We start from the raw sequence: 72,089 nt of genomic DNA on the forward strand, positions 1-72,089 counted from the left end.
TTCATAAGAAGCTTCTTTTTTTTATTTCGGCATCGTATCAGTAAACAACAAGTCCAAAGATGAGGAGTACAATCGGTTTTCATGAGATTGCCGTATGTTTGGCAAACACGTCCTTCAACTGTTTTAAATCTAAAAGACGGCTCTGTACGTAAAATAGTATACTTTTGATACCGTCCTTTACCTTAATATATTTATTTTTCAAGGTGATAAGGTAGCAATAAGCAGTTAGGAAAAAATATTAAAATTTGCCCTTATACATTTAACCATCCCCTTTTTATTGCTTTCTTGCAATATCAAGCTCATTGTTTGTGTCATATATGGGCATATGTATGTAATCAGAATCTTCCATTTTATATCCAGTATATAAAATGGTAAAATATAAAAAATTTTGGGTGTATCCATGGCAACAATCTGCATTTATTTGTTATAAAATATTGCAAATAGGTGGGGAAAAGAAGTGACATATTTTCCCAAAATTTGGCTAGAAGTAGAATTTCAATCGCTTGAAGTAATACCTTTTCTGAAACTGTGTACATATACCATTCAGCAAATCCAATGAAAATCATATGTCTTTCCTCTCATTTTTTGGTAAAATTGCGTCAAAAACTTCGTGTAGAAAAAAAGTGTTTGTAAACATTACATTGATTTATGGACCGATGGCCGGTCTAGCTATGACAATACGGATTGTCAAACAAAAAAACAGCCCATAAAACATGTAAACAATAATCTTGACGCTCTTATAAACCATCTTTGAAGGCTAAATTAGCACTAAGCTGTCTAAAAATGATTTTTAATACACAAACACTTTCCTATTTGAAAAATCCACAGGAGCCAAATGCGAAACTAAACTCCAAAACAATACCAAATTTCTTCACAAAAATACCAAACACATTCAAATTCAAAAAGGGAAAATCCATTAAAAACTGACAAAATAAAAAGCTATCAATCAACGGAAGAAGTAGAAAACAACTGACATATTCGAGTCTATGTACAGGCAATTTCCAAAGAAAATGGTGTTTTAAACCTGGTTATATACTAATCAAACCTTTCACATGTATGACAGATGTTTACAGTCATATTGATAAAATTGGATAAGCAACAGAAATAGACAACTCGACAAGTAAAACAAACTAAACTGCATTGTACTATAATATGAGTATTACAATTGTATATCTTATGTCATTGCAATTTATCTGCCATTTCCTCTTTATATTTACTTTATATAGTAAGAAATAGTAAAAGAGAGTATACACTATGAACAAAGATGAATTGAACTGAATTGTGTGTAGATATAAAAAGTTTGGTCTCCAAAATTAAATTTATTGTAAGTTAAGAAATAAAAAGCATTCCTGCAAATTGTCCTTGTTCTGTGTTTGTTCCCGTAGTACACATTGTTGAATTTTTCACTGTAACTGTGGCACCGTTTGCTGTAAAGGATGGTTTGCAATCCACTCCATAGTATGTTTTTACTTGTATGTCCTTTATCAGCAGAGTGTACAACTTGTTTGCTTCTATCAGTACTGGTCCAAACGTATATTTCTTGCTTATTGCAGCTTCTAATGGTAGGTTAAGACTCGACGAATAAACACTTATGTTCTTCTCGTTTAAAATCTCAAACTCAAACGACCGAAGAGTCGATGATATCTCTGCTGTTGGTCCAAAAATAATTACTCCATTTATCCGTATATTTTTATCCGACTCGAAACCAAGAGCATCTACACCACTTGCTGTCCAACCAGAACGACGAGCTGCATGCCGAGTAAAAGTATTTGTCACCCTTTTTGACAGTGGTACCCTTGTTTTTTCTACAAATAAATTACTTTTCTCACCATAGTGCGATCGGAAAACATTCACAATTTCTGGGAGAGTTAAGATACCTGTATGAGAAACATACTGAGAAAAATATTTTTTTTTCTACTAGGGGAAACCGAATTAGATATAAGAGATTACCTACAACGCTTCGTATATTTTCCGGATTTCTTTCTAAGTGTGCTGCTTCAATGCATTTGTCAGTCCAAGCCAAGAAGAACTTACAGATATCCGTCTCCGTACTTGATAAATAGTCGGACTGTATTATAACTTTTACACATTCTTTAGAGAGGTTGTTTGCATGGACAGATGCTAGACATGCGCTCGTGTTACTTTCGATAAACTGCAAACTTTCTCGTTGAAGCACTTCAAGATGGAATTGTGTAGCAGTTGAAAGGGCAACAACTGCATCGGAGGAACGTGCAGTCGTTTTTAAAAGATCAGAACACTTCTGTTTAACTCTTGATAAAATGTATTTTTCAGCTGCATACAATATATCTCTTACATTTTCCTTTGTTATCTCAATTTCGTCACTGTAAATGTATCTGTACAATAAAAAAGAAAATTATATTAAGTCAATAGATAAAGTAAATAAAAAAGAAAAGACAAAGTTGTGTTGTGAGTCCGAAGATTAAATATATAACCTCATATTCCCCTCATAACTTCGTCAGAATTATAGCAATGTTTTTTTACAATGTTGGGAGAGGTTAATCCCCCTTTTTCGACTGATTTTTATCATTAGCATGTACATGGACCCAGTATTAATGAGTATTGACTTAAGTAGGTAAAAATTATTTGTATACCGTTTTTTTTTTTTTTTTAATTTTTTAAATCACTTATTAATTTCTTCTTTAAATGTCAAGCATAAAAAACTTGTTTTTTTCTAAAGTAACGAAAATTTGATGAAATATATTATTTCCGATGAGTTGACACAAATTTAAAGCATTCTTATGTCAAAAAGAAATTTATAATATTCATATTAAAATCGACTTTTTTTAAAAACAAAATATAAAGATCTGTCCTATAAAAGAAATTGAGTAAATGACTAAATTTCGATCCATATATCTCTAAAAGTAAAATATAATGGTACATTGTGTATAAATTGAATATGTTAAATATAGTTCGTAGCATCAATTTTTCCCTCATAATTTCGTCACGATCTCTGTGGTGTAGATTAAAAAGAGTATTTTGAAACTGAGAAGTAACACTAGAACGCACATATTTAGTCTTATAGTTTAGAAGTAAGTCCCATCATTTCCATTTCCAACATTTTAATTCTATTTTTGGGGAGGGGCTATCTTTATAGTCATTGAGGAAAATCTGATGGTCTTGGCTATTATTTCTGTTGCAAAACCAAAATTAAGCTGGTACTTGCAACAAGTCGATGATCATACCCTTTGGACCGCCATAATTTGAAAACCTTATTGGTATATATATACAAGGTCATGGAGATTTTCAGACTGTTAATAACTAAATCCATCGGTTTTGCACTACTAGTAGTTAATTATTTTTACTTCATTGGCTTCATGACGGGTGCCAAATGTGGAGCGGAATCTCCAAAAAAAGAATCGACTAACGATTTTGGTTATGTTGATTATTTTGCTATTTAAAGTTTTTCTTCATCTATTACAATTATCGCAAATATAAAACATAATTCAAACAAACAAAAAACATATTTTTTCTGACGGTTATAGCCTATATAACATCTTTCTCAGTCGTTTTTGTTCATAAGTTTTCAAAACGTTTCAATAACTTACTTCAATACTAAATCGAATGTATTTCTATCAATATCAGGAACATTTATAGTGTTTGTCTCCGGCATTGACCCCTGGAACATTGTATGGAAAACCGGGCTGCGGCTACACAACATGTATCTATGTGCTTTGATGGGTTTGCAATCTTCACCAACAAGAAACGTCACATCACATAAAATTTCATTCTTCAGCATATACATCATACATTCGGGTAATGTTTTATTTTCCATCCATTCGGAAAGATCTTTGTTTTGAACAGCCATCTATCAAAAGACATTGTTTGTTTGATTGAATTATGTATTAAATGATTTAATTGATATTACTAATATAATATAGTTATAATATATTCATGCAGTACACTTATGTAAAAATAATTTGGAATTATTGATTTTGTGTCATTCTCTATCCTCGATCTTGTTGTGCAGTCTTCAATTCGTCTTCAACTTAGAAAGAGCAGTGTTTAGCCATATCAACTACATTACATTAAAATAACATAACAACATTTATTTTTTAAAACTGCACCTATGTAAAGTATATTCATTGTAAATAGATATTTATTTCAATGATGATTTCTTGAAAACAATATATTAATAGTATATTATTCTTGGGGAAAACTTTCTCAACGATTTGATAAAATAAAAAAATAAACATCTATATTAGCTTCAGTGTCCTTTAAACACCTGTCCTTGGTGACTCCTGCATTTTCATAATCATAGTATTAATTGTCCATATAGATAATAATAAATATGAAGCTGCTTCTGGTGCATGAACAACGAAAACATTAAAGTGTGAATATTGTTGTGTTTCATATGGTATGATCTTTTTCTGGTTTCTCATATTTTTATTTGGTTACTCATGTTACTTGTTTTCCAAAATTTTGAATTTTTTCACTATTTTGACATAAGCCAGAGTTTCACAAAATCATCTCAATATATACACAAAAATTGTTATTTCAATTCTAAGACGTCCATTGTCTATTAATCTATATCTAAAAATAAAAAAATTCCAATATTTATTCAATAACATTACCTTTAATTAAGATATAGCGAAGTAGTTCACAGCTTTTTAGAAAGCTCAAACTTGTAAAATAATTAAATTTCACAGATTAAGGGAAGTAACTGGAGTTATTTTCTTCATTGGTGAAAATTACAATAATAATTTTATAGAATAACATCAAATTAGCATTGTTTATAAACAAAATCGTAACATGCTCATAAAAAAAACACATTTACAATAGTATTCTTTAAAAGTTAAAACTGACTTACTAGTTAACCTTTTTTCTACTTTCAATTTCAAATCCTTATATATCCTAACAGTGACACGTGATCAACCACTAAAGATAAATATCACGTGATCAACACTAATAAACTGGAGGGCCCCGATTGTACTCGACCACTCTTGCACTGTCGATCACTGTCATTTTTTCGAAAAATCTATGTTAGATAATGAAAAGTAAATAAAGTAAAATGAAATAAATAAATATAAAAATAACGAAATTTAAATATTACATATTATTGCTAAAAGTCTTTCTATGGGACTTACTGAGGGAAAACATTTCCCAGTACCTTTCATATCATTTGAATTGTTTCGTGTTTTGATAAATACTAGTTTCGTGCTAAACACTCATTTACTGGCTATTCCCACAATATAAATTGCAAGTTTATTGTCCCAATTACTAATTCCGAAAGCGAATAAGTGTAACCAATTATGTTTTTTTGGAAAATACGAATAGCACTGCTAAAGTATTTGAGACAGAAAATTGGACATAAGATTAAGTAATAATTAATTAATAATTAATTAATTTCGTCTTTTGTTAAAAAAAATAGATAAGCCTAGGTATATACAATGATGAAATAGTTTATGATGATCAATGAAAGTATATATTAAAATAAGATGAAATAAGTCAATCAATCAATATAATTTGAAATTTGATATACATATATATTTTATATGACTTGCATTTAAAGTTCTGAAACTTCAATATTTTCAATAGAATTCTAATATATTTATCTAATCTTTGTCTATAAAAAGTAAAAACATTAGATTCCACTTAAGCTTCAATATACTCAAAACACATATCAATTTTAAAGTAACATACAGTATAACATGTATAATTAACTTCTAAAATGATAAAAAAAAAAAAAAAAAAAAAAACAGAGACGAGTAGTATACTAGTATTATGTCAATGAAAAGTAAAATCCCAAAAATACTGAACTCCGAGGAAAATTCAAAGCAGAAAGTCCCTAATCAAATGGCAAAATCAAAAGCTCAAACACATCAAACAAATGTGATTTATGTGCTCAAGTACACAACACACAAACTGCATTTTTTTTCTTTTTAACCAAATCTATGGCCTCTGTGTTTATATACATTTGAAACAGCTGTCTTCCTTTAGAACTTAAATATTAGCTTAATGTCCACCAACCTTCAATCTCATCTTCATTGGTCTTCGAACAAACCTATAGTGAAACAACCTCTTTGTATTGTCATTAGTGGGTGTTGAAACTTGTATTTACCACACAAACTGCAAATATTTTTATTTTTCACTAAATTTATAGTGAAACCTGTCGAAATCTGATATGAGGAAATCAGAGACCTGTCTAAGGTTGATTTTAAATGATATTGACTGATCGTATTTACCAGAAAAATCACTAATGTTCCCCCGGGAATGTTACTTGTTCCTTAGTGTATAATCTGTATCTCATTGTTATATGTAATATATTTGAATTTTATAAATACACATAAAACATCTAAACTTCAGGTCTGCTTTTATTTACATGACATTTATGAACGACCCAACTTGTTTTTAAATTTTTTTAATACGTTTTTCTTCGTTATTTTCTTTGTTTTTCATTTTATTTTTATCTTGATTTTTAGTAGGTCTGCTCAACATCATACTTAATGTTTCTATGCAATACTTCAGTTTTTGCTGTACATTTCACAGCACAACATATTGTTTCATCAGAAATGAATTAATTCAACATTCACAACTAATTATGCTTGTTCGAGGTCAGTAGTTATTGTTTAAATGGTCAGAATTTCATTTAGGAACTCGATAAGAGATCTTTAACAATGTTTAATAAATCCACAATTGTCATTTGTAGGTGTGGAAACTTGTATTTAATAGTGTTCTAAAGCATTTATCTCTTGACATGCATCCAGTGTTTCCATTGTAAAACCAAACTAAAAATATTATTAAATCCCTTTAAATACCTTCAGTCAATCAAAAATTTCTTTTCAAAAGCAATCGATCTTTGAGTAGAGCCTAGATAATTAAACAAGTGTCGCATAACAACAATTTCCGGAAAATCAATGTCAAAATGTGCTACCTTTTCAGTCTCGTTTTGAAGGTGAAAATGACACTCATATCCAAGGAAACAACAAACATAACCTTCATCATTATGCAAAACTAGCTGTATATCCGGGGGAATTAGAGAAATTCATATTCATATTTCTTCTTTGATTGCTGAAATAGAGATAATTACTTCAATATGGGTAAGATATTTTTAGCATTGCACTGAACACAAAAGGTGCAAAGAATTAGCAAGATATGTTTCTTCTTTAAAATTGTCGCGTATTCAACAGATTGTCTATATCAAAAAGCAATGCTGTTTTCTGCACTGCAAATACAAATATGACATTGCCTGTCATCACAAAAAATAGACGGTTTTCCTGATAGTTTTTCCTTGCAGAAAACCAAGCTAGCAAAAAATAACCATATGTATTTGGTTCAATATCAGTGATCTCTAAAGAATCAAAAGATTATCAAAAGTACCGAAAGCTGAACTCTTAGTTCAGTTCAGGTGGCCGAGCGCTGGGTGCAGTGTATGCGGATTGGAGCATGAATTCAAATCACAGCAAAGGAAGAACATTGTTGAGCTGATATTTAGAGTCACAAATAACATAATATGCATTTTAAGTCGTGTGTCACCTTCACTGGTGATCCAATGATAGGATCTGTCTTTTGATATGTTGTTATTTGTTGAGGCGATCTTTTATATATAACTATAACTATATTACAGGTTCGGGTAATTCTAAAATGAAAAAGACTTCTCAAAGCCACGGAACACAAACAACGATGGATTGGGATAATGTAAAATATGACGATTCATCAGCTTCTGATCATTGTACCAAAGTGGATACGTTTCCTTCTCAAAAGACACAAAGTAATTCACATAACGGTAATAGAGTACATTAATGTGTTTCAATGCAAACAAGAACGTGTATCCCTTGGTCATCTCTATTGAAAATTGTCATACTTGTACTTGGGGTAATTTATTCTACTCAAAATCTCTAATTTATTTATTGGATAATCACTAGAAGATTTAAAGATTTGTCAGATACCCCCTTTATAATGTAAAGGGTGTACAGTTTTTACGCTAATTCCATTTTGACTATTTCTCATAAGGTTCAAAAGATATATAATAAATGTAATGTTATATCTTATACTTCAAATAAGGTGTACATTTTAATAGTTTGTGAAGACATCTTATGTCGTGTAATATATATATATATATCTTAGGCCGTGTTCACACCAAACGGCGTGTACAGTAAACATGTTTACAATTGGTTTAATATAACGTACACTAGTTTCAGATTTAATTCGTTCACATTTATACACCTTGTTTAGTTACCTGTACATAAGATTTGTTCACACTTGTAAACTTTATGTCATTTAAATGTTAATTACGTAGAACCGAATTCAAATCTCGAACAACTTTTCTAGAAGTAAGGGAACGACCATTTGTCTTTAAAAAAAAAGGGGGATGGATTTTTACATAATTTGATTTGAAAAAAATAGGGTCATAGATACAGATGATTAGAATGAACAAAAATTCTGAATCCAACGTTTCCCAATACATTATAGTGTTGAATATTGAATTAGTACCATCGAAAATAAAAATATAAACTTTCGCGCGAAAATAAATTCGGACTCAGACACACACTCTTTTTTGAAGTGAAGTGGTTGCTCCTTTAAGAATGTCATTTTGGATGATTTGCAGTAGTTTAAAGATGTCTCGACTACGTATTTAAAAACGTAGGCTGCATCAGCGTGCTTACAGACAAAGAAAGAGAAATGCGATGTTAAGAATCATTACATTTCTTCTCTTTTCTGTTTGTTTCAAATGATATTTTTTCTCCAAGGAGTTTTTTTTTTGCACGGGAGGGGGTAACGTTTTTAATTTCTTATTGTATTTTAACGGATCTGAAATACTACACAAACAAACAATTAACCCGACCCGTTTTAGTGATGCATTTATGAGTGAATCGTTGTTTGAGTAAAGACCAGTGGCAAATATTTCTGTCAGTGTGTACGTCCAGTCGATTCGGGAAGACCTTTTCAAATGAATTATGTGTTCGGCAATGATGATGGATATGAGTCTTGATAAGGGGTTAATAAGGCTACGTAAAGTGTTTTTATAACAAACAAATATATCAAGTTTAGACAAATATTTCTGTAAAGAACTTTATTGATAAGTGTTATAAGTATCAATTTTATATAAAAATCGTTTCTTTATTATATATACATGGGGAAAGTACAGTTCTGAATGCCTAGTTTTGTGTACACTTAACCTACACAAGGCCTACATCGACTACCGACTGCATGTAGACAAAACATAATTTAAACTACACGTAAACATTGAGTTTTATCAATGGGAACGTAATTATGCTAAGTTTATGTGTGAGTTACACTAACATAACACCGAGTTTATGTCAATGTGAACACGGCCTTATTCTAGTTATGATATATTGTATTTAGGTATAAAAATAGCATGTTTAGTTTAAAAGGTATGTATAAGTATGATTTTACTGAAACATTTGATAAAGAATTTTTTTGGTACTTTCAGATGTTAACGTTCAAAAGGAAACGAAATCTCAAGATAGCGCAGGTAACATGCAGAGCCAAGTTGCAGTCATTTGTCAATACGAAATAAAGGGAATCAATGCAAATGATATTTTTAAATATATCGTCACGACATTTGGTGGAGGCTGCACCTTTGAAAAGTTTTGTATGCGGTGCAAGATATTTCCTGAGAAAGCCAATATTTCTCTGTGGTTTGAAAAGCATACTTCAAAATTTCGTCTGTATAAAGATATGGGCAAGATCATTTATATTTTTCCGTATCTTGAGAACACTAGTGTTTGCTTCCATTATAATAATGTTCATGGACCAGGGGTTTGCACAGAAGCAAATTGTTCGCATTTCCACATCTGCCGACGGTCAGTTAGAAATAACGCTTGTCCATATAAAAAGTGTACACTAGACCATGATTTTACAAACGAACACAATTTACAACTTAAAAAGCAACTTGAAATGAATGATTTACAAGATACTCCCATGAAAAAGGTTTTAAATGGTCGCTATCCTGCTATTTGCCAGAAATATTATTCTGGACAAGGGCATTGCAAACTAGGTGTGAAATGTCCTTACTTGCATTTATGCGGATTATACAAATTTGGAAAATGCAAAGATCCTTGTACACAAAACTTGAGTCATAATCTGAAAACTGAACATAATGGATGGGTGCTTGACGCGTTCGAAATGCGTCACTGGCCGGAGGAAAATATAATGAAAAAAGTGTATGTTCCATCAAAGACAAGTCAAGATTCTTATAGTTGCAGTTCCAATACAGAGGTTTTCGATTCAGATGACGATGACCTTCAAAATGGAAGTGATTTTGTAGAATAAATGATTGACATTTAAATGGTTAATCGGATTCTCAGAAATGTAAAAAAAAAGTGGCAATTACATTGATGATAGATCTGTAAAAGTCAATGAAAATGTCAACATTTATTTTATAAAAAGTAAATGAATATAATGTGTTTAGACAATAAAGATGAAGTGTGTAAAATAATTCAACATAACTGCTTGTTATTATTTCTGGCTAGGTACATACCGGAAGCTTGTAGGATTTGTATAACGCACTGCTGAAATTAAAAAAGAACGCCCCTATTCAAATGGCAAAATCAAAAGCTGAAACACATCAAACGAATAGATAACTGTAATATTCCTGACATGGAACAGGCATTATCTTATGTAGAAAACGGTGGATTAAAGTATAGAAACACGAATATCAACGTGCAAATCTTCATTAATATATCGTTATGAATTTGATAATCAAAAGGGTATAATGCAATGTCTATTTTCATTTCTCTTTACTCAAAATATATAAAGCATCCATACTAAGCCAATCAAAAAGGTGCAATATTTTACTGTCATAGCGTGTAGTGGTTAGTCCTATAAATATATTTTTTTACAATAACTATGAAACATGATTTAAAAAGGAAAAGCATATTAGGAATAAAAATTAAGGAATCAAACGATATTAAATTCGCAAAACACCATGGTTTTACTTTCCTTCCAAATTCGACTAATTTCAGATGATAAAACTAAAAATGAATGTTTTTTTTTAAATTTAAATAGCTTTCAGTATTTACATTTTTTGGACGGTTGAATTGTCGTGTTATTAATATGTGTTAATATGCAATCATGCAGCTGTTTATCTATAGATATTAACTCTTGCCTTTATATTTAAACTTCCACTTCTAGTGACCTTGTAACCTACTTCACGGAAATCTTTTTTTTTAAAAGCAAATAAAGTGCTTTTCATAGTGAAATAAAGTATGTCATGATTTTCTGAAAATCAACACGAAATGTAAAACCGATATATATTTATGTCAATCTTTACAGTCTGAAGCGTGTCATTCACTGATTGAATTAGAATGAACAAGATTGTTGTTAATATATATACAACACACGGTGGGTATGGTTGTCCTGCGAGAGAATGTTCTGTGCTGGTGATTCGGTCCTGACGGGTGCTGGTGATCAATGAAAAAATGTAAACCAAGACGAAAATGATGATTTTTGACGTTTTCACTCATAAAAAATAGAAGAAAACAGTTGAGATTTTTCAATTTTGTTTCTTATGGGTTCATATGTAAACCATTAAAAAGTTGACCCTCTAAACTGTTTCAGTAAGCGTAACACAAAAATGCTCATTTTCAGAAAATCTCGAACTGAAAAAATAAAACAAAAATGCTCATAGAGTCCGCTTTCTATACCGCAATCCACACGACAAAACTATTTTGTGAAAAAACATTGCAATTTATTAAAATTTAGCATTTTTTCATTTTATTTATGTCCTGATACTGTGCTGGTGGGTCCTGTCATTGTGCTGGTGGGTCCTGATACGGTGCTGGTGATTTTGGATAAGAAGTTGCTCATATTTGAAACAAATGTTACAAAATCAATAAAGTTGGGCAGATAATTATTGTCAATAGGATCTATGACTCCTATTTTAGCTCTTGTGCATCCATTTGGTTGTTTAATATGTGTTTTCAAATGATCGTTACTTGTATTACACAATTACATAACAAGGCAACCTCTTTCGTCCAATATCAGATAACAATATATACTATCTGAAATAAAAATAGTTTTATTAAGATATTAAATGCCCCTTACATTGATTCTTCAACAATGATCAAAGCCCATGCTGCATAGACATGTTTGTTAGCGCTCTGCATACCCCTCCCCACTTACTCAACCCCCCCCCCCCCCCATTTCCTCCTTCATTGTTACAGTGGTGTGGCAACACAACAATTTATCACAAAAATAATTACACAAAGACACACATTATTGAACAACAAATGCTCACAGGTACTGAAAGCTAGTTCAAAGCCGTATTTTCAACTAATAGATAAACCATGTTCTTATATGCAAAAATTCCAATCGTGTCGATTAAAAAAGTCTCAAAACTTAAGTTCACATTTTAATGTTTGATTAAGCAGAACTTTAATTAAAAGTGTGCAGTGAATCTTGTGCTCACAATAGTTATTGTCATAATTATGTTTACATAAGACTTATAAAGGAATTAAGAAGGTACCAAGAAATATTTTACAGTTCAATTTAATTATCATGAATGGAAGGAAATGGTACGGAAGTTTACATAGGACAAAAAAAAATTGATAGTATTTTTTGGCGAAAGACTTAAACGCTTCTTTGCATTATATAGTAAAACTCTTCTTTAAAAGCATGCAAAAAATAACTTTGATTGACTTGCTTGCTATGTTTGCTCCAAGGATATTTTCAAACAATAGGTAGGCGGAGTTTCAATACATACTGGGATTTGATTGGACAAATACAAACTGACAGGAATTGAAGTTAATGTTTATTGTCCAAACAAATTCTAGTATATAGTAAACATACTACTTACCTGTCGTTTACAACCATCCAAACAATCATAGCAAGCAATTTAATCAAGGTTTGCTTTGCATGTATTTATAGAAGAGCTGTAAATTCTAAAAAAAAATCTTGTTGTCGTAGATGGTTAAACCCTCAACAAAATATCATTAACTTTGTTGGAACGAATAAAGGTTTTAAATCAAATTTTCGTGGACTTTTTAGCTCCACCCTGACGAGGCATGTTAGCTGTTCGTATGCTGTTGCACCTGACGCACTGAAACTTTCACATTTCCATCTTCTTTTCTGAAATATTTTACCCAGCTCATACTTGACAGGATTGTTATTCTAGTAAAAGGTGTAACCAATGAATTGAACACAAGTTAAGAATTCCACAATACCATATAATTCATTTTATGTGTCAATTTGTTCAAAAAAAACGGAAAGAAGAGAGTTTTTTAATGTCATGGTTATCTGTCACTATCTAGATATATGCTTAGCATTTATTTCAGATGACATGGACTCCTCACCCAGGTGACCCTGCTGCCTTTCATAACTTTATCCGTATACAATTATTTTAAAATAGATAACCAAAGGCTGCAACTCGTATTTTTGTATTTAAATAATTCGTTGTAACGAGAATATTTGTGGTGAATGGAAACTGTGAGGGTCAAAATCTTAAATTGCTTATAAATGTTGCTGGACCCAGTTTCGTTATCTGATCTGAATTTTCTAAAATGTGCAAGGTAGATAGACATTTTGATTTTTTTTACTCGGTAAGTTTGCCCCAATCGCTTGAACTTTTGCAATTTTTACAGCCAATTTCAATGAGTGTGTAGACACTGGATTACTTAGGTTATCTTTGCTGAACAGAAAAGTCGTTGTAAGTTATGTAAACTACCCTACTTTAAGAGTAGACTAGTCCGACAAATGACACACCTTTCTGTCTGTAGGACCAGGCTACTTCGAAAGGAGGGTACTTTACCTTACCTAACAATGACCTCACGGTTTACCTAACAAGCTATTTTGGAATTTTGAAATGAAAAAGCTAAGAAATCTTAGTTTTGTTTGTGTGTACTAGGTTTTCGAAAAAAAATACCTGATAACCCTTCAGACAAAAAAAATGTTGAAAATATCTTACAGATACAGCAAGTGATTCTTAATAGCTATAAGATACATTTTTCTTTTAAAATACAACTTTTAAATCTTACGGGAAACTATTCCAAGCTTAAAACTTTCACTGTAACCTCGCATTAACTTATCTCCCCATCCCCCCCCCCCCCCACCCGAAAAAAAAACCCAAAACAAGCAAACCCGCAATACTATTGTCATTCTTATATATATAGTCAGCACTCAATTGTTCACAAACAAATGTGTTTAAAGCTGCTAAAGACATATGATTCAAACGCTCAGTAAGTCCTTTGTTCTATATTTTTGCTCTCCATTTTTATGCAAAACCTTTTACATTTTTATTTTATCGGTTATTGTTGAAGGTCGTACGATGACGTATGATTGTTAACACATACTTTCTTTGGTTTCTTATGGAAATTTTTCCATTGACAACAAACATACCACATCATCTGCATTATATAAGTATTGTATAAATTACAACGTATTTTGGTAATCTTGCAAAATAATCGTAATCCCGAAAATCGTTAACATATTTTCTTATCTTAAAAGGGGCAAGAAGGGTTCCATCAACAGGCCAATAATTAAAATTACAGTTAATTTAAAACAAAAAAAAAAAAAAAAAAAAATAGGTGTATTTTTTCTCTCATAATAACAGTAAACAGATTCACAACAATGTCAATTTCAAGAAAGCAGACAACAGTTAATTAGTCAATAACAATGCAGCATCAATGATCTTGAATATATGCTTCTTTTAACTAAAATATAAAGGCACAGAACCAGGACATTAGAGCACAGTACCAGGACCGTTTTTCTTATCACCAGCACAGCGTCAGGTCAATTCCGTTTAACGAACTTGTACGACTTTTGCAATATAATATTGTTGTAATATACTTTGCATAGTACTTATGACGCATCAGAGAAAAATTAAGCAACAAAACAGTCGTTTTATTGCCGTTCTGATACAATGTAAACAAACCCACCAGCACAGAATCAGGACCCACCAGCACCTGACAGGACCAAATCACCAGCACAGTACGTTCTCTCGCAGGACAACCATACCCACCGTGCAACAGGTAAAATAAATTTCAAGAAAAGTTAAATAGTAATTTTCAATGTGAGAACTAAAACACACTAAAATATATGCTGCCAAGAATAAAAGAAAAATTGCTACATTAAACACTCACGACCGGTCGATTGGTCATTTTTGTTTCAAATTTTGCATGTACTAGTATTTTTAAAATTTGTGATATGTTCCACTTGAACTGAAAATCAAAAACAATTATCCATTCATCCTGCAACTATGACATGATTGATACTGGAAACCAATCGATCAGTTAAGATTTAATTGACCCTATATCAGATTGATTTATTATTATGGTTGACTGCTTATAGTTGTCCATAGAAAACTAAACAATAAACAAAACGAATGCCACTAAAAACTAGGGGTGATCTCAGGTGCTACGGAAGGGTAAGCAGATCCTGCTCCACATGTGGGACCCGTCGTGTTGCTTATGAAATAACATATCCGGTAAGTGGTCTAATTAGGTAGGTCATATTTATGAAAGGAAAGGGGACTGTAGTTACTACGTAAGGAACATATCCGATATCATTTGTGAAACGGTTATTCCATAACGGTCAACCAAGATGGAGTCCGTAAAATTTACGAAGAGATTATTTCAACTTCACCATTTGGAACTCTTGATTTAATTACTTCCATGTGAGCAACAACCCTCTATCAAAAAATTATAATAGGAAATGCAAGCACGGGAATATCGTATCAATTGGGAGATATATACACCGTATGCCGGTGCTGCTGGAATATTGCTACTTAGAAATGGAAAGTTCAGAATTGGAAAGCTGAAATCATATCTTTTGTCGTAAAGTTTTGTTTTCAATCGACCCTCATTGTCAGTTTCTAGATGTAAGTCGAGATAAGAGGCCGACTTAACTGTATCTGTTGTATCCTTTATCTCTAGTTCAATTGGATAGATGCATTCGACATAGTCACCAAATTTTGAATTATTTAGTGAAAGAACATCATCTTTATAGCGGAAAGTAGAGTTAAAGGATATTGCTAACTTCTTATCTTTCTTCCTAAGAAGTTCCTATATGAAGTCAGCCTCATACTAATAAAGAAACAAGTCGGCAAATAGAGGGGCACAACTCGTTCCCATTGGAATGCCGATAGTCTATTGAAAAACACGTCTTCCGAACGGCAAAAATATGTTTTCAATCAAGAAACCAAGCATCTTGATAATGTCAGTTTCAGAGAATGTTTTGTTTGAATCAGAGTGATCCTTTACAAAGTAGGATTTATCCCTTCCTGAGACAAGATACTTGTATCTTCGTTGGGCATTCCTGTTTATGAAAGAAAGCAATACCAACTCTTTCAATTTGTCTTTTAGTTTGGAATTTTGCATATTTGTATAAAGTATAGAAAAGTCAAATATGTTAATATTATTACAAGATGAAAGAGAGTTAGATTGTATATACTCTAAAAAGTCTTTTGAATTCATAAGTATCCACATCTGATTCACGCCACCTCTAGAATAGGCAGTTTCACAATAACTTTGAAGCCCGTCTTTTATTGCTGATAAAATAGATGTTAATAATTTAGAAAGAGGTTTTGTGGAGCACTTTGAAGACCTAGCAATATACCGTTGTTTGTAAGGACACTTATGCAGTTTTGGTATCCAATACAGTGATGGAAGATTCAGTTCATCATCTTTGGTTGAAATTTCAAAGGCACATAGAACAGGCCTATGATAATCCAGGAATTCCTCTTTGGTAAGTGTCGTAGGGGTATATGTTGGGGTTCTAAGTGAATTGACAATACCTAATTCGTGTTTTTTTCCATTTGTATTAGTGCTGGGACAGTAGTTTAGTAACTGTACACCAGGTACTTCAATTCTTTGATTTGAAATAATTACACTTATAATCTTTTTTCTTAATATTGACATTATTCTGAGATTTTGAAAAGTATATAAAAGTTTTGATCGCAAAATTCGTCTACAAAAGACATGATAATCATTGACACTCGAATAGGTAAAGTTAGCAGGCCAAATATAGTGTCAAATGGAAAAGCATAAACGGCTGTACAAATCGACAGGTACAGTTTGATAATTAATTCGATCTAACATTGTTAGGTTGATGTTTAGACGAGTTGTATATACATAATGTACACAGCCATGTATAACTATCACTGCTGGTAATCCGATGGATAAATCTGTTGTAGAGTTGTCACTGGCTCAGACGTACTTATAAATATAATTATTTTCTGTGACTGTATCTAACATTAATTTGTAGAATCCTTTAATATAAATAATTTAGCTGGTCTGTATGAATAACATTTGCATGCCTTTGAAAACAAAACTTTACGACAAAAGAGATGATTTCATCTTTCCAATTGTGAACTTCCTATTTCTAAGAAGCAACATTCCAGCAGCACCTGCATACAGGGTATATATCTCCCAATTGATACAATATTCCCGTGCTTGCATTTCCTATCATGATTTTCTTGATAGAGGGTTGTTGCTCACAAGGAAGCTATGAACCCAAGAGTTCCAAATGGTGAAGTTGAAATCATCCCTTCGTCAATTTTACGGACGACATCACGAGTTGGTTGACAGTTATGCGTTTCACAAATGATATCGGATATGTCCCTCACATCGTAACTACAATCCCCTTCCCTTTCATGAATGTGACCTACCGAATAATTGACCGGATTTGTTATCACATAAGCAACACGACGGGTGCCACATGTGGAACAAGATCTGCTTACCCTTCCGGAGCACCTGTCATCACCCCTAGTTTTTTGGTGGGGTTCGTGTTGTTTATTCTTTAGTTTTCTATGTTGTGTCATGTGTGCTGTTGTTTGTTTGTCTTTTTCTTTTTTAGCCATGGCGTTGTCAGTTTGTTTTAGATTTATGAGTTTGACTGTCCCTTTGGTATCTTTCTTCCCTCTTTTATATATCATGTACTGTAGTACGACGCTAGATTAAAACTGACGTGGAAAGATAAAACCCGGCCCCCGAAAGCTTCATTTTAATGAAGCCCAAGTGTTCGTTTGATCTAGCCGGACGGCTACAGTGCAGGCGTCGAATTCCGGCGAGGGAAGAACAAAAAAAATGCAAAATCAAATTTATAGATCTAACATTGTTGGGTTGATGTTTAGACGAGTTATATAGCCCAGGTGGTCGTGTGGTCTAGCGGGACGGCTGCAGTGCAGGCGATTTGGTGTCACGATATCACAGTAGCATGGGTTCGAATCCCGGCGAGGGAAGAACCAAAAATTTGCGAAAGCAAATTTACAGATCTAACATTGTTGGGTTGATGTTTAGACGAGTTGTATATACATTATGTACACAGCCATGTATCACCATCATTGATGGCGATCCTATGGATACATCTGTTGTAGGGTTGTCACTGACTCAGACGTACTTATATATATATATATATATATATATATATGACCATCCAATAATATAACAGACTAACAATCAGTATGAATAAAAGAAAACTTAGTCATGTCTATAAATCGAGTGATTGAGATTTCTGAAATTTTAATGTTTAGGCAAAAGTGGTAAATTTCGTTATATTGCATGAACAACAGTTGATGCAATTGAATATTTCTTAAAAAAATACTTTTGCTGAACAATTAATAAGGTCAAGCCTTTTTTTGTGAGAGAGGTAATATTCAATCTCTTTTTATATTTTTAAACATCTCCAAAACACATCTTTTTTTCATGTTATGTTTGGGTTTTATCAGGTAAACTTGTGTATACTACAATAAGTTTATTATAGTTTTATTTTGGTATCTCGAATTACATCTATGTGTTTTTAAAAGGTTTTAACACACACATTTCGCAGGTAAGGCAGAATTTTTATCAAGTTAGTTTGTGTAAATTTAAATCAGTTCATTATATGAAATTCTATCTTAGTAACTTTAATAAATAATTAACTAATTAAAATTTTGAAAAAATGTTGATAATATGGAATTTAAAAAACAAGTTTTGCTTATCTTTTTTATATTTAATTGAATCACTGGATTTTTGCTACATCACAGTGAGCTCAATTCAAATCGCTTCCATTGGAAGACAGCTTTTGTAAATTACAACTGGTTCTTAGTGAGGCATTAGCTGTTAAATTCACGTTCACCGATTTTACTGAAATTATCATATATGATTTATGATATAGTAAAAGTATTTTCAAATTTCAAAAACATTCTTCATTAACACAATTTAGAATGCATAGACAACATTATATGTATTTGCATGTTGTGTATATTTTAGTCCCAATATCATCTAATTAATTGACCTACGAAGATTTATGATGGTCAAAAAACCTGAATCAAACACGAAAACAGATTCAAAGAAAACGAACACCTTCTAGATTTGTTTGATTTCATATTGTAGACTAACAAATATGTAAATCATCGATTCTTTCTGTATTAGAAGGATTTTGTTTGTAGCTCGTATCACTAAACCAAATAGTTCAGCCTCGTTTCACTTTCACTGTTGACATTTTTTTGATAGCTGAATACGCCTGAATAGGCAGAAGTCATCTCTAGCTAAAGGGATATAATTGATATCCCATGAATACTGGTTCAATAAGGTTAAGGTATTGACGCGCAAGTCCATAATACTGATGAGATGTTTTTGAGCTTACTGTGACAAATGTGGGTCAAAATGACAGTTTATAATGAAAAAGACGAGAGTTTCCGCTTTTATTTATATTTGAAAACAGAAAGAATTCGATTAATAATTTTGTCTAAATTTTAGCTATAAGTCTTCATGTCTTTTATACCTATTTTTTTTTTTAATGGTTTATATTGACATGATAGATATTCATTCCTTTGCTTAATGGTCTGACAATTATGCCTAGTGCAACATACAATTAAATGACGTTATCTAATTTACATTATCAAATAAACATGATAAACGAAAATACTTGGACAGATTGATAATAATTGGAATCAAGAGTTTTATAGAAAAGATATGATACTGTTTAGCATTGGAGTTGATGAACCCCTTATCATATCTTGGACTTTGCAACAATATGTATATTATTAACCTGTCGTTAATTCGAAACATTTTACCCCTTATTAATTATCTACTGAATGCATAAATCAACGACATGACATTTACTTGGAAAATTCGCGAGAGAATTTATATATACTTAAGAATGATATAAGATTGAAATATCGATAGTACCCCATTTCTGTTTTTCAACTGTGTACAGTGTTCTAAGTGCGTGTAATCTTTTAAAATAATTTTGAGTGATTGCATTATTTTGGGAACGTTATATGTAAAATAACTATCAGCTGTTCATCTATAAATATAATCCTTTGTATCTCTTTTTTTTCATTTCAGTTTTAGTGTGTTTGTTTACCTAGCAACTAGTTATAGTCCAGAATTAACCACCAGGTGTTATATTAGTAGTGGTTAAAACTATATATATATAAACTGTGTACAGGGTTCGAAGTGCGTGTACTCTTTTAAAATAATTTTGAGCGATTGCATTATTTTGGGAACGTTATATGTAAGATAACTATCAGTTGTTCACCTATAAATATAAGCCTTTGTATTTTTATTTTTTTTCATTTCAGTTTTTAGTGTGTTTGTTTACCTAGCAACTAGTTATAGTCCAGAAATAACCACCAGGTGTTATATTAGTACTGTAGTGGTTGAAACCATATATATATATATATAAATACTATAATTCTATTTATATTTGAAAACTTACAAAAAAAGTCACTTACTTTTTATCGTACACTATTCATTTTTTAAACAATTTTTTAAAAGTGAAACTAAGACTGTTATGATTTTCTGAAAATCTGATCAAACAGTCTCGTGAAGTTTAATGTATCGTTTCCTGAATAGAAGTGTAAAAGAAATGTTGTTTTTATAATTCCGACATATGAATTTAGTAAATCTTAACATTAATGCAATTATATCAGAAGAAGTTAAACCATAACAAGCAAAAATTTAGCCGCCATACGTGCGTTTTGTAAATATAAAACTCATCAGTAAGGCTCGAAATTAAAAAGTTAAAAAGGCCAGATAAAGTTCGAAGTTAAAGAACATTGATTGTTAGATAGTGTTCTGACAAAATAAGTATTCTTAAAAGACAAAAACTGAAGTCATTAGTTAGGTTCATTGTTACGGTAAACAGGTATATGGGTCATGTCACATTTATTGTTTGTAAAACTTTGCATATAAACCGATATTCACCTGTGGTTTTTTAAACAAACTATCTCGATACTGGTTCATTATTGATTCGCTTTGCTTGACAGTTTATTGTGTCTAATGGTTAAATAAATCTGCGAATCATCTAGACAGTGCAAACAATACATTTCAACAAGCATGACAGTGTGTTAAAATTTGTGAACTTGAAGGAAATTTTTTAACTAGAAAAAAAGTTATGTCGATTTTTTTAATAATAAGCGAATGATCAAAAAAAAAGTAAAATCACAAAAATACCTAACTCAAAGAAAAATCTAATTGGGAAGTCCATAATCGCATGGCAAAATCCAATGATAAAAACATCAAAAACGAATGGACAAGAACTGTCATATTCCTGACCTGGTACAGGCATTTTCAAATGTAATAAATGGTGCATTAAACCGGGTTTTATAGCGCTAAACCTCTCACTTTGTTGACAGTCTCATCAAATTCCGTTATATTTACGAATTGATTTCTTCAGAAAAATGATGAATACCTTTTGTAATGTTAACCACAAAAAAAAACACTAATCTATAGTTACTTTGCCCCATTTTTCTTTCCTTATAATACTTTAATACTAGTAACCTATAAAGGTCATTTACCAAAATGTGTTCGGCTTTAACCTCTCATTCAATTTCTATGAAGCGAATTTCTGGTTTTTATAACGTTAAGGTTATTATTGAACCAAAGCATGCATATATCCAGAATTGATGACCACTGAACAAGAGCAAACAAAATATTTGAATTGATAGAGCAATGGTATTTGTTTTTAATTTTCCATACATAATCATTTGTTAATCGCATTTTTTTTTCATGACAGTTGTTAAATGATTAATTAATTTGATCACTCATAGGGAAAAAAGTAATAAAATGTGGATATGCTCAAAATGTTTTATGGAAAACAGTGTGGAGAATGAAAGTTGTTCAAAATGCGATACAGCACGACCACAGTCAAGAAACGCAAAGGGTATGCTATTAAAATGTTTAAGTGATAAAATACTTATTACCGAATTAGACTATGAACCGGGTTTGTAATAACATGAGCAACCCGACGTGTGCTACCATGTGGACCAGGATCTCCTTTACCGTCTGGAGCACCTGGTATCCCCATATTTTGGTGGGTTTCGTGTTGCTTAGTTTCTAGTTTTCTATGTTGTGTCTTGTGTATTATGATTGGTTGTTTGTCTTTTTCTTTCTAGCTATGGCGTTGTCAGTTTATGTTCGATCAATGAGTTTGACTGTCCCTCTGGTATCTTTCGTCCCTCTTTTATTATGTTTTGGAAGGTAAATATATTAAGGGATGATAGAAAAACTTTTGAGATTTGCAAAAACAATAGTCGACCGACGAGGTTAGGTGAAGAAAGATACATTGCACATTGTAAGTTAAAAATTAAAAACTGCAGATGTGAGGTACAGGCAAATCAAATAGTTCTGTAAAAAAATAACCAAACAAAAACATATATAGGTTAATACATGATTGGTGTTGCTTATTCTTTAGTTTTCTATGTAGGTTGTGTAAAAATGTGTACAACAGTATTCATACATAAAAATAAAGGTTTATGCATATATGCGACTTCAGAACTAGTGTTAGAATCCGTGTATATAATGCTTTGATATATGTTATTATCTTTCTGGCCCATTTAGCGCCGTCGTTGTCCATCGTCGTCCGTTTACTACCTTTATTTGTGTATTTTTTATTTTTTTTTAGTATGTCTGGATGACCCAGACTGCCATTCAATATAAACGAAATGCCGAAAAATAGTACAGACTTAAAACATGTGAAATACAGAATTAAGGACGCAATGTAGTTTTGCCTCAAATCTTGAATACAGATATTCATAGAGAAAATCTTACAGATAAAGGATGTTTTGAAAGATGACATCAACCTACTGTCTATCAGTTATTATTCTTAAACGATTAATTTTACCCTCTGTTTTCCTTAAACAATAATCTTGAATACATGTGATTGATAGATAGAAACTTAAAACAGCAATACAAGATCTGTAAACATGGTAAATATGTTAGCATAGATAACATTGGGAGTTATTTTTGTATAGGAGTTGGTATTATTAAATGAAGAAGATTTTGCTCTTTGTCAATGTTTGTGTTGGGCAGAAACTAGAGAATTTATAGCCTCTACAGTCTTTGTTGTTGTAGAAGGGGTAACTTATAATTGTAAGAATAAAATAAATCCATGAAATTGCATAAAAGGTTTATGACAGGTAAATGGGTTTGACGTTGTATGGAATTATCATACAATATAGTCTGAGGAGATTGGTTTTTTACTGGACAAACATTATTATATTAATCATGATAATGAATGGTTTCACTGTGTTAATATCATATGAGTTTCCAAGTTCAGCAGCAGGTAATAGATAAAACGTCTGATCATTCTTTATGGACTATTTATCATAATCTCTACTGCAGCGAAAGTATCTCCTAAAGAATCAGATACAAGAGAACTAAATGTCCGGAAAGAATGTACGTTGAATGAACCAATCGGAGTGATAAAAAAGATTTCGAATTCTAAGAGAACTAACGTCAAAAACGAAAATGGTTACTTAGATGGTATGCAACAAAAACCAAATCAAAGTCCAGTAATGTCTAGAAATCAGGTACAAGTTAGTTAGTGCCCTTGTTTTAGTAAGATATTTTTGATTCACAGTTTTTAAATTTAATGTATCAAACAATCTTTTCAAACAGTGTAGACGAGACCGATCTCAAGTATTTAATCTCGTCATCGGCAGTAATTATGTGTAATATATTATTGCTTTTACAAATCCATTCAATTCAAACAGTTTATTAAATTGTGAATTTATCTTCAAAAATGACTTTCCTAGTCATAGTAGTATTCCGTTTTTCTATGTATGTTGCCTCACCATGTACGCTCAGGACTTGGAAAACTCTAAATCGGTACATTGATACGAATAACTGTGAAAGAAGATACAAGATGAAATGCTATAACAAAACCTTAAAAAATTGATACTATGACAGACAAAATTACATAGAGTTATCAAAGGTACCTGGATTATGATTTAATACGCCAGACGCGCGTTTAGTCAGTGACGCTCATATCAAAATATTTATGAAGCCAAAACAATAAAAAGTTGAAGAGCATTGAGGATCAAAAATTGTAAAAAAATGTGCCAAATACAGCTTAGGCTATCTATGCCTGGGATAAGAAAATCCCTAGTTTTTCGAAAAATTCAAAGTTTTGTAAACAGGAAATTTATAAAAATGACCACAATATTGATATTCATGTCAACACCGAAGTGTTGACTACTGTGCTGGTGATACCCTCGGGGACGAATCGTCCACCAGCAGTGGCATCGACCCAGTGGTGTAAATTGTATACACCATATATGGTATTGTCATGGTTTTAATAAAGAAACGTGCAGCTTAGACATTGCAGTTTTCCGATTAATTTTGTATATAGGCTTCTATATATTTTTTTACATAAATAAGGCCGTTAGTTTTCTCGTTTGAATTGTTTTATATTGTCTTATCGGGGCCTTTTATATCTGACTATGCGGTATGGGCTTTGCTCATTGTTGAAGGCCGTACTGTGACCTATAGTTGTTAATGTCTGTGTCATTTTGGTCTTTTGAGGATAGTTGTCTCATTGGCAATCATACCATATCTTCTTTTTTATATTACATGGTTAATTTGTTTCTTTTGAGTAGAACGAATGTTCTCCAGAGAGACCATTTGATAAACATCTAAAAGGAAAAGGATGCCAGTCTATTACTAATCAGCATTACGAAAGACCAACAGAAATGTACAAAAATGTAGGATATAACCAGCAATCAAACCAGTATCAAGAATTAAATCCACCCCAAAACAAATATACAGGAAGACCTCAAGGAATGTATGCTATTCAAGGGTATAACCAACAACCACACCAAGGATTTAACCAAAACCAAAACCAATATCCAGGAAGACCCCAAGAAATGTATGCCAATCAAGGGTATAACCAACAACCACACCAAGGATTTAACCAAAACCAAAACCAATATCCAGGAAGACCTCATGAAATGTATGCCAATCAAGGGTATAACCAACAACCTCACCAATATCAAGGATTTAACGAACCACTGAACCAGTATCAAAAAAGACCACTTGGAATGTGTGCCAATCGTGGGTATAACCAACAACCAAACCATCATCAAGAATATAACCAACAATCAAACCAGCTTCAAGGATTTAACCAACAACCAAATCAGCATCAAGGATATAACCCACAACGAAACCCGCATCAAGGTAACAACCAACCCCAAAACCAGTTTCATGAATGCAACCAACCACATCAGTCACAACTATATAGTCAGAGGTTAGAAGGAATGATGCCACCACCATTTTTACCGGCACAAAATATAAACCCGCCTCATCAGAATGTCACTGGTAAGTTAAATGATTTAAGGACGATTAATATGTTTTCGCGTTTTTATTAATGACTCTTAAAGAATCAGTGAAAAATTACCTGATGATGAAAATAATAAAAATAATATGAAAGGAAAAATAATAACGAAAAGAAGTGACTATAGAGTATATATCAATAAGACAACAACGAAATAAAACAAAAACGCCTAAAGTTTTTAGTTTTAAAAACATGTTTGATAATTTTGTCTGTCAATCAACATAAAGATATAAGAAGATGTGGTATATAAATACCAATGAGACAACTATCAATCCAAGTTTCAATTTGTAAAAGTAAACCATTATAGGTCAAATTATTGTCTTCAACACGGAGCCTTGGTTCAAACTAATCAGCAAGCTAAGAAGGCCCCAAAATGACTAGTATGCAAGAGTACCCGAAATGTTCCGTACAGATTAAAATAACATTCTAGTAACGACTCTTCCATATTAAATTAAGTTTATCACTTACAATGACTTAATTGGATAACAAAAGTATCACAAAAAATAAAACAAATTAACCAGTATACAGTTCTGTTTATAACTCTCCATCAATAAATAACTTTCATGTTCATAAACATTAATTCTTAATAAGGCTTTTTTTATACAGTTGTCGTGCTACCGATTCATGTTCCCTCTGGATCACCTTCAGGTCAAGGACTAGCACCTAATCCTCTAGTGATGCAACCATACACCCCGACAATTTCGCCTCAAGGTAAATACATCTATATTTTCAAAACCATTTCATTTATTCGATTATATTTTTATTCGCCAAAACACTGGTTTGGAATAACAAAATATTGCTCTGACGGCTGATAATTATCTCAGTCAGACCTAAAATGATGTTATTTATTAGAGCAATCTTTGACTGAAATAAACATGCAGCTAGACGTTAACTATGGAACGCCGGAACTGTTTTATAGTGTAAATATCTAATGTGTTCTGTCGCTTTGTCTTTACGTCCTGTCGTTTCTTCTTTATGTTATGTGCAAATGTCTGTATTTCATGACACGGCATCTCTGTGTTATGTCAAATTAGTTGTTTGTTTGGTCAAACAGTAGTATGATTTGTCATTGCTAAAGTTTGTTGTGTACAATAGGCATTACAGCATGCTTTTACTGCTATATATTCTGTGAATACTTCGAAACTTTATGATCGACAACCTTTACATTCTCTCATATGTTATGTCTATTCTTCTTTTACGTAAGTCAGTTAAGAATTGAGTTCTGTCTCAACTGTGATTGTTGTGCCGAATGTTCTAAAGGTTTGGTTTTGATACACCTTTGTTCTGTGTAAACCTCATGATAGTATAGTCTTTTGGCGTTATGTTGTGTTAATACATATGTATCTCCAATGAAAAACACAACACATCATGGTATAGTTCCTATGCGTTTTGCCGAACAATTCATACTCTCTGTGAGCATTCATTACGTCATGCGCACCTTTTACATTATGTGCAAACAACTTATATACGTTTTGTGCAAACTTCGTTTACCTTATGTGCAAACATCGTTCCCCTATGTGCAAACATCGTTTACCCTATGTGATAACATAGTTTACCTTATGTGCAAACACCTATTGCGTTATGTGCAAACACCTATTAAGTTATATATAACAACTACATCATTATGTGCAAACACTATTACGTTATGTGCAAATACCGCTTACAGTATGAGCAAACACTGATAACGCTTTGTGCAAATGCCTATTACATTATGTCCAAACATCTATAACGTTAGGTGCAAACACCTATTACGTTATGTCCAAACACCAATTACGTTATGTGCAAACACCTATTACGTTCTGGTAAACGCTTTTTTGACACAGATTAGAACAAATCGCATCAGTGATATACACTTTGCAAATTAAGAAAATTATAAGTTTTAGCTTTCTAAAAAATTCTTAACTACTTCGCTGTATTCTTGTTCAAGGTAATATCAATTGGATGCTGAATGTGAACTGAAGGTAATATATGTGCATCGGGTGGTTGATTTAGTATTGGAAATGTAGTATTTTTTAATTATATTGATTGATATAAAAATGTTATATAAATATTTAGTTTTTTTGTTCTACTTAAAGAGTGGGCGTTATACGTCCATTCTTTTTCTATTATGTTCACTTTACTTGTTGAAAATATTTACAAATATATAAACACAATTCTCGAGGTGTGTCTCTCTGGAGGTAATCCTAGATTGACAAAAGTCATAAAATACATTTCAGGCATTTTTGAAAACATTGTACAGGGACATTTTTTAGCAAACAAATCTTGCATATTGCAGATTAGTAATGCAAATAAAGACGTATTAATGATTGATATTTCAATTTTCAATTTCAGTGTTTAATATATGCATAACAAAACGACCATGAATTCATAAAATTTGATCTGAAATGTAATACACATAATTAATTTTCCGGCATTTGATGGCTTAATATCCTCAGAAGAAAACAGTCTGTAATTATTTATCTCATTTAAGCCAATAGTTGTTGCTGAATATCAGCAACATCATGAAGTAAACAAACAGAATATATATGTGACAAGTTATTATTTCAAAAGGGCGTGTATATCGACTGAAACTAAAAGTTTTGCCCTGTTATTCGAAGCAAAAAAAAGCTACATGTAAAAAACAAAATGCAACCTCATTTCTTTACGGAAAATAAGTTGATATAAAAAAAAAAAGACGTGGTTTTATTGCCAATGAGACAACTCTCCACAAGAGACCAAAATGACACAGAAATTAACAACTTTAGGTCACATTACGACCTTCAACAATGAACAAAGCCCATACCGCATAGTCAACAATAAAAGGCCCCGAAAAGATAATGTAAAACAATGCAAACGAGAGCACTAACGGCCTTATTTGTGTAATGTTCTCTTTCATCTGCAACAAGCGGGTCATTTCATAGATCGCCATATCTTGCATACATAATCATAAAATATGGTCTTTAAAGGCGCCAAATTACATTTATGAATTATAGACTGTTGACAAGGTCAACACATTATATATGCGTCTATTCAGATTATATTGACCGAGGACAAAGATATTTTCCCGCCACCTCTTATCTTGTATTTGTTTTTTGAATTAGCAGGGAGTTTGGCAAAACTGAGTCCAGAGCCTCTCTTAATCAAACTGCAAGCCAACAAACGCAGCTCCATCGTTTTAAAAAAATCTGTTTCCGCCACTGGTCATTGAATGAGAAATCAAAAAGAGAAAAAAAAATTAGGTCCGTGTATTTGTTTTTCTAATGATATCTTAATGAACAACTTTTCTATTCATTTTACATCGGATGACCGTAAGGGCATTCGTGTGTGTTGCTGTCGCCTAAATTTCCATTACGTAACCTTCGTTTTGAGATTGTAACCGATCTATAAACATGATAATAATAGATACGCGGACATTATCGAGTGCAAAATTACATTCCTTATCACTTGTTCTTAATTCATTTCAAATGGATACTCCTAAAAATATATTTTTTGAACATAAATTAATGACATGAAAATGTCGTTAAACTCGTTAGAAACATAAATAAAGTAAAGAAATCTTCAATATTTATACACACGTACAGAAAAAGTGTGTAACCGCATGTGGAAGAATATCTCAAGAACGTTTGCAATCTCCCATGCAGAGTTATCTGTCTTTACTTCCCCTTTCTGCGTGGGACATTGAATGCTTTGCTGGAAAATATGAATGCCCACTCAAATTCAATCTATCAGAAAAATCGAATTATTAAAAAAGAGTGTCCACCATGCACTTGCACAGCACTATAATTAATATAGTGCAAAAGAATGATATACAAATGGATAAAAATTATATATACATGTAACTGTAATTTACAATTATTAAAATAATGTATAACAAAAAAACTGAGTTAACTGATTTGTATCACTTCTACGATGAGGTTGAATTTATCATCCACGCACAGAAAAAATATATATCTGTACTTTCAGGTAAAGAGATGTGATTTGGTTTTCTGAGACAAGTGCTTGTGACCGTCCACAAGAACTTGTGGTCAGTACTTCAGTACTTTTATTAATATCTTTAACATAAAGATGTTCTCAAAAATTAATAAAACATAACAAGGGTTTTATATTTTACAAATGTCTTATTATCTTTATTTTATCTTGATTCATTTTGAGAACTCAAATCGTATCAATGACATACTGCACATTTAAAGATTTTTGAAAACTGGGAGTTAGCTGGCAATTGTTTTATGGTGCTTTAAACATATGAACAAGAGGGTTCCGAAATTCCAACAATACAAAACATGACAAGTGAACTTTCTTAATTTATAATCAGTTGCAGGAAAATTACAGAAGAATTTAAGCCTTCCCTTTCGTGTTAAAGTCTTCACAGTTTTCTTTTCGATTTTTTTAAAAGAATTTTGACTAAATATGTTACGTCGATTTCAAGGCGAACAAGATTGCATCAATTCAAGATTGTTTCCGCACTTTGAGTATAATTTGGATTGAATCATATGAACTTCATGCCTCGCTAGCTATTAATAAAAAAACCGTCTCGCTTTAACAGTAGCCGAGAAAAGGGGGACCGAAATATCTAAAAATGGCAATATTTAACGGAAACTGTCAAAACATATTTTAGAATGATAACATTTAGATCAAAAAGAATATATTTGTAAAAATTTTATATTTTCTAAAATAAGATTTCTCAAAACAATGATGTGCAGCAAATCCCTTTTATGAATATTTGCCTAAATTTGTGTATTTAGCTATATTTATCGAACCATTCGCGTTCATAACTAAACGCATCGAAGCTTACCGTTTATACCGTATACCCCGCAATAATAGTCATTGAATTTATGACTCTCCGTTCGGAAAATAGGTTGATATTTCTAATTTATATGACAATATTTGTTGAAATATTGAATAAAAAGATTAATTCATATTAACAACTGTGGAATAATGTATTGATTATAAATGTAATTTGTCGGTAAACGTCAAATTTATTTGAACGAGCTTTAGAAACAGGAAGAAAAGCGAGGCTTACCGAATATTGAACAAAAAGATAAAGTCATATTAACAACTGTGGAATAATGTATTGATTATAAATGTACTTTGTCGGTAAACGTGCAATTTATTTGTACGAGCTTTAGAAACAGGACGAAAAGCGAGGCTTACCGAATTTTCTCCTGTTTCGCAGCGAGAACTAATACATTTTATATTTCTGACAATGTATATATATTGTTTAAAATTTACACCTGGTATTTGAGCATAAGTTATTTAAATCTTAACCATTGTCTCTGATTTTTACAATTATTGAAACGCGGACTCGAAGAAAACCCCAAAATGAACTATTACCCAGAAAGAAATATCTATATTACCAATTGATCAACATGGAAACGGGTAGCAGGAAAATTTATTTGTACATGTACAAACAAACCAAAAAAAAATGCTGTTTACCTGTTATTTGTATACAATAACTAGCTAATTGCAGGATAAAAGCGAATTACTTAACTGTAACCATTTTTTTTAAACTGGTGAAAAATTAAATGGGGTAGAAAAATAAATAGATAAGATGACTATGCGGTATTGGCTTTTTGTTGAAAGCCATAAGAAGATCTATTATTATTTATTTCTTTGTCATTTGGTCTCTCGTGTACAATTGTCTCATTGGGATTCATACCACATCTTTTTTATATAGTCAGTTTTTTTCTGAAATTCGAAGGGAAAGTTATGTTATGATGACCATTATAGCAACGAAATTATTTATTTCTTCTTATAGACAACAAAATAAACGATATGCATATCATTTATGAAAAAAGTAATAGAAGTAAACAATTACAATTTACTAGAATATGTATTTCTTAGTATCGTTCTTGATGACACGGTTCGGAAAGTTACCGGACCAAATACGGATAAATGAAAGTCATTATCTGGAGTTTCAAGTTGCGGGATTTAATTTCGAGTATGGCCAGTGAAGGTGAAACAAGGCTGATAACCCTTTCATTCAGGAAAAAAAATATGTGTATGCGTCATTTCTGTGGATTTACAGCTTTTTGTTACACCCTTCTACCTGTCTGATCCAAAATCGGATCAAATTTTTACAACATCCCTGTTAGTTTTAAAAAAATTGTCAGATAAGAGGGACGGGTCACCTGACCACCCCTTTTCAGGACACCCACCCGTCTCAACACGCCTCGTCAGGGATGGAGGAAATAATAAGTCTTAGGAAGGTTATTCAGAATAATATTCACAACTGTTAAAGGAAATGAACGAAAATAAAATCTTAAACATTTTGTAGGATTCCTTAGCTGCTACATGAATCATGGGAGACGTCATTACATTTGTAGCATCAATCTAGTACACGTTTCACGCTAGATGAAAACCCTACTGGGAGGGTAATAACAAATCATCCTGGTCTCTTGTGAAGAATTGTCACATTGACATTCGTACCACATCTTCCTTTTCATATCGTATTGTTCCTTTCAGTTGCACCTTTTGAAAACTAAAGTCGTATCTGTATATTTGTTACAATTTTCAACAAGTAAAGGAATCAAATTTTCAAAGCATGGTTTAACCCCGCCGCATTTTTGCGCCTGTCCCAAGTCAGGAGCCTCTGGCCTTTTTTAGTCTTGTATTATTTTACAATTTGGAAATTAGTATGGCGTTCATTATCACTGAACTAGTATATATTTGTTTAGAGGCCAGTTAAAGGACGTCTCCGGGTGCGGGAATTTCTCGCTACATTGAAGACCTGTTGGTGACCTTCTGTTGTTGTGTTTTTTTCTATGGTCGGGTTGTTGTCTCTTTGGCACATTCTTCATTTCCATTCTCAATTTTATGCATAACGCATACTCTTAAAGTAGAGCAAAATAATTTCCCACAAAACTAGATACATTGTATGTATATAGCATTTTTACACCAATCAATATAATTAATATAAAAATGCACAGTTTGCTAGAAAGGTCAAACTTTTAATTTTCTTCATTTTCAAAATGCATATCATTGATGCGTTTTGTTTTAATCTGTGTCAAAAAAGCGTTTACCAGAACGTAATAGATGTTTGCACATAACGTAATAGGTGTTTGAACATAACGTAATAGGTGTTTGCAGATAACGTAATAGATGTTTGGACATAATGTAATAGGTATTTGCAAATAACTTACATGGTGTTTGCACATAATGTAAGCGGTATTTGCACATAACGTTATAGTGTTTGCACATAACGTTATAGTGTTTGCACATAACGTTATAGTGTTTGCACATAACGTTATAGTGTTTGCACATAACATTATATTGTTTGCACATAATGATGTAGTTTTTATACATAACTTAATAGGTATTTGCACATAACGTAATAGGTGTTTGCACATAAGGTAAACGATATTTGAATACAGGGTGAACGATGTTAGCACAACACGTATTAGTTGTTTGCACATAATGTAAAAGGCATTTGCACATGACGTAATGAATGCTCACAGAGAGTATCAATTGTTCGGCAAAACGCATATGAATTATACCATGATGTATTGTGTTTTATTACTGGAGATACATATGTATAAACACAACATAACGCCAACAGACTATGATGTCATGAGATTTACATAGAACAAAGGTGTATCAAAACAAAACCTTTAGAACATTTGACAAATCAATCACACTTGAGACAGGACGCAATTATTAACTGACTTACGTAAAAGAAGAATAGACACAGCATAGATAAAATATGAGAGAATGTAAAGGTGGTTGATCATAAAATTTCGAAGTATTCACAGAATATGTCGTAGTTACAGCATAATGTAATGCATATTTTACAAAACAAAGTTTAGCAATGACATATCATACAATTGCTTGACCAAACAAATTACTCATTTAACATAACAAAGAGATGCCGTGTCAGGAAATAGAGGCATCTGCACATAACATAAAGAAGGAATGACAGGACGTAAAGGCAAATCGACAAAACACATGAAATATTTACACTATAAGACAGTTCCGGCGTTCCATAGCATGGAGGGTCAGCATGCAGGGTTATACTTGCATTACAACAGACCTATTCGTGTAGTTCTTGGCTTAACTCCGCAATATTCTGTATGTGCCTTTCCCTAGTAATGAACCTTTTTTCAATGCTTGTCATGTGTTGCTATTTATTTCAAATAATTTTTTCCGTTCAATATTTTGTACATAAATTAAGCCGTTAGTGTTTTCATTTCAACAAGTTTACATTGTCATTTAACGCCGTTTTATATCAGACTATGCATTATAGGATTTACTTATTGATTAAGGTTGTACGATAACCTATGAATACGGTTTCTAGTGTTACATAGGACACTTTCATAGATAGATATAAGAAGATGTGGTGTGAGTTACCATTATAGGTCAATGTACGGCCTTTAACACGGAGCCTTTGCTCACATCGAACAACAAACTATTAAGGGCCCCAACATTACTAGTATAAAACCATTCACACGGGAAAACCAACGATATAATCTACATAAAAATCGAGAAACGAGAAGCACGTATAAATTACATAAACAAACGACAACTATTGTACTACAGATTCCTGACTTTGGACAGGTGTAAATATTTGCAGCGGGATTAAACATTTTAATGCTACGGAACCTTCTCCCTTTTTCTGAAACAATAGTATAACATCACAACATAGAAAAACACACGATAAAATATCAATAGGAAGGCTTAACTCAATGAAAAAACGTAAATTAACACACTTTGAACGAATAAATTAGATCTGCGATACCTGAATGCAAATGCATAGTTAATAAAATATAAGGGACAAACATTCAAGGCCAAAAAGCAAATAAACAAGTCCAAACAAAGCCATGGCAAGACACCACCACGAAACATTCACTTTAGAGAAAGAAAAAAAAAGGTTTTTATAATATATACGATAAATGAATAATTACTATGTTATTATGTTTCGAAAATTTGAACTCTTAACACTAAAAAAAAGCTGAACACAGGCATGCACATATGTATTTATTAGATCATTTAATTAAAATGTACATAACTCAACAAATTTATATATCTTGGCAGGAAATTTGAATATGATTGATTATCAAGTTAGTCCACAGAGAGACAAACAAAGTTCAGACAGAGAAAAACAGCTTATAAAGAAAAAAGGCAAACAAGACACAAATAAAGCAGAAGAGAATAAAAAACAGGATCCTCCAAGGTCAGAACAGACGAAACTATCTGAATTATTAATGTCTGAAGAAGAAAAACAAATTAAACACCAAGAAGATAGAGGAAGAGTCAGAGGTCCAAAAATAGGGCGAGGTGGACATGGCTATTATGAAAATAGACATGAAAAATTGGAAGACGAGAATGCTCTTGAAAATCATAAAAGGAGGGGTAATGGTAGCGATTGGGGTCGTGGAAGAGGTGATAAACGTCAATTGGAGAGAACAAATGAACAGGAAGATGGGGAAATACCTGGTGTTGATGATATTGATGTTTTTAAATTCTTGATCAAATCTTTTGGTGGAGGATGTACTTTTAAAGACTTTTTGATACGTTGTGATCTTTTTCCAAAGGGCTCTAATTTATTTTCGTGGTTTAAAAAGCATAGTAGAAGATTTCATGTTTTCTGGGACGAAAATGATATTGTTTATATTCAACCATTTAATCAAGAGGCCAAAATCTGCACTCAATGGAATAATAGACAAAATCCTGGTCAATGTCGGAATATTCCGTGTGATTTTTTCCATATCTGTCGTCGCTTTATTAGAGGCAATTGTAAAGAAAGCAGTTGTCTACTGTCACATAGTTTAGGAAATCCACACAATCAGACTATACGGGATAAACTTGGCTTCAGTGATTATAGTGTTGTTGATATCAGAGTTATCCTTAATTGTAATTCTCTTTCAGTTTGTGCAGATTATGTTTACAACAATGGTTGTAAGGTAGAAAATGGAGAAAAAAGATGCCCACACTTACATTTATGCGAAAAACAAGTATTAGGAAAATGCAATGACCCAATGGCATGCAAGTTGGGGAAATCTCACTCTTTCACTCAGTTTCACAACAAATGGGTTCTTACGTCATGGAATATGAGTGGATGGCCAGAGGGACGAGTATTGAGATCTATATATGTACCACCACTACAAAGAAAAGAAAATCACGATAATTCCGATAATTCTGCCCTCAGTCAAGACAAAGACGATGCATGCGATGCCAGTGGGTGTTATGACAGTGATACCAGTGACAATAAAGAAAGTCTTTCAAGTACTCCATCATGTGGGCCATTCAGAAATTCCAATAATCTGATGACTTCTGTTGAACATCTTAGTATGCAAGATAATAAGGAAAGGAGAACGATGAAACCTGGCCGCAGAGAAAGATTCAAATCATCAGAACATATCATTTGTGGAATTGTAGGAAAAGACGACCAATGTCTTCCTAAAATGTCTGCGCCACAACAAAAGTATGATAATAATGATGATGACATTAAAGAACAGATAATGATGGCAAAGGACAAACAGAAGAAGCTAGAAATCAGTTCTGGTAAAGTTGTAAAGCCAAAGCCCCCACCAAAACCTTCAAAACTGCGTCCATCTAATCAAGATTATCAGGAAAGAAACCCGGCTTTGATAAAGGATGAAACAGAACTTTCTGAAATATGCATGTTCGTGTCTAAGGATAAATGTCCGTCTGCATCCTGTAAGAATCTGCATCTGCCTAGTGGCATTCCTTACTTGTGGCAAATAAAAATGCGTGACAAATGGGTTTCTCTAACATTGGCAGAGAACGAGAAAATAGAAAAAGGTTACTGTAATCTACTAGATGATGAATCAACTGAAGTAAGTTTATACTGATTTCAGTTATTAATTTTATTCTATTTGAAGAAAGTACGTAAATGTCATAAGACAATTTATGACGGACTGATTGTCTGTAAAAAGGTCGTTCATATAAATGGTTGGTTGTATATACTGTTAATGAATAAAGATTTTCAAAGGAGACAAAACGTTCAAAATGTAATGACATATACTATAATACATATTTCACAGATATTTCAATTTAATTTTAGGTAAAGTACAATGGTAGTAATAAATTCAGTTATCATATTTGGTTCTCAGAAATGCAGGCCATAATTAATGATGTTGATGGTCAACCTGCCGTTGGTACCCAGAGGTGTAATGTCAGACGTTTGAGTACCCCATCCTTCACTGAGAATGAAATGTTGGTTGATAGTTATCTTACACAATGGAGATGGTATTGGCAAGATGGCAGTAAAAAATGGAACATGTACAACAAGGTAAAAACGGTTCACATTTTATATGTTTTAAACCCCTTTGTATCTTTTTAACCTGAAAAAAACCTGTGCTTTTCATCCGTAATCAGTCAAATTGTAATATCTGTTGAATTCCATATAGTCACTCATGGCAACGTTAATAATAACAATCCAAATTTGACACATATATTACATATTCAGATGGTAGGGATACATTATAATTAATATTTGGAGCACTAAATAAGTCCCATGTACTTTAAAATTTAATCCTTATCTTTTTCGTCTGCATAAAGCTTGATTGGGTGTCTAACTTATATTTTTGTCACACTTCAAGTCTCTGTGTTTACTGCAGATGTGATGTAAATAAAGGCAACAGTAGTATACCGCTGTTGTAAATTCATAAATCGATTGGGGGAAAAAAATCCCGGTTACAAAATAAAACTGCGGGAAACACATCAAATATAAGAGAACTACGACACAGCAGAAACACAACGCTAAAAGATTACACACACAGAAACGAACTATAATATAACAATGGCCATTTGCTGACTTGGTACTTTGGAAAAAGTAGCTTGGTCGTCTGAGTGTAAGAAACCGTAGAAGCGATTCTTAACAGGGTTAAACAAAGACTTGACAACACGTCAAATTGTTTTTTTTTTTTGGTAAAATATCTGCTCAGCATAACGAACCAGAGTACAAATCACATGAAAAAGAGGCAACCGATACTAACGAACATTCAAATTCATAAGTCAAAAATATACTGACAACACTATGGTTAAACAAGGAAAATACTAAAAGACAAACAACAGTTCACAAAATACAACATAGACAACTAAAGAATGAGCTTCACGAACTTCATCAAAAACTAGGAATGATCTCATGTGCTTTAGAATGGTTAGCAGATAAAAATGTTTGACCTAATTTATTTATGTAATGTTACCACTAGATTGTTTAAACACCAATTTGCCATCATTGCCATCACATTTATACAAAAAAATTTAAAAAAAAATGCGACAGCACAAGGGGTTACTTACTGTCAAGGGTATCGAAATGTTTTTGCCTTTTGATTTCTGATGTTTTGAATGCAATCCCTACTAACGTGTGTTGATGTATTTCGTATAAAAATAAGAAATATCAAGTTATACCTTATTCCTTATTCGTTACATATTCCTTATTCCTTATTCGTTACCTATTCGTTACTTATTCCTTATTCGTTACCTATTCGTTACTTATTCCTTATTCATTACCTATTCGTTACTTATTCCTTATTCTTTTTCGTTACTTGTTCCTTATTCCTTATTTGTTACCTAATCGTTACTTATTCCTTATTTCTTATTCGATACCTATATCGTACTCGTTACTTATTCGATTTTAGTATTCTCCCTCTTGTGTTGCTTTACTTTCTGTTAATAGTTCTTGTTTTGTAGAGGTGAAATACACTTTTGGCGCTAATTGCAGCCATCGACAGATACCCTGTTACTTATTATTTGTTCCTTATTCACTTGTAACACGTGTGTAATACGTTGCACCTGTTAAAAAATACTTTTCAATTTTTGTCTTATCTCTGGTGGTAACTATGGGTTCTTAAAGGTGAAATAAACATAGATGCGAGTTTGAACCCTTTTCAGCGCTTAACTGATACCCTGTTATAAATAAGTTACGAATTCGCTTTAAATACGTGTGTTATACGTTGCCCATTTAAAAAAAAATGTTTTCAATTGTTATAGTGTCTTTGCGTTATGTGCTTAGAGGTGAAATGCCCCTATTGACACGTATGTACCCGTTTCAGCGCTCGACTGAAACCCTGTTACTTATTCATTCCTTATTCGCTTGTTATACGTTTGTTATACGTTGCATCTTTTAAAACAAATATTTTGCATTTGTTTCTTTTTCTCTGGTGTTAATTATGGGTTCTATGGGGATAAATAACCCTATAAGTGGGTATGTACCCGCTTCAGCGCTCGGCTGATACCCTCTTTCTTATTCGTTCCTTATTAACTTGCAATACGCGTGTAATACGTTGCACCTTTAAAAAAATGCTTTTTTAATTTTTGTCTTATCTCTGGTGGTAGCTAAGGGTTCTTATGGTGAAATAACCATATAAGCGCGTATGTTACCGTTTCAGCGCTCAATACCATGTTACTTATGCATCCCTTATTCGCTTGTAATACGTGTGTTATACGTTACATTTTAACAGAAAAAAAAATCAACTTGTTAAGTTTCTCTGGTGTTAGCTTTGGGTTCATGATGTGAAATAACATTTTTGACATTTACCTTTTTTAATCACTTTTCATATAAAGTTGTTATTTTCATAGGATGACCTTGAGAGGACGTATCAGACTAAACAGAACACTTATTTGTATACCATGGAGAACAACCGTAGTATGTACAGGATAGATTTCCAGAAGATGATCCAGGTTAACGTCAAAACAGATAGAGAACAAAATATTACCAGACGTCCACTGTTTGTGTCGAAAGATGATGTTTATGAGAAAAAATTGTAAGTTGAGAGTTGAACTATTTTAACTACGCTTTTGGCGTACAGCTATCAAACTCAATTCTATATAAATCAAAACTTGTTTAATAGATTTTTATTTCAGAGCATACAGTGTATGATTTTTAGTATTTACTTGTATTATCAAAACAAGTTGTCAGTGTCAACAGAGTAAATATAAGACAGGTTTCAATGAATATGTATTGAAAATATTGAATATTTTTCCATATTTTAAAAAAATATAAGATTAAAAGGATTCAATATCTAAGATAACTTTGTCGTGCCTTTGAAATAAGTCTTAGAAGTGAGACATATACAGTATATCGTCGGATTCTCCTCAAAATGCAGGTTAAGTATGTAATAAACTTCTTTAAAAAGCATCCATGAATTCTGAATTTTATGATAATGGTTATACTTCTTTATCATGATCATTAGACATTATCCACGGAATACGTTTGACAATATTTATTTCAATTTATCCATTGTTTACTTTAAACTACAATTACACTTTTAGATAAACATTACTTTGAATAGCTATAATAAAGTAGTTCACTCATATCAAGAAAAAAAAACCAAATGTGATTATAAACTATAACAAGCACACGTATTAATGTATTTAAGGATTGACTGTAATATTTGTTCTGTCTATGAAGAAAATAGCGGGTTATTGAACAGTGTGCAACACATTTTTTGTGTTATTTCGAATAGACAGAAAAATATAACAGTTATTTCTTATCATTTAATTCTAAATTCCATTTCAAACCGGAGTAAAAAATGAAAAAAAGTTGATGACGTCACGGTCACATGACTAAATTATGTCTATGGGCTGATAAACAAAACGACGTCAGCCAATCAGAAGACGTGTTGCATCCAAAATTAAATTATTTCTGAGTGCTAGTAATTCTTGTTCATTTTAAGTTATCCATTTCAGTTATATTGAGTAATCATTATTATAATTTCTCTTTGTTTTTTTTCTTCATTTGATTGTTGAAGGCCGTACATTAACCTATACTGGTTTACTTTAATAAATTGTAATTTGGATAGAGAGTTGTCTTATTGGTACTCATACCACATATTCTTATATCTAATCATAAGTTGTATTTTCAAGACATCCTGTTTGATGTTTTATAGTAAATGCAAAATATGTTTGCATGATACTAAAAAGTAATTTTATATTTTATTTGAATTCAAAAGTTATAATAGGCAATCTAAAATATTTGAAAAAAGTAAATATTTGTAACTCAATGTAATAACAAACGTAAATGCAAGTAATTCAAAATAATCATAATTGTGTGTAAAACAGTAATAGATATTTATATATATGATTATAGCCTTTTTATATCGGTCAATACATGTTTTGTTGACTCGCTGTAAGTTTATTGACTGAAGATGCTGTCCAAAGTCAATAATGTTTGATGGGATATTAAGGAGGTAGACCTAGGTTAAGGGAAATAACTCTTAAAATCATCAGTTCGTTTGTGTCAACTATTTTTTTTAAATATATTCTAAGCTTCTAGGTTACATAGATTATTTTCAATCTGTTTCAGGTAAATGCTTAAAATACATTGATGAACTTGACTTTTACAAACGCTTAACTGATTTAAAGAGTTATCTCCCTGAACCAAGGTCTACCCTCCTTAAACATGTCTTGACCACTATGAAAAAGCTAAAATTGTTTTAAAAACGAATATCATTCAAACGCTGAAACTTACTTTTCAAGATTGATTATTCAATATCTACTTTGTTGAGTTCTTTAATGTTATGGTCTACATAGGTTACTTACCAAGCTATATTTTGTTAATATGTGTTTTATTCATTTCAAATAGTACACAAACGGTGACCAGCATCTCTCAATTAATGCTCTCTTTTTGAATTTCTGCATTCTTGGTATGCATATCAAATTAAAATCGTGCAAGTCTTTCAGTACTTGCGTTTTTTTACCACACCTTCGGAAATAGAATAAAATTTGCATTTTGATTAACTAAACTATCCAAACACGAAAAAACTTTAAAACTCGAATTAATAATTATATTTCTTGTTACAAAACTTATTATTGTATATTTTAGTAAGACATCGCCAACTGTTGTTTATAATAGAACCATGACATGAATTAGCAAATGACAGTTTGTGAATTATATGCATATGATAGCATAAAAAATCCAAGTACTTTCAAGAAACCCAAAGTATCAATTTTCAGTAGGTTCTATATTTTATATGTTATTCGACCTAATCAACATACTACATGTAAGTAGCTAGTTTAGGTAGTTCATAGTTATATACAAATAAAGATTTTGAAAGCAATTCAAAGCTTGTTAATGTAACACGTATGAAGTTATTGGTTTTATTTTGTTAATTTTCTACTGCTTCTCCATTTTTTGGCATTCATTGTTGATATACTTTTTGTTTTAATAGTGAAAAAAACTACGTTCCACCTAAAAGAGTGTCCAATTATAGAAATGCTAAAGGTGACTCGGACCATTACAAACAACTTGTCGACGATGATGACGATGTATACAAAGGAAGCGATTTTATTGAAATGGGTTAGAATTTGGTTCCACCTAAGGCTGATAGTAGTGATGGACACTAGGATGAAGACAAGTCTGATTTAAGTTACCTGGATCAGAATTTGGTTCCACTGAAGGCTGATAGTAGTGATGGACACTAGGATGAAGACAAGTCTGATTTAAGTTACCTGGATCAGAATTTGGTTCCACTGAAGGCTGATAGTAGTGATGGACACTAGGATGAAGACGACTCGGATAACCTTTCTATTTGTTGATGCTATATTAATTATGAAGTGTTCTTGCGTTCTGTGCTGTTATAGAACAACCTTTTGTTAAAAGAACATGCATATTTTGTTAAAAGAAGCTTTTAGCTCTTTTTAACCACTCAAATAATTGTTCTTTCTTTCGTTTTGCTCATGTAGCTGGTCACCTGTTGTGGTGCATGTTTATACATCATTTGCTTTCAAATATTCGGCTTTTTTTTTTATCGTAAAACAGAAATGAAATTTCTGGCATCCCTATTTATTTATCTTGTTGCATCTTTTCATCAACATTTTATTTTATTTCTTTAGTTTTTGAAATTTTTGCTTTTATCACATGATGATTTCACTCAATATGATAAGTGGTCAATACAAACTTGTTTGCAATATGTGAATTAATTTAAATATAGACAGTTTTATAACAACAGTAGCAAAGAGACGTATAATTATTCAGTTGTCTTCTTTGTTAATGGTGTTATGTGAATATTATATAATACATGTTAATTTTTTACTTTATCATAAGTTACACAATAAACAGGTTGTACATACAAGTATATCGTAATTGTTCAGTAGGATACAAGTTCTCATATGTATTATCAAAGGTACCAGGATTATTAATTAGTACGCCAGACGCGCGTTTCGTCTACATAAGACTCATCAGTGACGCTCAAATCAAAATAGTTATAAAGCCAAACTAGTACAAAGTTGAAGAGCATTGAGGACCCAAAACTCCAAAAGAGTTGCCAAATACGGCTAAGGTAATCTATTCCTGGGATAAGAAAATCCTTATTTTTTCGAGAAATTCAACGTTTTGTAACAGGAAATTTATAAAATGACCATAAAATTGACATTCATGTCAACACCGAAGTGCTGACTACGGGGGTGAAGATAAGATCAATTTATACAAAATATCTAATGATAAGTGAACTGTTTTTAGTTTACATATTTGCTTAAAGTAATGACAAAAACAGACCAAAACACAAAAACTGAACGTTGTTTATAAACCATGAAAATTGGGTCAATGTCGGATGATTCCTGCCAGCCAAACTTGTTCACCTTACAATTAAATCAATAAAAACACGAAAAGTCTTGTCGTTTGTTTATGTAATATATACGTGTTTCTCGTTTCTCGTTTTGTTTATATAGATTAGACCGTTGGTTTTCCCGTTTGAATGGTTTTACACTAGTAATTTTGGGGCCCTTTATAGCTTGTTGTTCGGTGTGAGCTAAGGCTCCGTGTTGAAGGCCGGACTTTAACCTATAATGGTTTACTTTTTAAATTGTTATTTGTATGGAGAGTTGTCTCATTGGCACTCACACCACATCTTCCTATATCTATTAACATTGATCAATGAACATTGAAAATGACGGCAAGGTAATATAAAAATGCAAGATAGATATATACACGTCATAATATTTCCATACACTAAATATAGTGTTCTAAATAATTGTAGTCACTCATATATAGACCAAACTACACAAACTTAACATTGATCAAGGAATCATTAAACATCTTTAATCTTGATCACTGATCCATGATATAAGGTTGAGGTACAGTGAAACCTATCTGACAAACATGTAGAAGTCGCAAGGAAACCATCAACCAATTATACTCATCCACAAAAGTGAAAAGATTCACATGACAAAAAACTCTTTAATTTTTCCAAGAAGTTGCTGGACCATGAAAATGAGGACATCCCCACTAGATTGTCATACGAGATGATTTCAGCTTCCCAATTGTGAACTTTCAATTTCTCTGCACAACATTCCAGCAGCGCCTGCACTCGGAGTATATATCTCCCAATTGATACGATATTCCCACGAGTGTATTTCTTATCATGATTTCCTTGACAGAGGGTTGCTGCTTTCAAGCAAGTTATTAAACCAAGAATTCCAAATGGTAAAGTTAAAATCATCCTTTCGTTAATTTTACGGACGCCATCACGAGTCGGTTGACCGTTATGGAATAACCGTTTCACAGATGATATCGGATATATTTCTTTCGTCGTAACTACAATCTCCTTCCATTTTCATGAATGTGACCTACCAATTTAGACTATTTATCGGATTTCATGACGGGTGCCACATGTGGAGCAGGACCTCCTTACCTTTTCGAAGCATCTGAGATCACCCCCATGTTTGTGGGTTCGAGTTGCTCAGTCTTTAGTTTTCTAAAACGTGTGGATAAGATAAAGATCCTCAAATCTTTGTTGTGTTTGACAGAAAATTAGTGTTATCCTCAATACCTAATTATGTACGGAGAAACAGTGTCCCCAGTGAATTAAACCCCTGCTGCTCCGAAACCTACTTCTACAATGCAAAGTCTTTCGAAGTCGTCGGATGTTAGAGCAAAAACATTATCTGGAGCTTTGAAAGCGCGTTTAAATTCTGATATGTGTGTTGTACAGTGAACAAAATTGATGATAAAACTTCCATTGGGAGTTAAGGTATATTCATGGTATATCGCCATCTTGGATTGTACAATCCAAGTACAAAATCGGTCTAGTTATTTGCCAAAATCTGCAAATTTGGAGACATAATTGCAATTTATTGGTTATTCTGTTTATTTATATAAAGATAACTTGGTGATTAATTGTATAACTCAAAATATTCTAACAAATATAAGTTTTTTTTGTGTTGTTAGTATCATTGTTTTTCAAATTAGCCATTTAAGGGGAGATCATTCTTTTAGTAAAAAACATATTCTGGATTGATAGTGTTTTTTTTTGGTTTTTTTCCCCTCGAAGCAAGAAAACAAGTTCGATTACACCATTTTTTCCTTTTATTTTCTTAAAACATATTATACAACCTATATTCTCACAATTTATTTCAAAATTCTATCTGAAAGATGTTCTTTTATACACTTAAATTAGTTTTTTCGTGGATAATCGAACCAAATTCAGGCATTTTTCAACAACTCGTAGCTTAGAAATTAGGACGGTGACCCATACTTTTTATTATATTTTTTTTTAAAGAGCATAGTAAAATCTTCATTTTGGCAAAGTATAATAAAATTATATTTCAAAAAAATATATACCTATGATCTACCTTAACTGTACATAATGTGGTCGGAGGATTTTGCTTTCATAATTTATATATAGATATGGTTTTATTTAGCTGTAATGGACAAAACGTTTAGGAATTTTGTTCCTCAATGCTCTAATAAAAAAACTATGTTAATTGGACATGCTTTGATACTATATATGCCCTTGAATTTTTACTAGATAACATTTTTGTTCGCTTTGGGGATTCCGTATATCGTCAGATTATCGGAATTCCAATGGGGACTAACTGTGCACCACTTATTGCGTATTTTGTATTGTTATGAGTTACAATTTATGACAAAAATAAGCAAAGACCCATCGAAACAACATCTGATAAACAAATTTAATAATACTTTTAGATATTTGGATGATATTTTGGCTCTCAATAATGACGACTTCAGTATGTATATTAATGAAATTTATCCTGTTGAACTTACTTTAAATAAAGCTAATACTAACAATGACCACTGCCCTTTTCTCGATCTTGATATCTATATCACTAATGGAAAGCTGAATACTAAAATTTATGATAAAAGGGATGATTTTGCATTTCCTATCGTTAATTATCCGTTTTTAGATGGTGACGTTCCCTTGTCACCATATTACGGTGTTTATATATCTCAACTTGTACGATTCGCTCGTGTATGTAACAATGTTTTAGATTTTAACGAGAGAAATTTATGTATTACTGAAAAATTATTACACCAGGGTTTTCGATATCACAAACTAGTCAAAACATTTACTAAATTTTATCATCGGTATAAAGACATCATTCGTAAACATAGTTCAACATGCAGACTTCTAATACGTTCAGGTATTTCACATCCAATTTTTTATGGAAATATTCTTTATAAAGCACAAAGGTGTCAGTATTCACCTCAGAAACTTACAAAACCTTTGAATAGACTTATTAAGAAGGGATATACTTACGATACTGTTGTCAAGTCATTAAAGATAGCATATTTTGGCGTTAATATTGAGTCACTGATAAGGTCTTTGCATCGGAACTAAACACATTTATTCTAAAACAGTTGTTGGCATGACACGGGTTATGTTCTTCTCATATATGTTATGATGGTATGATACTAAACCCCTAACGGGAAGGATTGTGCCTGATGTTCATATGATGAAATCATAATCTTTCAGTCAGTTTAATTAAAGTCTGGAGCTGGCATGTCAGTTAACTGCTAGTAGTCTGTTGTTATTTATGTATTATTGTCATTTTGTTTATTTTCTTTGGTTACATCTTCTGACATCAGACTCGGACTTCTCTTGAACTGAATTTTAATGTGCGTATTGTTATACGTTTATTTTTCTACATTGGTTAGAGGTATAGGGTGAGGGTTGAGATCTCACAAACATGTTTAACCCCGCCGCATTTTTGCGCCTGTCCCAATTCAGAAGCCTCTGGCCTTTGTTAGTCTTGTATTATTTTAATTTTAGTTTCTTGTGTACAATTTGGAAATTAGTATGGCGTTCATTATCACTGGACTAGTATATATTTGTTCAGGGGCCAGCTGAAGGACGCCTCCGAGTGCGGGAATTTCTCGCTACATTGAAGACCTGTTGGTGACCCTCTGCTGTTGTTTTTTATTTGGTCGGGTTGTTGTCTCTTTGACACATTCCCCATTTCCATTCTCAATTTTATCTTCAACTTCGTACTTTATTTGGACTTTTTAACTTTGTTGGATTCGAGTGTCACTGATGAGTCTTTCGAGCGTCACTGATGAGTCTTTTGCAGACGAAACGCGCGTCTGGCGCATATACTAAATTTAGTCCTGGTATCTATGATGAGTTTATTTCATATTGTAACTAATAGGTCCGAGACCACAATTATTTCGTAGTGCATTTCTTTTAGAACATAAATGAAAAAAATAAAATCCCACCTGCGTTTTCTCAAAGAAACTTTTACAGTGTATTGTACTACTTATTGGACAAATTATATCAAAATTATAGAAAACTTCATCGTCCCTAACTCAAAATATGGACAATTTTATCTTTAGGGCGTCTTGAAATCTTTTGACAGCTTCCGAAGTGCTATTTTTCAACCTTTTTCACCTGGACCAAACCACTACGTTCCTTAAAAATTCTGGACCCAAATTTTTTTACAGTGTAATTTAACCCCCCCCCCCCCTACTTGCAATTTGAGGCATTAAACATGGAGAAATAAATTTGGAAGGGGTCTAAAAATTAATGACAACTGTCAACACTAGAGACAATATTTGTGAACAACGAAAATCAAGGGACGACAATTGTGGTCTCGGACCAATATACACATATGACGTCGATGAAAATTACAAACAAAATTTGTGAATTGAGTTTTAAATCGCATGGGGTATCGTCTTAAATCATTCATAAAATCATATTTATCTTGTCCGGTGAAACATGATATGATATTTGACAGTAGTATTTGAGATAACTCGTTAGTAAAGCTGATTGCTAACAACTGAATTTCTGGATAATATTGTAACAGAACTATATTGTTTCGTATATTTCATATTAAGAATGTTATATTTCAGACAATATTTGGACATTCAAATTTTAGAGTGTCACAATACTTTTGAAATGGCTTTGACTAATACTAAATTTCAAGTTCTTGAAAATTGTAACTTTAGACTGTAGACTGATACAAATTATAAATTTTTTAACATTTGTTGTTTTAGTGTGTTTTTGGACTTGCATATACCAAACATTGAAAGTCCAAAATTTGTATTCAGGCCGAATTATTTTCAAGCAGTGGTTTTAGATACAAACAAATCAACATTTCCTTACACTTGGTTTTTAATTGCATTTTAGGAATAACGTATTGTGAATTGATATGCAAAAATCCCTTGCTTTCCACTATAAAAAAAAATTATTGGAAATTACTACATAGTGTTGAATATAACTGCCTTTAGAAGATTTTTTTTTTTGGAATTTCAATCATGATTTCTACCTATATACATGTTATATGTAAAAAAAACGCTTACAATAAAGTTTTGCAGGTGCGACTTACATTGCCCTATTTGATAACCTACAACACAATAAAAACACAAATTGTGTGTCTCTTTAATGTTTACAAGTTTTTGTTTGTTTTTTGTTGTGCGTTTGTTTTTCCTACATTGGATATAGGTTTAGGGAGAGGGTTGAGATTTCATAAAAAAAACATGTGTAACCCTGCTGCATTTTTGCGCCTGTCCCAAGTCAGGAGCCTCTGGTCTTTGTTAGTCTTGTATGAATTTTAATTTTAGTTCTTTATGTTAATTTGGAGTTTAGTATGAAGTCCATTGTCAATGAACTAGTAGCATATTTGTTAAAGGACCAGCTGAAGGACTCTCCCGGGTGCGAGAGTTGTTTCTCGCTGCTTTGACGATCCATTGGTGGCCTTCGGCTGTTGTCTTCTCTGTGGTCGGGATGTTATCTCTTTGACACACTCCCCATTTCCATACTCAATTTTATCATCGATGAGACTTTACAAAAAGCAAACTATAAGGTTTACAAGATTAAATGCATTTTGGTTTAGAATTTTTAGTATTCAACATACTTATATTATTTACATGACTAACATGAAATAATTCATTCGACTTTTTCGGTAAAAAATAAATACTACATTGATTTGATATTGTTATTACTATTGATTTGTCGTTACGAAACGGATAAGTCGACTTTGGAAAATTACTTCTAGAAATATTGGTGAATGGTTAAACAATCAGACAATTTTTCAACTTAAAAACGCTGGACCCGCTTTCTTTTCTATTTTTTTTTTTAATTTATATTCGTGTATAAATATGATTTTATTACATTATCAAAGTTTCTTTGATGTTTCTAATAAAATGTTTCTAGATAATTTGTTTCGTGTGTTCTTTTTCCTATGTATACAATCTTACAACCGCAGCAAGGTCGTATGGGCAAGAACACATCAACTATATGGATATAAGCAGAAATAAGAAGAAATGTGTTTCTGAAATAGTGCATGAATCACAAAAAAAGCAGAAAAATGCCCTTTACGGACTTATATCGGCAGTACAAAAGCGATTTGAATTAACACAAACGTATGCAGCATAGAAGATCTAGATACACCCAGTTTAATACATTATGTGACAGATAATGGTATTTAGATAGTTTAACTTGTGTCCTTTTCTGTTTAGACAATGAGCTTTATATTCCTTCAAAGAAAGTCATAATTATTCGAAAAATAATTATATAATAAAAATACTCATACTGTCCGGTGCGTTAATAACCAAACGAATATAATACTCATATGGTTCGACCCTTCGCGTATGGTCAGAAGTGCAGAAATGTCTGTTAAACAACCGATAAATACAGAAAATAAATATTGTTTTATTGAAGATTATATCTCGATATTATAATAAAACTTATGTGTAATATATAAAATAAAACAAAATTAACATTCTGTTTTAAAGGCATTATCATTTTTCATAAATAAAATTGATGAAGAGCAAATCAAACAAATGGTAAATATAACATGTCTAAGAAATTAATCTTTTTTTTAAATACCCATATCTTATTATTGTGTCCCTAATTGAGTTATTTATTGCCACTTTTAGTGACAATTAGACATGATGGTACCTTATCATATTACAGTTAACATTTTCCATTAAATTTCATCTTCTTGGGAATCAGTTATTTTAACTGTTATAATCAGGGCATCATTTATGAGACTCGCCTAGAAGAAACGCACGTCTATTGAAAAACTACCAGCCTTGTATATTTTTTTATCTACTTAAAACAACATTTATAACCTCTGCTTTAAGTGAAAAAAGAGGAAACTAACAACTTCCAACATATCAAACGAATGGATAAAACTATCGTATTCCTGGCTTAGTACAGACATATAAAAAAAGGTGGATTAAACCTGGTTTTATAGTAGCTAAACCTCTCACTTGTATGATAGTCGCATCAAATGCCATTACATTAACAACGATGCGTGAACAAACAAACCGACATAACTTAAAATGTCAAACATTGGGTTACAGCATACAACCTTTTTTTTTAAAATCTAAATCACAATAAAAACAAACACATATTTAGCATAAAATGGCATTTATCAAATCAAACGAATACATCCGAAAAAAACATTTGGTTGTGGATACCATCTCCGTGGTATCATTTACTACTTTTATTGTAAAACTTCATAGAAAAGCTTAACCAATGTGACAACAGTCAGCTAGGATACTTTGCTATACAAATTAAGCTTGAAATCAAATTAAATTATCAGAGCACAAACTAAAAGTCTTTTATTTGTATTTAATTCTGACTATTATTCTTTTTTTTTTTTTTAGATTTATACAAATTTTTGCTTCGTTTTTCTTTTATTTTTCTTTTCTTTTTATTCTTTTTATTATTATTTTTTTTATTTATTTATTTTTTTGTGATTGCAAATGTTGTCAAATATTTTAGGACAATTGTTTTATAAGTTACCAATTAGTAACCACATATGTGATTCGAAAAGCCAAGCTATCTATATTCACATGTAAATATTCTATGACTTCTCCCGATTATTGTGTCAATTAAAAAAAATGAAATGGTTTCATCTTTTTGATACATTTTAACCTGTTTGGTTAAATTACAAAAATGGCAAATAATCTAGGTAATTTAGACTCTTTTTTTCAATTTAGAGTTTAAGGCCATACAATGTATGAAGAATTTTGGTTAAATATAAGATGGTTTTTTTTTCATTTAACAATTTTAAACTATCACCATTAATTTTCACCAATTCATGTCTACGAAATAATCACCAGCCAACAAGTACATTATCCTAAAAGTTGTTAACGTACTATTTAGTGCTAAACAAATTTCAGATAAACAAGATTATTGTTCATATGCAACATCTCTTCGAGGATTGCTGTTTTGCAAATATTTTTTGCTAGAATTAACTTTGCGTGGCTTGTGTATCCATTGTTATCAATGGTGCATATACTTGTCAATTAAATCAATTATGGAATTCTGCTATTATCATATCAGATCTCCTCAGTCCTTGTAAACTGTGACCCATTTCTCAATTTACTATATTTGAATCATTTTTGCCTTGCACCAACGGTTTTCTATGATTAACATATTGATTCAATACACTTTTATTCAAATACGATCGATATTTGAACAGAGTCTGAAATTTTATCCGAAATTCCGCGTTTCAATTTTCGAAAAATCGATCTCAACTAAAGCTACCTTTAAATAGCTGTCATTAAGGTAAAAACTTACGATCATATCCAAGGAAAACATATTTTTGTAACCTGCATCATTGCACAATACGACTAGTTGTATAACCAGGTGGTAAATAAGGAAATTCTTATTCATGTTCCACTTTATATGCATATTTTTTCTTGCATTGCCGGAATAAGGATTACAACTTCAAAATGGGTAAGATACTGTTAACATTACCCCACATGCGAAAGGCTGTAAATAATGATTAAGACATTCTTTAATGGTTTTTTTTCATTGAATAACAAAATCTGTTTTGTGAAAAAATAAATATTTTTTGGTTTTCAACACTACATCAAGGAATATGGCATTACCTGTCATTACAGAACTTAGACAGCCTTCCTGATATTTTAACTTCAAATTCTTGATTTTGTTTTACTCTAAGGCTGGTGTGATATGCATCTCATGCGTTCGAAATACAATTGAAATCCAGGAAAGAAAAATCAACGTTCATCGTTTATTCTTGGAGTGAGCTTTAATGTAACGCCTTAAAAATTAACATGCTTGAAAAACATGATAAATAAAATGTGAAGAACACGAAAATTTGATACTATAAAAGGGGCCCGGCAGAGTTTTCTTGATTTAACAATTATATACCAACACATGCGTAAATTTTGGCCCGAAAATATCATTTTCGTTTGTGAAAACACTTGTTTCCTGCATTTTGTGTCGCAGACTATTCATGTCCACACAAGCTACTTATATATCTTACCAGTTATTGCAATTCATTTTCTAAGTCCTGCTGTCATACTATCAGCAACAAATAAAATGGTTGTCCATTGAAAAGTAAGTGTCGTTTATGCAACTTTTTAATAAAAACAAATCGAAAACGAGAAACTGCATACACTGAGTTTTTCATCTATTTTGTTATATATAAATTATAAATTATTATTTCATAACATCTGAAAATTCTGTTTTCAGATTTTTATCAAAGTCATAGTCCTTGAAATTCCTTGTATTTTTTTGTCTATTCATATGATTTAGATATAGGAAGATGTGGTGTAAGTGCCAATGAGACAACTCTCCATCCAAATAACAATTTAAAAAAGTAAACCATTATAGGTCAATGTACGGCCTTCAACATGGAGCCTTGGCTCACACCGAACAACCAGCTATAAAGGGCCCAAAACTACTATATACCTATATTCATTGCTCAATGACTTTGATCATTCTTTACTGTGGATTCAATACCAATTTTCCTGAATTGATGAAAACTATTATTTTCGTGCATATTTGATTTCGTTGTTTTACAAAGTCTGCATCAAATTCTTCAGAAAACTTGTAATTCATTGAACATTTAAATTCGTGGTTCTCTTGTACCCACAAAATGAACGAAAATTGGTGTCCGTGGAATAATCATGAATAAATAGATCTTAAAGATACCATGTCTTCTGATGAAGACATATCGGATATGTTCCTCACGTCGTAACTACAATCCCCTTCCCTTTCATGAATTTGACCTACCGAATTAGACTATTTACCGGATTTGTAATCACATAAGCAACACGACGGGTGCCGCATGTGGAGCAGGATCTGCTTACCCTTCCGGAGCACCTGAGATCACCCCTAGTTTTGGTGGGGTTCGTGTTGTTTATTCTTTAGTTTTCTATGTTGTGTCATGTGTACTATTGTTTTTCTGTTTGTCTTTTTCATTTTTAGCCATGGCGTTGTCAGTTTGTTTTAGATTTATGAGTTTGACTGTCCCTTTGGTATCTTTCGTCCCTCTTTTCTGACTCATGATATTATTTTTGTATCTGATTACACATCCTAGCAAATGTACCGCTATTACGTATGTCGCTTTTAACTGAATACGGATATTCGAATAGTACATGGATATACAAATGCTATTTAAGGTTTGCAGCATACATTTTCTCGAATCTTCCAGTGTTAATACATCTAAAGAACAATCTGTCAAAATACTTCTCAATATAAAAAATGTATTTGGATGCAAGCAAACTTAGTTTTTTGTGTATAATTCGGAGTTTAGTATGACGTCAATTATCACTGTACTAGTATACATATTTAAAGGCGCTAACTGAAGGACGCCTACGGGTGCTGGAGTTTCTCGCTACATTGAAGACCCATTGGTGGCCTTCGGCTGTTGTCTGCTCTATGGTCGGGTTGATGTCGCTTTGACACATTCCCCATTTTCTTTCTCAATTTCAATATAAAACTTAGTTAGTTTTATTGTGTGTTATGCTGTGTGTTTCTGTATTCTACAATGGCTAGAGGTATAGCGGGAGGGTTGAAATCTCACAAAACATGTTTAAACCCGCCGCATGTTTGCGCCTATCCCATGTCAGAAGCAACTGCATTTTGTTAGTCTAGTATGATTTTTAATTTTAGTTTTCTTTATATATTTCGGTGTTCAGTATGACGCCCATTATCACTGAACTAGTTCCTATTTTTTATTAGAAGCCAGCTGAAACACGCGTCCTGGTGCTTAATTTTCATGCAGTTTTGTAGGCTTATTGATGGCCTTCGGCTGGTTTCTGCTCTTTGTTCGGATTGTTGTCTCTTTGACATATTCCCCTTTTCTATTCTCAATTTGAATGTTTATTTGTACACAAACAAAAGACATACATAAATGTACAGTTTAACTACTGCAAACCAACTTATTTTCGTGGATGATTTATTACGTATAGCACTTTCTAGCCAATTTCGCGTCAATTCAATTTCGCGATTCTCAAATTTCCTTGATGTAGTTAACTTATGAAACATGCAAGTTTTTCTTCTTCGCGACGATTTATTTTCACGATATTGTTCTACGAAAATTAGTTGGTTTACAGTATATGCGTACAAATTCTTATTGCAACTCATGAATTGGCATATTTACATTTATATGGGCATGTCTTATCTCTTGTGTAGAATATTACTATTGTAATATCTGTCCTCAAAATAAGACAAGATGGCCTCTATACAAATTTGAAAACTTTTAATCACTTTGTAATATAATGTGCTGCATGTATTTTAACAAACTAGCGAACTGTCTGTTGTTCTACTTATTGTTTGCTATTTCTGAAAGTAATGAATTGACTGAATGGATTGGTAGTGCGGATAATTAATGCCAAGCATGACTCGATTTATCTACCAAATATTGGATTGCGTGCTGTCATCCTTTCTTCTTTTTTGTTATCTTGATTTGTCGACTTAAATTAAACAATGGTAAACTACTTGTGAACTATTTTTATCACTATATATTTCGTTAATGATAATAAATGAGTTGAAGGTATGTCATGTTGAAAAAAAGATCTTTACAAAATGTTCATTATTTCACATTTATGATATTCTAAATGTGTATACATTACAAACCGAGCAATGAGTGATTATAAAATTAGGTCATGTTTGAAGTTATAATTTAAATCACAGACACAATGAAGAAATTATAGATAAAATTATACTTGCCGCTTTGTGTTCATTGTGTATCATCATGCAATAGAGTGCATAACCATTTACGTTAGTTATATCCCTTTAAACCTTTCAGATATATAGCATTTATGTCAATACTATGAAGTTTTATTAATTTATGCAAAGCCTAGATGAATTCAAAAGTATCGTATTACAACGATTTTCGGAAAATTTGAAAATCGTTGTTAGTTTTATATCTCTTGAAACCGACATTCTTAATTCATTGCTGTTATAGGATTCAATTTAATATGGGTAAGGTATTGTAAGCATTAAACTTGGTATATAAATGCACTTATAATATAATGATTTGCTCACTATATAATTACCACTATTAACGAGCGTTTATTCTACAGACTGTATTTAATTAACAGATTGATACTTATCTTAATGAATAATAACAATAACCATTTTTTCTGCACTAGATGCGCATTTCGACAATACATGTCTCTTCAGTGATGCTCCGGAACCATGTTATACTCCTTTTTAGGTTACTTGTAAATTCTGGTGTATATGATCAATTTATTTTTGACAAAATAGTTCCACATGGTACATATAGAGAAAAGGGTAAAAATAAGTTATTCGAGAACCTGTTTGCTTAGACCGAATACAATAATACATATTTGAAAGTTAAACTACCCATACTTCATTCTGAAAAAAATTATCAGACAATGTTTGATTCCTTATGACAAGATTGTTATTTTCTCTACTATTAAAGGTTGGATAAAAATAGCAGAAACTGCTTCGATTTCAACAGATAAAATTGTACAAAAATTAAGTAAATGACTTTGCAAGATTAAAAAAACGGACTATTGAGTACTAATTTGTTATTGGAAAATGCTTTGGTTCAATATTGTCAAAACAACCAAATAATATTTGTCATAAAAGACACAGTATTGACCCAGGTCTATGCGACCTATAATGTGACCTCATTTTTGGAAGATAGCGCATGTGCTTTTCAAATTCAGTAATTGGAAAAAATATCTGCTGAAAATGAAGGAATAAACATAAATCAAATTCGCTGACTAGTTCAAATCCCTTTGAAATATATATATAAAAAAAAGATGTGGTATGATTGCCAATGAGACAACTCTTCACAAGAGACGAAAATGTCACAGGAATTAACAACTATAGGTCACCGTACGGTCTTCAACAATGAGCAAAGTCCATACCGCATATTCAGCTATAGATCCCAACCCTCCCGCTAACCTGATACAGTGGTATAACAGTACAACATAAGAACGAACTTTAAAAAAATTCGAAACAGGTTTAACTCATCAGATGGACAAAGTGCAAGTGGACTTGTACATCCCAACAACAAGACGACACTGGGTACAGATCTAAGAGTATTCACAGTTAACTGACAGCTAGGTCAAAGCCACTAATAACTAGATAATCACTCATCTAAGACTAAAGTATCAATCCATACACATCCAACATCCAATGGATTGAGTGTAAAGACGTCATAAGCAGTCAGAAAAAAATATGACCTGGTGCAATGCCAAGATACAGGTATCGACGAATTGTAGATCCATTAATGTTTATATGAATATAAAATACTAGTAATATCTAGTTTGCTTTTAATTTACTGATAACGAAATCAATATTTATACCAATAAAAACAATATTAAATGATCTTAATACAGTGTTTAATTTGTAACATTTTGGAACGAATAGGGAACGAAAATTCGTCCTATTTGTCGTACATTTTAGTGTTGAGTTTCCCGTTTAAATGCGAAACATCTAAATGTAGGAAAGGACAGTTATTACCGTTTAAATTTGATTTATTTAAAGTAAGTTCCTCTGGTTAGATTTCAGCAGTACATTGAGAAAATTCTTGATTATTTAACGGAGAATATCATCACGGTTGTTGAATTTATCAATTCAATTTCGACGGGTCTGTACTAAGTTTAGTCATAAACTGTGATTCATTACAGTACAAAAACTAGTCTGATATTAAAGGGGCGCAATTAGTGCCCATAGGGATACCTACAACCCGTCGATAAATTTTTTGCCGAAACAAACATAAATATTATCAAGCAAAAAATTAGCTATGTTTACATTTATACATAGTTGATGTTTCCGATTAAAACAATAAAATTATGATATGAATTTAGATATGTTTCCAATCGAATAAGAGATTTTTGATAATTATGGTAGATATGATACTAGTATATAAGCTTCTGTACAATCAATTTTGATAATGATGCATGCAAACATGAGTTAGTGTGTAGTTAACATACATTGTACATTGTATCACGTATTTCGTATAATGCATACCACAAAAAAACTGCATGCGTAGTTTCAAAGTATTACTCTTGTTATTTTTTTTCAGGTACAGGTACTTCTAAGATAAGACACAGGGATAAATTGTTTGTCAACGAAGGAAGAAATCACGACGATATTGTAACAAAAAAAATCATGAAAGATCGTGATAATCACTCCGGGGAACTATCTTCACCTATTAATAAGACGACAGGTAAGATTGTCATCAATGGATCGGTTGTCTACTGTCTTTCGTGATTTCCGCTTTACTCAGATGAACGTGTATATTAATAATATCAATTTAACTGAAAGGTCAAATATATGTTGGTGGTTTTTTCTTGTTGCTTTTTTATGTTAATTTTGCTTCAGTTTGTCATTGGTTGTTGTTTTCCTTTGCTTTTTTAAAATTTTTCTTCTGTATCACATGGCGAATGGAATTCAGTAACACATATCCTATTATATAAACTTTATAAAAGTTATACAAAATCAGTTCGATATACAGTAATCATGGTAAACTCATTACGTTCACTAATTAATGTAATTAGTTGGGTTTTTTTTTAAATCAGCACTCGACTAGTTGTTTTCCAGTCCTTTTAAAAACTTTGTTTTGCTTCGTCCAAGAGGGTGTCACTAGCTAGTTGGTTATTTTTCTTCCTTTATTAAAAAAAATAATAAGCTTGGCAATTTGTTTAAAGATTTTTTTTCGGTCAATGGTAAAGACTGGGTGTTCCGCAACTAGGTTCCATTATACATACAGATTATGTTGTCCATATACGTTTTTTGTCGTCTTATTAGGTTGTTGTCCATTCGTTTGATGTGTTTGAGCTTATAATTTTGCCATTCGATTGAAGACTTTCCCTTTTACACTTTCCTAGGAGCTCAGTAGTTTTGTGATTTTACTTTTTACATTTATGTATTTTCTGAATGCTATTGTAATGTAATGTTATTAACAATTAATAATAATTTAGATAAATAAACATACGCTAAAATTGGTCATACACTTCAATCACTGCCATGAAATATTCTAATGTCATATTGCTTTAATCATTTTATACATTGAATCAACACAAAAACATACTACTTGTTACACTTGGGTTGAGCTTATACGCCATTTTTCAGTCATTACATCTCAATACAGCTTAATATATGGATACATCTATCTATTGTAGAGTTTTCACTGGTTCAGACGTACTTATAAAAATAATTATTTCTTATTTCTGTGACTGTATCTTACATTAATTTGTAGGATCCTTTACTATATATAATTTAGCTGATCCTTAAAATTGACATCTTCATGCTTTATAAATCATGTACTGTAGTACGACGATAGATTAAAACTGAAGTTGAAAAGTTACACCCGTCTACCGAAAGCTTCATTTTTATAAAGCCCAGGTCATTTCTTATATATTTATATATTAATATTTTATATTGGACAATCTCGTTATCAACGTAACAGATAACCATGCAGAAATATTATAATAATTATAAACACTCTTGTATCTAAACTTACATTGAATTTCTATATGTTTGTAACTGACTATATGTAACTGTCTGTTTGTGACATCAGGTACTGTCTGGTGAATGTTTCATTGTACATATTTAAATAAAATTTTATCAAGAGAAAACAAAGCGCCGGTTACAGTGCAAGCGATTTGGTGTCACGATATTTCATGATCAGTAGCATGGGTTCGAATCCCGGCGAGGGAAGAACAAAGACTTTGCGAAAGCAAATATACAGATCCTGCCATTTAAACATTTAATTGTTTAAAAGTGAACAATTTAACGTGGCTTGTCTGGTTTATCTTTTATATTATATAGCCCGACCGACAGCTAAACATAAATGGTAATTGCAATTAAAAACATATCTTAATTGGTCTCCTATCTATCCATTCAAAAAGCAATATATTAACAACTGATTATATTTTAAGGATTAAAGAAAAGTATAACTTAAATAGAAAAGTCAAATATACATCTCTTAATTGTGAATACATGTCCAATAAAATTGAGAATGGAAATGAGGAGTGTGTCAAGGAGACAATTACCCGAACTAAGAGTAGAAAACAGCCGTAGGCCACCAATGAGTCTTCAATGCAGCATGAAAATCCTGCACCCTAAGCGCACGCTGAGGCAAGCTCTAAATAAACATGGGTACTAGTTCAGTGGCAATTGATATCATACTAAACTCCAAAATATACATAAATGAACTTGAATTAAAATTCATACAATGCCTATACATCTAGTCAATGTAGAAAAACAGACACACATCAATACGCATAGTAAAACTCAGTTTGAAAGAAGTTCGAGCCCGATGTCAGAATAGGATACAAAAGAAACAAAATGTGAAATTAACAAAGGACTACTAGCAGTCACAGCTCCAGACCTCAATTAAACTGATTGAGTATATCTTTATCATATGAATATCAAGTAAAATCAAGTAAAATCCCTCCAGTTAGCAATGTTAGTGATTGAGTATCATACTATCATAAAATAGTTGTATCATATGACCCATATCATACCAACAACTGGTTTATTTTAGAATAAATGTGTTTATTTCCGATGCAGATACCCTATAAGACAATATTTTTTTACTTTGGCCAATGATGACTTTCAATACTGAATCATTTAAATTATTTCTAAGTAAATGAATCAATTAACATACTTAATATAAACAAAACATTTCAACCAGTTAACCATTTTTTTTTCAAATGTATATAAACAAAAAAGGCATGACATATTGATAATGAACACAATTTCAGATTTTTGTTATCGTAATAAGAATGTAATATAAAAGAAATCAGGATAACAATGTATTTTAAAAGTAATTGATTAAACTAATTTGCATGTCATCAGATTGATTGTAGATTAAGGATTACAATGATTACTTGAAAAATGCAACCATCTACAGCTGATTAATGATTACAATTATAATTACCACAACCTCTTCTACATGTTCTAGGAATACATTTAAATCGGAATTAACATCCGAAAATACATTCCAAGTAACTGTCGGTCCGCGTCACACCAAGAGAAATGTTGTGAACAACTAGATATTAAACAAATTGAATTTTTCCAGATTTATAGCACTAACCAGAATTAAATACACTCTGAATACGAATTGTTCCATAGAAATTGTCATGCTGCTTAGTTTCTTTTGTTACCTATTCTACATCGGACTCCGACTTCTTTTAAAATGAGTTTTACTATGTGTTTCATTATTTTACATTGGCTAGAAGTTAAAGGGGAATTGAGATCTCACAAAACATATGTAACTCCTCCTCATTTGCACCTATCCCCAATCAGGGGCCTATGGTTTTTTTTTTTATTTGAGTTCATTTATAATTTGGAGTTTAGTATGACGTCCATTTTCACTGAACTAGTACACAATTTTATTTAGAGGCCAGTTGATGTCCACCTCCAGGTGCAGGATTTTCATTCTAATGCAACAAGTTTGTAACGTTCATTATGATTGATAAACGTCACATATTTACATAGCATCAATTGACAATTGATGCTATGGGACGTACGCACAAGCGCAGACGGCATATGGTAAACTTTAAATACATGTTTAACGTTATTTTGAGTCAGTTTCAATAGAATGGAGATAACAATATTGTATTTTAAGCTCCGACGGCATTAATTGAGGATTTGATGGTTGCAAATACCCGTTTACTGTCTCCCCTTACGCGTCGCCAGTAAACTTAATTTGCGACCATCAAATCCCCAATTGATGCCGTTGGAGCTTAAAATACAATACAGTTATCTCCTAATTCGCGCGGTGAAGGCTCATTGTTGGTGGCCTTCGCCTGTATCTGCTCTTTAAAATCGTTGTTGTCTCTTTGGCATATTCCCCATTTCCACTATCAATTTTAGGTATCATAAAGCATGGTGTTTTTATATAGCACATAATAAAAATACTATTATCTCAATCTCTATTGCAATGTTATAGAGTCTCATATACTATTATCTAAATCTCTATTGCAATGTTATAGTGTCTCATTATTTGAACATGTAATCAATCATATCTGATATTTATTTGCAGAAACTCAAACTTTAGATGACAAAAAAGAAAGCACACACCAAAATCAACGTAGAAAAAAGTCAAAAAATGTTTTTAACGCCATAGCAAAGAAACCAAGTGGAACGAATACTTACAACATCGAAGGTGTCAGCGCAAATGAGATTTTGGACTTTGTCATCACAACCTTTGAAAATGGCTGCACATTTGAAGATTTTGTATTACAATGTAACCTTTTTCCCTCTTCTGCTGATATTCCAAGGTGGTTTGAAAAACATTTGACGCAGTTTCATATTTTCAAAAAGAATGAAAAGATAGAATACATATTACCATATGTAAAGACCGCTGACATTTGTTCTGGTTATAATAATCCTCGTTTTCCTGGTAAATGTAGTTATAGTGTCAAATGTCACTTCTTTCACGTTTGTCGTCGGTTTGTCAGAAATATATATTGCAATTTCAAAGGTTGCAGGCTCGCTCATGATTTTACAAATGCACACAATAGTCGACTCGTAAAACAATTTAGATTGGAGAATTTTAGCGAAAAACAAATTAAAACGGTACTTAATAATCATTTCCCATCCATCTGTCGGGACTATAGTTTTAACGATAAATGCAAAGTTGGTACGAAGAAATGTGTCAATCTGCATTTATGTGGTTTATATAAATTTGGAAAATGTGAAGAGCCATGCAAATACAAACGAACTCATAAACTAAGTAAAGACCATAACAAATGGGTTCTCAGAGCATTTGAGATGAGGGACTGGCCAGCAGATAAAATCTTGAAAAACATATACGTTCCACCGAAAAGAGTTCCCAGTTATCTGAGAAATGTTAAAGGTGACTCGGACCATTACAAATGCATTCACGACGATGATGACGATTTGAACAAAGGTAGCGATTTTATTGACTTGGATGAGAATAATTTTGCGCCAAGGGCTGATATTAGTGATAGCAACTCGGATGAAGACGAGTCGGATAAACTGTCTATTTGATGATGATTTTGTGCATTTATTGATGTTATTTCTTCATTTACAGAAAAAAAAAATTAGTCATTCCTTATAATTTAATTTTAAATTCTATTTTTAGCTGGAGTAAATCATGACAAAAAATGTTGATGATCACATGACAAAATAATGCCTATGAGCTGATAGACAAAACAGTGTCAGCCAATCATAATACACGTTACATCCAAAATAAGATTATAATGAAGTGTGCTGTGTATGTTTGCTGTCATCAACGATTTGTATATTATAAAAATCATTGTTGTCAACAAATGTTTGTTCTGTTACTCATTTGAGTTTATTACTTTTCTTATTTCAGATAAATGTTTTGTTTCTTTTTTTTTTTTGCTTGTTTTGCTCTTGTAGTTCGTTTACTGTTGCAGTGCTTATGTATCATTGTCTTTCAAATATTTAGGTTTGGGTTTCCTTGATGAAGTTAAATCTAGAAAGTGTGTCGTACTCCTGATATTGATACAGTGTTATCATTGACTTTTCTCAGGGCGGATCCAGCCATTTCAAAAGGGGGTCCCAACTCAGGACAAAAGGGGGGGGGGGGGGTTCCAACCACATGTCCCCATTCAAATGCATTGATCTTTCCAAAAAATTTGGGGTTCCATATAAGATATAAGAAGATGTGGTATGAATGCAAACGAGACAACTAACTCTCCAACGATGTCACAAGTTGTAAAAGTAAACTAATATAGATCAAAGTACCACGTTGTATCTTTGCCATCTTTTTATCAACTTTTTTATTTCTTTAGTTTTTGAACGTCATGATTTTATAAATTACTTGTTAGCAATAAGTGTGTCGAGTTAGATTAATATGGACAGTTTAATATTATATAATACATGTTGATTATTTATTTTATCATGTTACGCAATAAACACACATACACAAAGTTCTTATTCATGTAGCTTTGAATCCCAAATGTAATTTTCGCAAATTTGTATACGGAAGTTATGAATTGAAACTTGGAGTATTAGAACTATTTTCAGGTTCATCATTCGTAAAATTACACATTGACTTCCAAGATTTTTTCAGTAATCTTCCGAATAGTTTCCAACTTGACTTCAAAGTTGTTTCCAAGGGAATCTGAACAGATTCCAAATCACTTCCGAACGATTTCAAAGCAATTGAAGATTTAAACATCCGAATCACTTCCAAGTTGATTCAAAGTAAAGACGAAAAGGTTGAACATACACCTATATCTTAGTATTTTTTCATCACGAACTACACCTTTTCTAAGAAAAATTTCTTCATGGATTGTTTTCAAGCACTTTAAAAAGCATAATATTAGACTAATTAGCTATATAGGGTTTCATTGTCAACTTTGACATCCACTAAGGTTATTTTGAATTTCCGATTGAAATCACAGTACCAACAATGATCTTCGATTGTGTGTTGAAATTTGTGTTTTTAAAACGACAAATTGGATCCCTTGAAACAGACGAAACATCACACAGTAAGGAAGAAGTTTCACTTCTGCATTGTTGGGTTTCCATTTTATTTAGCAGACTAAACCGTATTACCAGTTTTTGAGAATAAGACACCAAGAGTACACACGCTGAAATGTCTCGTCTCTCTTCATTTACCATTGATTCTATGTTGATAGTCCTAAATATAAACTAAAGCTCTGCTATAAGTATCACATAAATTTAACATGATCCCATCAAATGAAATCCTCACATAAAAGACTATTAAATATAAAATAATGGCTGTTTGTCAACAAACAAAATCTTCGATAAATGTTACAGAAAGTTGCCAATAGAGGAATACTAGTCATTGTAATTTACCTTGAAATTCTCCCTTTTCTAGGTTCTATTTGTAAATAAATATTCCATATGAATATTTTCACGATAAAATAGTCCTTTCTTATGAAAAAAACTATTGTTAGATGTATTGAGGGTAATAATATCATATTACATATTCCAGCAATTAAAAATTGCATGCTCAAACTAATCTGGATGTAATTTGAAAAATGAGTTATTTCCCCTTTTTGAAAATCTTCGTTCAAGAGATAGAAAAAAACTGTAGCAGCAATAACATTTAGGAGACAACTTGATTATACTATTTCTGGATCACTATTCCTTATTTGACATCTTTACAACAATTGTCATTGACGTATTCCACAGATAGTGACATACTGAATTATGAATGTTGCCTGTCCATTTTTAAAACAATTTCCAGACATGATTTGTGACATTTATAACACTGAAATATCACATTGAAACTCTGAGTATTGAACACTTTCAACTATGAAACACAAGGTACACGTTTGACAGAAATTGACTTAATAAATCGTGTAACCGTCATCGGAAACATATTGAAAGCCTAATAGAGCTCAGATACATATCTATACTATTAAACGAGAAGACCTTATTTTGTGTGTCGCTTCTCTTCCTTCCACAATAAATTAATCATCATGCCTCTGTGTTCTTTAGGTAACATGCATAGTCGCATTTGTCATCCATTTTTATGATTATTCAGATTGAATTATTTTGGGAGAAAAACGACAAAATAGGTGTCCGGATATTGTCTCTGTTATCAGACTGAATTTTAGTCATATATAAGACTTCTGGTTTTAAACATGCACAAGAACAACCAATCGTATGATAGATAACAAAAATGAAAAACAAATAAGCCAATCAGAGCGTTCTCTGTATCATGGTTTTCAGATCGCAAGAACCACAATTATTATAGGGAAAACGGTACTATTTATTCTGCCGTAGGCGACAATACTAACAATTCCTAAATTTACCACTTTTTATAATAAAAACCTGGATAAATCACTCATGTGTTCTGTTAGTACTTTATTATTCTATTTTAAAAACTGAAGCCAAATAGTATCATGACCAATTTCCAACGGAGCTTGTTTATGTTATCCATGCCCACCGTCATTTTGCACCAAATTTTTGAAATTTTAGAAGCCTTTTCAAATAATTCTCTAGAAAATATTTCAATAGGTTTTAAAATTTATATTGTAAATATACACACTACAGTTATTCATAGATAATGTACACAAAAGGCCAACCTAATGCTAGGAAAATGAAATAGTACCGTTTTCCCTATACCTCCTCAGAGACAATTATGTTTTCGCATTTATCCACATGTAAACTACGATTATACTACTATAATATACAGAGACTCTCTGTATTCTGTCTACTTTTGTCTGAAATATTTACTATCTAAGGGGTCATATACCAGTTGCATATATATTGAAATAAGTAAACCACGTGGAAACAAGAATGTGCACATAGTATACGGATGCCACATCGGCACTATCATTTACTATGTTTAGTGGACCGTGAAATGGGGTAAAATCTCTCATTTGGCATTGAAATTAGAAAGATCATACCATAGGGAACACATTTACTAAGTTTTGAGTTGGTTGGACTTCAACTTCATCAAAAACTACCTCGACAAAAAACTTTAATCTGAAGCGGGACAGACGGATGGACGAACAAACGAACGGACGAACAGACTAGAAAACATAATTCCCATAAATGGGACATAAAAGATGATTGTTGAAAGTGAAAACTTTAACCTGAAGCCGGACAGAAGGGCGGACGAACAAACGAACGGACGAACAGACTAGAAAACATAAGTCCCATAAATGGGACATTAACCTTTACTGTTGAAAGTAAAAACTTTAACCTGAAGCCGGACAGAAGGACGGACGAATAACCGAACGGACGAACAGACTAGAAAACATAATTCCTATAAATGGGGCATACAAATTTATTGTTGAAAGTGAAAACTTTAATCTGAAGCCGGACAGAAGACGGGATATAGGCATATTTTGCTTTTAATTTCGGGATGCCGGTATATGAATTTCGTTAAAATACGCACCTCGGGATTTCATGATTTTAATTCGGGATTACGGGATCAGGGTCCCCAAACCACCTCTCAAATGAGTCTTAGTCATTTATACAAGATTCAAATCCTATCATTGGCGTGTTAATAGGGCTCGCAAAAGGAAAAACACTGCTGGATTGTCCTAGAAGCACATTGTATTAGAAAATAATGGTCTATAAACAGTTTCATTTATTTCATGTTTGAAGCGGTGCAAATTTTTAATTTAATTTGATTTAATTTGACCAAAAATGTGTTCTAGTTTTGATGTGAAACTAAATGGGTATTGACTAAAACCTTCAATACAAAATGATTTATAGTTCAAGCAATTTTAATTTAACGCATTTATTAAAAATAACTTGAATACATGCGGAAGTAATCATGTTTGGACAAAGACGATAAGTATCTATAAAGCAATTGTCTATATATAACAACAACAACAAAAAACACATGAAAGAAAATACCAAACCTGTTTTCTTTTAAAAATAATTGATGTATGAATACGGAAGAACAACAGTAGCACTGCAACTGATACTTATTAAAATTAGCATCTGCCTAAAGTACACTTCATCCCAAAATTTTCAACAAAGATGTAGTATTTTGTCAAATTTTGTGTGTGTGTAAAGTACAGTTTTAGTCCAAAAAAACTATATCCAACATTCAGAAAGATTGCTCTGCTGCATTTTACAAATTTAGCCAATACACATCCATACTCCTTTGGACAAGTCAAGAAATGTTCCAAAAACTGTAAATATCACCTTTTTGCACCTGGCCTAATCACTCTTTCCATATCAAAATCAGTTAAAATAAAACATAAAAAAGTTTATTTTAGCTCTGTTCCTTCATTTTCATCCCCAGAAAAACTAAGAAATGTACGAGAAAGGTAAAGAAAAAAAATAAAGAAAAAATATACTATAATTAAAAGGAACTATAATCGTGGACAACGAAAAGAGGGATCATTAATTGTGGTCTTGGGCCTGATAGTGATTTTTTTTATTTTTGCTTGAAGCATAAAAACAAGTTCGAGTACACCATTTTGTCTTTTTATTTTCTTAAAACATATTATAAAACCTATCTTCTCACAATTTATTTCAAAATTCATCGGATAGATTTTTTTATGCACTCAAATGTGTTTTTTCATGGAGAATCTAACCAAATTTCAGCATTTTTCAACAACTCGTAGCTTAGAAAATAGGACGGTGACTTTTTATTATATTTTTTTAAAAAGCATAGTAAAACCTTCACTTTGGCAAAGTATAATAAAATTCTATCTCAAGAAATATATACCTATGATCTACCTTAACTGTACATAATGAAGTCGGAGGATTTTGCCTTTATGGTTTAAATATAAATATGGTTTTAACATTCTTACTTATATACACATATGACGTCGATGAAAAACACAAAAAAGGATTAATTAAATTTTAAATCGCATTTGTAATCGTCTTGTTCGCTTGTCATGTTTTGGAATTTTTGTCAGATTTTCGGAATCTTCTGGTTTTATCCATTTAAATGCCTTAAAAAAAATTGCCAATTGACCCCCATTTTTCTTTTTATAAATGTTTTACATATGTTATTATAAGTCATTGGTAAAAGTCTTTTAAAATTTTATTTATTTCTTAATAGTTTTTGAGAATTTTAACTGGTCCATGGTAAAGCTATGAAAAATCAAGAGATAATATTTTCCCGCCAAAATTCCAATGCTAATATCATGAAAACAAGCACATTGACCCCTATATTTTTTGGCTTTTTTGATTTCTCAATTAATCCCCTATCAATATATACTAGTTTTATGGAAAGCTATTTATTTTGAAATTGAGCAGCGAACTGCCTTAAATCATTCATGAAATCAAATTTATCTTCTCTGGTAAAACATGATATGATATTTGACAGAATTAAATGAGATTACTCGTGATTAAGTTGATTGCTATCAACTGAATTTCTGGTTAATATGGTAACAGAATAATAATGTTTCTTATATTTCATAAGTTATGATATTAAGAATGTTTGGTTTCAGACAATATTTGGTCATTCAAATTTTAGAGTGTCAAAATACTATTGATTTAGCCTGATACTAAATTTCAAGTTCTTGAAAACTGGCTGTTGAGTGCAGTAGAAAGGTTCAATTTTGATTTTTTTTTTAACATTTGTTGTTTCATTGTGTTGTTGGACTGGCATATGCCAAATACCGACAGTTTAAAAGTTTACTCAAGCCAAATTATTTTCAAGAAGTGGTTTTAGATAAATAAAAAAAAATCATCAATTCCTTGCAATTGGTTTGTCATTGCATTAATGAATAACGTCTTGTAAATTGATATGCAAAATCTCTTGCTTTTCACTACCAAAAATTATTGGAAATTACTACATAGTGTTGAATTTAACTGCCTTTAGAATATATTTTTGGAATTTCAATTTCTACCTTTATACATGTTGTATGTAAAAAAAAATACGCTACAATAAGGTTTTGCAGGTTCGACTTACATTGCCCTATTTGATAACCTACAACACAATAAAAACACAAATTGTGTGTCTCTTAAATGTTTATACAAGTTTTTTTTTTTTTTTTGTGCGTTTGTTTTTCCTACATTGGATATAGGTTTAGGGAGAGGGTTGAGATCTCAAAAAACATGTGTAGCCCTGCTGCATTTTTGCGCCTGTCTCAATTTAGGAGCATCTGGTCTTTGTTAGTCTTGTATGAATTTTAATTTTAGTTCTTTATGTATAATTTAGAGTTTAGTATGAAGTCCATTGTCAATGAACTAGTAGCATATTTGTTAAGGGGCCAGCTGAAGGACTCTCCCGGGTGCGAGAGTTGTTTCTCGCTGCTTTGACGATCCATTGGTGGCCTTCGGCTGTTGTCTTCTCTGTGGTCGGGATGTTATCTCTTTGACACACTCCCCATTTCCACACTCAATTTTTTCATCGATGAGACTTTACAAAAAGCAAACTATAAGGTTTACAAGATGGAATGCATTTTGGTTTAGAATTTTTAGTATTCAACATACTTATATTATTTACATGACTATCATGAAATAATTCATTCGACTTTTTCGGTAAAAAAAAATAAATACTACATTGATTTGATGTTGTTATTACTATTGATTTGTCGTTACGAAACGGATAAGTCGACTTTGGAAAATTATTTCTAATAAATATTTGTGAATGGTTATACAATCAGACAATTTCTCAACTTATGAACGCTGGACATTGAACCCTCTTTCTTTTCTATTTTTTTTAAATGTATATTCGTGTATAAATATGATTTTATTATATTATCAAAGTTTCTTTCATATTTCTTATAAGATGTTTCTAGTTAATTTGTCGTGTGTTCTTTCTCCTATTTATACAATCTTACAACCGCAGCAAGGTCGTATGAGCAAGAAAAGAGAGGGACGAAAGATACCAAAGGGACAGTCAAACTCGTAAATCCAAAACAAACTGACAACGCCATGGCTAAAAATGAAAAAGACAAACAGAAAGACAATACTACACACGACACAACATAGAAAACTAAAGAATAAACAACACGAACCCCACCAAAAACTAGGGGTGATCTCAGGTGCTCCGGAAGGGTAAGCAGATCCTGCTCCACATGTGGCACCCGTCGTGTTGCTTATGTGATTACAAGAACATAGGCACCAACTGTATGGATATAAGCAGAAATAAGAAGAAATGTGTTTCTGAAATAGTGAATGAAACACTAAGAAAGCAGAAAAATACCCTTTACGGACCTATATCGGCAGTATAAAAGCGATTTAAATTAACACAAACGTATGCAACATAACAGTAACACCATGTTTAATACACTATGTGACAGATAATGACATTCAGACAGTATAACTTGTGTCGTTTTCTGTTTAGACAATAGGCTTGGTATTCCTTCAAAAAGAAAGTCATAATTATTCGAAAAATACTTATACAATATGAATACTCATATTGTCTGGTGCGTTAATAACAAAACGAGTATAATATTCATATGATTCGACCATTCACATATGGTCAGACCATACGAGTATATGCGTATGGTCATGGCCATACGTGAATATTTCAAATACTTATATGGTCTGGAACATACTCAATGTTCCTTACAAAAAATGTACAAAATGTAGATAATAACGTTCATGAAATACAAAAGTAGATATAACAGAAGAAGTGCAGAAATAACTGTTATACAACCGATAAATACAGAAAATAAATATTGTTTTATTAAAGATTATATCTATATCTTGATATTATAATAAACTTATATGTAATAAATGAAATAAAACAAAATTTACATTCTTTGTTAAGGCAACATTATCATTTTTCATCAATAAAAATGATGAATAGCAAAGCAAACAAATGGTGAATATAACTTGTCTAAGAAATTAATCTTTTTTTTAAAATACCCATATCTTATTATTTTGTTCCTCATTGAGGTATTCATTGAAAATTAGACATGATGGTACCTTATCATATTACAGTTAACATTGTCCATTTAATTACATTCTTCTTGGGAATCAGTTATTTTAACTGTTATTATCAGGGCATCACTTATGAGACTCTCGTAAAAGAAACGCACGTCCATTGAAAAACTACCACCCTGCATATTTGCTGATGTACTTAAAACAACATTTATAACCTCTGCTTTAAGTGAAAAAAGAATAAACTCACAATAACATTGAAAAAATAGCAAAATTCAAAAGGGAAATTCCCTAATAAAATGGCAAAATAAAAAAAAACACATCATATTCCTGACTTGGTACAGACATTTTGTTGTGTCGAAAATAGAGGCTGAAACCTGATTGTATAGCTAGCTAAACCTCTCATTTGTATGGCAGTCGCATCTCATTCCATTACATTGACAACGATACGTGAACAAAACTATTCGACATAAGTAAAAATGTCAAAAATTGGGTTACAGCATTCAACATTTTTTGTTAATCTAAATCACAATAAAAACAACAAATATTTAACAAAGAAGCACAAAACGGCATTTATCAAATCAAATCAAATGAAAAGATCTGTAAAACTTATTTGGTTGTGGATACCATCTCCACGGTATCATTTGCTATTGTTATTGACAAAATACATAGAAAAACTTAAACATTGTGGCAAATAAACTCATCAAAGATACCAGGACTAAATTTTATATATACGCCGACGCGCGTTTCGTCTACAAAAGACTCATCAGTGACGCTCGAATCCCAAAAAGTTATAAATGCCAAATAAAGTACGAAGTTGAAGAGCATTGAGATCCAAAATTCCTGAAAGTGTTGCCAAATACGGCTAAGGTAATCTATGCCTGAGGTAGAAAAGCCTTAGTATTTAAAAACAAATACAAAATTTTGTAAACAGTTAATTTATAAATATAACAATATCAATGATAATTCATGTCAGCACAAAAAGTGCTCACTACTGGTCTTGTGATACCCTCGGGGAAATAAATCTCCACCAGCAGTGGCATCGACCAATGCAAGTGGTTGTAAATAAACTCATCAAAGATACCAGGACTAAATTTTATATATACGCCGACGCGCGTGTCATACACAAAAGACTCATCAGTGACGCTCGAATCCCAAAAAGTTAAAAAATGCCAACAGTAAGCTAGAATACTTTGTTATACAAATAAAGCTTGAAATCAAATTAAATTATCATAGCACAAACTTTAAGACTCGTTTTGTATTTGCTTCTAACTATTTTTGTTTTTTTAGTTTTTAATAAATTGTCTGCTTGTTTTACTTTTTCTTTTTTTTTTATTATTATTCTTTTTTTTATTATTATTTATTGCTTTTTTTTATATTTTTTGTGATTGCAAATGTTTTCAAATATATTCGGACAATTGTTTTATAAATTAGTAAGCAGATGTGTGATTCGAATAGCCAATATATTTACATATATTCACATCTAATTTTCCTCTGACTACTCCTTATTATTGTATCATATGATATTTTAAAAAAAACTGCAATGCTTTTATCTTTTTGATACATTTTATATATTTGGTTATATAACATGAACACGAACTAATATAGGTAATTTAGAGTTTAAGGTCATTCAATGTATGAAGTATTTTAGTTAAATATAAGATGTGTTTTTTTTTTTTTTTTTTTTTCATTTACCAATTATCTATCACCATTAATTTTAACCGATTCATGTTAACGAACTAATCACAAACCAACCAAGTATCTTTTCCTACGCGTTGTTTACGTACTAATTAGTGCTAAAAAAACAGATAAACAAGATTATTGTTTATAAGCATCATCTCTTTGATTGTTGTTTTTTTTTTTGCTATTCTTGTTTGCTTGAATTAACATTGAGTGGCTTGTGCATCGATTGTTACCAATGGT

At 31.9% G+C, this 72,089-nt stretch overlaps 3 protein-coding genes and 1 pseudogene across 4 annotated transcripts; 3 read left to right on the forward strand and 1 right to left on the reverse strand.

The window, feature by feature from the left end:
* Nucleotides 1–1,199: 1,199 nt before the first annotated feature.
* On the reverse strand, nucleotides 1,200–4,895 carry LOC139501059 (BTB/POZ domain-containing protein 6-like; annotated as a pseudogene).
* A 2,111-nt stretch (nucleotides 4,896–7,006) lies between these two features.
* LOC139501060 (uncharacterized) lies at nucleotides 7,007–10,420 on the forward strand. Of its 2 annotated transcripts, none has more exons than XM_071290026.1 (3): nucleotides 7,007–7,058; nucleotides 7,586–7,744; nucleotides 9,413–10,420. In XM_071290026.1, the coding sequence occupies exons 1-3, from the start codon at nucleotides 7,055–7,057 to the stop codon at nucleotides 10,252–10,254; spliced, it is 1,005 nt and encodes a 334-aa protein (XP_071146127.1). In that variant the 5' UTR covers nucleotides 7,007–7,054; the 3' UTR covers nucleotides 10,255–10,420. The 2 variants fall into 2 exon arrangements, with proteins under 2 accessions (XP_071146127.1, XP_071146128.1); XM_071290027.1 differs by having other exon boundaries at nucleotides 7,586–7,729.
* Nucleotides 10,421–20,251: 9,831 nt separating this feature from the next.
* LOC139501061 (uncharacterized) lies at nucleotides 20,252–42,106 on the forward strand. The gene is made up of 9 exons (XM_071290028.1): nucleotides 20,252–20,300; nucleotides 21,953–22,065; nucleotides 23,526–23,713; nucleotides 24,782–25,499; nucleotides 26,122–26,226; nucleotides 34,522–36,287; nucleotides 36,515–36,742; nucleotides 39,034–39,218; nucleotides 41,625–42,106. The coding sequence occupies exons 2-9, from the start codon at nucleotides 21,969–21,971 to the stop codon at nucleotides 41,755–41,757; spliced, it is 3,420 nt and encodes a 1,139-aa protein (XP_071146129.1). The 5' UTR covers nucleotides 20,252–20,300; nucleotides 21,953–21,968; the 3' UTR covers nucleotides 41,758–42,106.
* A 9,154-nt stretch (nucleotides 42,107–51,260) lies between these two features.
* Nucleotides 51,261–62,118, forward strand: LOC139501185 (uncharacterized). The gene is made up of 3 exons (XM_071290178.1): nucleotides 51,261–51,380; nucleotides 56,962–57,105; nucleotides 60,931–62,118. Exons 1-3 carry the CDS (start codon nucleotides 51,377–51,379, stop codon nucleotides 61,899–61,901), a joined length of 1,119 nt encoding a protein of 372 aa, XP_071146279.1. The 5' UTR covers nucleotides 51,261–51,376; the 3' UTR covers nucleotides 61,902–62,118.
* Nucleotides 62,119–72,089: the final 9,971 nt, after the last annotated feature.

Source organism: Mytilus edulis, chromosome 13 (assembly GCF_963676685.1).
Source record: "Mytilus edulis chromosome 13, xbMytEdul2.2, whole genome shotgun sequence".
Taxonomy (NCBI): domain Eukaryota; kingdom Metazoa; phylum Mollusca; class Bivalvia; order Mytilida; family Mytilidae; genus Mytilus; species Mytilus edulis.

Coding starts and splice junctions, on each gene's coding strand:
- LOC139501060 (XM_071290026.1), top strand. Junction 7,745..9,412: donor ACAAAGTAATTCACATAACG/GTAATAGAGTAC, acceptor TGGTACTTTCAG/ATGTTAACGTTCAAAAGGAA.
- LOC139501061 (XM_071290028.1), top strand. CDS start 21,969: ATGTGGATATGCTCAAAATGTTTTATGGAAAACAGTGTGGAGAATGAA. Junction 22,066..23,525: donor ACAGTCAAGAAACGCAAAGG/GTATGCTATTAA, acceptor TCTCTACTGCAG/CGAAAGTATCTCCTAAAGAA. Junction 25,500..26,121: donor GCCTCATCAGAATGTCACTG/GTAAGTTAAATG, acceptor TTTTTTATACAG/TTGTCGTGCTACCGATTCAT.
- LOC139501185 (XM_071290178.1), top strand. Junction 57,106..60,930: donor ACCTATTAATAAGACGACAG/GTAAGATTGTCA, acceptor ATTTATTTGCAG/AAACTCAAACTTTAGATGAC.